A 64877-nucleotide genomic window follows, 5' to 3' on the forward strand; every position below is an offset into this window, starting at 1 on the left:
CCCCCCCCCGCCAATATCCAATCCCACAGGTAAACCTAAAGTAATATCCAGAAGTTATAAAAAGCAGGGCTACACTTCCCCTTGGTCCTGTTCTGTCATCCAAATGTTGGATGCATTGACATGGACCACCCAACTATCCTGCTTGGTGTAGGGTTTAGAATTCAGAGCTTGGACTAGCATGAGTACCAAGGGTAGAGAAAATACCCAGTAAGTTGTGTTTTCATTGTTGTTTTTTAAACTTGCCTATCTCTGTGCCAACCTTTGACCAACCCCCAATACCTTATTCTCCTTAATGTTTCCTAATCCTTGAATATGCCTTCTTCTCCCCTATTTATGGTCTTCCCATGGTTTTGTGTATTCTTTACACAAAGATTCTCTTTAATAAACATCCTTTATTTTACAGTTCACCTTCCTGATCTCAGTTCGCTCTGAGGGAAGTGGTTCCCTCAGACTGCCCCCTAGAATTTGGGGGCACTCTGCCATACAGGGAGGAAAGTTTCCCCAAGTTGGCCTCAATCTGTCTAAATCTTGCCTACTATCTCCAAGCTAAACCCAATTCCTGGGTAAAATGAGGGCCATGGGTTGGTGCTGGTTGCTAGGAATTGTGCCCTGTGTGTCTGCTTCTTTTACAGTACGTGAGGGATGTTGTTGAGTTGGGGTGCTTGAAGTTAACATTTAGTGCCTGTGTTTTATGTCATCTCACTCTTATGACTTTTCCTCAAATCCTTTTGGACACTCAGAATGGGAACAGGTTAGACACGGACTGTACCTTGTGCTTACTCCAAGCAAATAGCTTTCCGTTCCTGTTTTCCTTGGCAGCTATTTCTAACAAGAGGTGTGGTAGGGAGTGGAGGCCGAGAGGTGGAGGAAGCAGGAAGGAAGTTGCCAGAGTGTTCTATGGACAATCATTCATACTGGCTAATTTTCCATCAGGTGTTTGGGATCAAGAAATCAGAAACAAAGACATGAAAGGAAGAACACAGTGGCTGTTTGCAAGAATCCTGTGCATCTGGAACTTGTAAAGAGGTTGTTGTAAACTCTGCAGCACTGATAAATGTGCTGGGGCCACAGCAGCAGGATATGCAAGACGTCTGGGTGCCATTGGCTGCACTTAACTGTTTCTTGACAATTCAGGTCGTTTTTCTTCCAAAAGCCTCGTACACAGAGTTGCGTGTTAATGGACAGGCAGGTGGGAGCAGGAATGGGGCATGTCAAGGTTGGAGACAGCTGGGGAACATGGCAGTGATCACCTCAAAAGGACTCTGCACACCACTTAGCATTGTGCACTACTTTTTGGTGTAGTGGTTGGAGAATTGGACCTACCTTAGAGGTCAAAATGGAAGGGAATCTGTGTATACCACCCGGAGATCTTTGGAAGGATTAAAATGTAACATATACATACACATTATCCCTGGACTACCGCGGCATCTACAACTACCGCGGCATCGCTCTCCTTAGCGTTGTAGGAAAGCTGTTTGCCCGAGTTGTACTAAAGAGGCTCCAGGTACTTGCAGAGAGCGTCTATCCAGAATCGCAGTGTGGATTCCGAGCCAACAGGTCCACCACTGATATGGTATTCTCCCTTAGACAACTGCAGGAGAAATGCAGGGAACAATGACAGCCACTCTTTATAGCCTTCATAGATCTCACAAAGGCTTTCGACCTGGTCAGCAGAGACGGCCTCTTCAAGATTCTCCCCAAGATTGGATGTCCACCCAGGCTCCTCAGCATCATCAGATCTTTCCACAAGGACATGAAGGGCACTGTTGTCTTCGATGGCTCCACATCAGACCCTTTTGACATCCGAAGCGGAGTGAAGCAGGGCTGTGTTCTTGCACCAACCTTGTTTGGGATTTTCTTCGCTGTCCTGCTGAAGCAGGCCTTTGGAACTGCAACAGAAGGCATCTATCTCCGGACCAGATCAGACGGAAAGCTCTTCAACCTCTCCAGACTGAGAGCAAAATCCAAAGTCCAGCTGAAATGTCTGCGTGACTTCCTCTTTGCCAACGATGCAGCTGTCACTACCCACTCTGCCAAAGATCTCCAGCAGCTCATGGATCGTTTTAGCAAGGCCTGCCAAGATTTTGGACTGACAATCAGCCTGAAGAAAACACAGGTCATGGTTCAGGATGTGGACTCACCTCCCTGCATTACAATCTCTGAGCATGAACTGGAGGTTGTCCATGACTTTGTGTACCTTGGCTCAACGATCTCCGACACTCATTCTCTCGATACCGAGCTAAACAAGCGCATCGGTAAAGCAGCTATCACGTTTTCCAGACTCACAAAGAGAGTCTAGTCCAACAAGAAGCTGACGGAACATACCAAGATCCAGGTCTACAGAGCTTGCGTCCTGAGTACACTTCTGTACTGCAGCGAGTCATGGACTCTTCGCTCACAACAGGAGAGGAAACTGAGCGCTTTCCACATGCGCTGCCTCCAACGCATCCTCGGCATCACCTGGCAGGACAAAGTTCCAAACAACACAGTCCTGGAACGTGCTGGAATCCCTAGCATGTATTCACTGCTGAAACAGAGACGCCTGCGTTGGCTTGGTCATGTCGTGAGAATGGATGATGGCCGGATCCCAAAGGATCTCCTCTATGGAGAACTCGTGCAAGGAAAGCGCCCTACAGGTAGACCACAGCTGCGATACAAGGACATCTGCAAGAGGGATCTGAAGGCCTTAGGGATGGACCTCAACAAGTGGGAAACCCTGGCCTCTGAGCGGCCCGCTTGGAGGCAGGCTGTGCAGCATGGCCTTTCCCAGTTTGAAGAGACACTTTGCCAACAGTCTGAGGCTAAGAGGCAAAGAAGGAAGGCCCATAGCCAGGGAGACAGACCAGGGACAGACTGCACTTGCTCCCGGTGTGGAAGGGATTGTCACTCCCGGATTGGCCTTTTCAGCCACACTAGACGCTGTGCCAGAACCACCTTTCAGAGCGCGATACCAGAGTCTTTCGAGACTGAAGGTTGCCAATACAATACAAATATCCCTGGATCATAAATCACTTTGCAAAGGTTCTGGTTCCGGTTTCTGACTGTGAAGGCAATGAAACCAGCAGCAAGAGAAATCTAAATTTTGAACTAGATCCAAACTGTATTCCACAGATGTCATCCATTTCTTTGTGGTTGTGATTATTTTAACATTCTTTCTTTCTTAATGGTGGCCATGTCATCATGGCTTGCCACCAAAGATGTTTTTGGGAGGGTCCATTCAGAGTTGCTCAAATGGCAGCCCAGATTTTTTTGAAAATTTTTTGCTTACGCACTAATCTACTTCAAAGCATCATAGGATGGCTTACATATGGATCCTAATCCAAGCAGCCTCCCATCAAACCATTTACCGGGCTAGGCCTGCCTAGCTGCAGCAGTAGAGCAGTAGACCATTTTTCCAGGCCCAGAATGCACTGAGACTACAAATGAGGCAAGAAATGGGTACCCATCTGGCAGGCTTACCTACTTCTTCATGGCTACCTGAAGGGAATGAGAATGGAAAATACTTTCTCTGATTCCGCATGTATACATGTCTGTGGAGGACCCTACCCCCTCCACCTCTTCCCAAGGGAAAGAGTCTACAATCTACATCAAACTGAATAGGGTAAGATATGGTGGAGGTTCACTGGGGTTAAGATAGCATGAGCAGGTGGGCAGTTCACTGCAGGGAGGGGTTTATTAAGCCTGATACAATGACCATGACAGAAAGGTCCTTGGTCCAACAGCCACCCCACTAGTTGTGGAGTTCCAGCTAGTACTGGAATTTCAGCTCAGGCCTCGCACTGAGCTTCTTTGGATTAGGTTAGGAGGATGGGTGTTGCCAGGCAGGAAGGGTTGGGTCCATCAGGAAATGCCTTCTAAATTTGACAAAATGGTGCAATACCTTTGTCTCCTTGACTGCATGAAGGTGACATGTCTCAGCCCCTGTATTCCATGAACTGGAGGGAGCCCTGACCAATGGTTTCCAAGAGCTCTTCTTCCCCTTCTCTCTTGGCCCCAATGCCTCTCTTTCTCCTTGCTCCTTTTGGCCCTATCTGTTCATCTTGCCCCCACTCTGTCTCATTTCCTCCCTCTTCCAGGGACCTTATTTTTCAGCCCTGTTGACCCACACCTATCCTCCTGTCAACTCTGCTTCTCTGCTCCCTCTCTTGTACCTTGCCTCTGCTTGCTTCCTTCCCCTTGATCTCCTTCCCCTCAGCCTTTCTGTCTCACCCTTCCACTGCTGCTTCTTTTCTTGCCTCCCCCATCTTCCATTCCATGCTCTCTCCCTTCCCCTTTTGAAGCAGTCCATCTCTCAAGGCTTCACCCTCTCCCAATTAACTGGCCTGCCCAATCCATCCTGGCTTCTGTTGATTCTAAGGCACCCATCAATGAGGTCATTGCTGGTTGCATCAGAATTGCCTAGATGACCAGGGCCACATCATACATATTGTATGGTTCTACGAGGCAGGCCAGAGTGCCACAGTGTCATTCACAGTTGCTCTGGGTTGGAAGACAATGTGCCAAAAACCTCCAGAAGTTTTCTAGGTGCAAATTATAGCAATCCTGTATAGTCATATTAACCTTGTGGATGTGTGTTTTGTCTGAGAATGTGGCATATAAACACAGTCTCTCTGTGGCTACGGCCATAGCAAGTGGCTGGTAAACGTGAGGCTGGAAATAAACAGCCTTGATCATCATATAGTAAGGCATTAGCTGTTGGGCAACACTGTTATTTTCACAATGACAATCAAACAAACAAAAAAGTGCTGTGTTACAACTGAAGAATGCTTACAATATTGCCCTTATTTACATTTGTTTTTAATTGAGGTACAGTATCGAGGAATAGTAATCTTCCACTAATCGAGGAATAGTATCTTCCACTAAATCTCAGTGGAAACCAGAGGAGAGAAATCTGCCAGGGAATGGGAACTGGACTCCTTCCTGTCCTACTGACACTCCTGATAAATGTCCAGGAGAGGGCATCGACCTCTGCCGGGTGCCAGCAAGAAATTCCTTGCTGCCCTCTCCAGATGGGACTCGTCTCAGTGTTTATGCAATCCACGGAGTCAGTCGAATTAGGCACTTTTCATTTTGCCCTTTTTTGAGAACTGGGAGTTTAATTCCCACCAAACAATGTTCTTTTCCAACAAGCTTAAAATAAGCCCTTTAGGCTGTAGCTTTCTGTGAGCTGCTAACATTGTGCAAATATGGGCTTGTGCAGAGAGCTATGACACAATGGGAAGGCTATTTACTGTTTATGGGGGGAAGGGGAGAGATGGACCAGACTGTGATGGGAGGAGCAGCAGGAAAGCCTCAGATCTTTATGCCCCCATATGGCCATTGCTTAAACAGCAAGTGCTTTTTTCATGTAGACACTGCAGTGTGATCAAATTAGTTATATTTTAATGTATGGAAGCTTGCTCATCAAATGAAGGGTACAGAACTGCAACTTTCATTTCCAAAGTATTCCTTTTTTAAAAATTTTTTTAATTTTTCCAAAAACAAAAATAACAAACACACATAACATAACACATAATACAATACATACAATACATAAACACAGTATCAGAGGGTGCAAGGCATACCTCACTATAACTAATAAATCATTACATATTTCCTAATCCAATTCCTCTTCTACGTTAGCCTCTTAATATCATTTATCTATCATATCATATATAATACATCATATATATAATACATTCATCTACCCTATCTTATACTTCTACAACTTTATTTTCAACCAAGCATAAAAAATAATTTTCATTACTCAATCTATATCGGTTTCACTGTTGATCCAAGCTCTCTAAAAATCTGTCAATTTCCACCACATTCATTATTTTCTGTATTAATTCATCTTTCATTGGGATCTTCGTGTCTTTCCAGTATCTAGCAAATAAAATCCTCACAACTACTATTATAATCCAATATCTAACATACTAAATTCTAACAACTTTTAATATCCTAATAATTACATATATCATTTCTCTGACTATAACATCCAAAATTAATACATATATCCTCATTACTAAACACATAAACATATATGTAAACATCCAAAACAAATTCTAACTCATTAAAATTATCCTCTAAAATTCTAACATCTATTAATATCAAGCTAACTAAAATTTTTATACATATTACATATCACCTATAAAACTTATATAAATTCTCATTGACATCTAATAAACTTTAATTTCTAACACAAAATTAGCACATTACTGTCTTTCTTTTTATCTATTCCCTTGTCTCCAACCTAGATATCCACTGGTCTGCCAAATCTCTTTTCTAGACTTTCCATCTTTTTTTTTTCTAATAAATTTCACATGAATTCCTCTTAACAGATCATGGTTTAATGTACTCGCTCTTCTTGATAAATCAACATCTGATGAATCATCTCCTTCACTTGATCATTCCAATCTATGTCAGTTGGTTGAAGTATTTCTTCTTCCTTCACTTGATCAATCCAATCTGCATCAATTAGTTGAAGTATTTCTTCTCCTTTCTGGTCTGGTGACTTTTGAATCTTTATCTTCCAAGCTGTCTCCATTAACATTGTCTCTTCCAATTGTTTGTTTTGTCCTGTCTCCAGTGTTTTGAATTTATCTTCCATTTCTTTGCTCTTTTGTTGATCCTCTCCTGTTTGTTGCGTATTAGACTCATTTGTCTGTTCAATTAAGATTTCCAGGCTAATTTGGGACTTAGACTATGATATCCCATGACAAATAATGACAAAACTCCATTGTGAGCTTCAGTGTATGGACAAAAAAAGGAGTAATCTATGCTAATTATCTTCCTGCCTCTGTGCGCCAGTGTAATATGTGTCAGTAAGGGGACAGCAGGTTTAATTTTGTTAACACTGGTAACAAATCAGGTTACCCCAGCACACAATAACCTAAGTTGTTCTTTATTGTGATTATTTCATTACTTTATTTTTACAATGTTAATGTCATCCTCCACCATGAACACTCTAGAGCAGGGGTGTCAAACTCATTTCATATAGAGGGTCGAATAGCATACATGATGCCTGCTGAGGGCCGGACGTGATGCCATTAGGCAGGAAGTAATGTCATTAAACAGGTCATAACAAAAAATAAGCACTTTTTCTCACTTAGGAACTCATAGCTGCAAATGACAGAAGAGAAAATATACAAATCTTGATCATATTTCAAGATATGGGAGAGTAACACCTCAGCAGTACTCAGCAGATGAGAGCTTGAGAGTCAGATAAAAAGCTTCCGTGGGCCACATCCAGTCCCCGGGCCTTATGTTTGACACCCCTGCTCTAGAGGACCTTCTTTCATGTTACTGATTTTAGGAGACATAAATGTAGACCTCTGAACTGATGTATCAAGGCAACAGAACACTACACATGACATCTATGGGGGGAAAGTACATGCTACGCTTCCCATGTTAGACTCTCATTCATCTTAGGAAAAAAGGCCATGATCCCATGTACTCAAAAAGTATCTGTCAGAGAAGAAGCATGGAACATTCCCCACGGGTCATAAACCAGGTCAGTGACAGCCTCTTGATTTCAGGTTCTCTACTGTTCTTGTGTTTAGATGGATATTACATTCTGGTTTTTTTTGGTTTTTTTAAAGTCATTTTGGTTTGAAGAATTGGAGCTTGCTGTAGCATACTGGTCAATCTTCTCACCATATAAGAAGAAAATGCAGAGAAGTGGAAGGTCTTGGCTGAACTAGTGATGTTATTTGAGAACTTATTAATGAGGAGAAATGGCTTGCCATTGCTGCACTGGTCTCCTTTCAAAACTGCTCATAGTAACAGTTCTTTCCTCTCAAGTAATAGCCTTGTTTGCTTGTCTGGAAATATCCAGAAATTGCATGGAGTGAATTCTCAACATCATATGGAGCAGCAGAGCTATAGTCCTTGTGGGGTGGCAGGTTTAAGATCATACTGTGCAAGAGGATGACATGATGCTTCTTCTATGTGTGAATTCTGGAAGAGGGGATATTGATAAGGCCTTCCTGCTTTCGTGGAGGATCCTCATGCCCTTTTCCACACTAAAGAGCTTACAGTCTAGTCCAGGGGTGTCCAAACTTTTTTGGCAGAAGGGCCACATCATCTCTCTGACGCTGTGTTGGGGGCTGGGGAAAAAAAGAATTAATTTACTTTTCAAATCTGAATAAATTTACATAAATAAATATATTAGAGATATGAATGAAGGTCTTGCTATAAAAGGCCTTGCACAAAGCAAGGCCAGTCTTTCCTTTGCTTCCGCTGCTGCATCACAGATGTGAACAGCAAGCAGTGGAGAGAGCCCTTGTCCTACACCTCACGCAAGAGGTCAAACAGTTGGCCATCATGCTGAGGGCATTTGCATCAGGCCAGCATGGGCTCCAGCAAGAATATGGAGGGCCAGAGGCTCATTGGAGACTAGGGGCTCCCTGAGGGCCGGTTTGGGAGTCCTCGAGGGCCGCAAGTAGCCCCAGAGCTGGGGTTTGGGCACCTGTGGTCTAGTCCTTCAAAGCATTCCATTGATTTATTTGGCTATTCACATACTGATTATAAGCCTCTAATGCTCTACGTTTAATTAAATGCATTTGCAAACTTTTTTGCGTGAACTGATTAAGGGCCCAATCCTATCCAACTTTCCAGCACTGGTGCAGCCACAATGCAGCCCCAAGGTATTTGTTCCCTTACTTTGTTTGTATGTAAATGTAAATTGTATGTAAATGTAAGGGAACAAGGTATTTGTTCCCTTACATTTGTTCCCTTACTTGAGGAGGCTTCTGTGACTGCCTCCCCACCACTGGATGCAGCGCATGCCTCATTGGCATGGTTGCACCAGCACTGGAAATTTGGATAGGATTGGGCCCTAAGACTCCCACCCCTGCACGTGAAAAAATACAGAAAAGGGGAAAGGTTTTTCCACTCCAAGAAACAAACCTCTTTCATTCCCAGGTCACTGTCTTAAAATTATGACAGCTCCTCTATACTACAAACACAGTGCAGCCTAGTTAACATTTCCCTTTCCAGCTTCAAGCACATTTAGTTTTAATTTTACATACTGTTAGTTGTTATTTCCATTCACAGTGACACAGAAATACAGATTAGGTTTCTACCTGTTTATAACACTCTGCACTGACGCTGTGTGTGAGTCTTCATGTTAACCTTTATTGCTCCAGTATAATACAAACAGACTCCATTTCTCACAGAAAGTTAAACAATCTCATCTTGTGTCATGTTTATGTATATATGCTGTCAAATTTGCCAGTTCATGCAATTTGTCTTCTCATAGCTCATCTGGAGGCAGTGGCATCACTACGGTTTGCCTCACCTGGTATTGGAGGCCACTGCATCACCCCCCATGAGCGCTGCCATGCACTTGCATGAATAAAAGCCTTGTGCAAGCACTCAACACCTCTGGGAACCTCCAGTTTGCCTTTCAGAACGGCAGGCCCCTCCAAACTCAGGCTGGAGGTCCTGCGGCATCATGCGCATGCGCAAGCGTCACACAGGCACATGATGCCTCTGAGAACCATTGGGCCTTTGTTTGGAAGGGCAGGACCCTCCAAATTTGGGCAAGAGGTTCCTCCAGCGTCACATGCTTTTGTGAGGCTTGCACATGTGTGTGATGCTGCAGGAACTTCCGCCAGTGCCTGGAAGATAGGAACTCATTTCTCAGTGCTTTGTGTATAGAATTCTTGCTAGTACCTACATGTATGATATCATTGCTCTAATCTCTCATTTGATTTCTTTGGAATATGTCAATCGAAATAGCTCTGGTTCCATAATGAGATTAATTCCTGTAATCTCCTGGATCTAGCTTCATGAACGTTTATGGATTTGATCAGTGCATAATATACGTACTTAGCTGTTGCTGTGTACTGCAGTTGCCACATGCTGTAGTGAAATGCAACTCTCTGAAGTTGCACCCCAAGTTGGCTTCAACCTTGCATTCATAGATAGAATCGCCAAGAGAGCTGGAATATGTTTAGAGTAAAAGGGATTGGTGGGTTCACTGATAAAGCAGAATGAGTGGCTCTTACCCATATGAAAGTTACTACAGCAATATAGAGGGAGTGTTCCAAATTCTTTAGGAGTTAATTGTAAGCTCAGTGATTAATACATGGTTGCTTGCCTCCCACTTCCTCAAGTAGTGAGAGGTTCCAGGGGCAGTACTACCCAGATGTGGTTTCCTTTGCATAAGACTTACAGTATCTTTGAAATACTGCTTTATTTAAAACTATGCAAGCAGAACATAAGTGGAAACAAACAAGAGGCAATCCTGCAAAGCATCGCATTTGCTATTCCACAGCAGATCTCCAGAAAGAAGACTTGCACCCCAAGATGGCTTCATGCCTTCTCTCTCTTTCTCAACATCTGTCTCTTCCAAACTGCAGCCTGGTTTTTCTTCACATACACACCTGCCCAGTTCCCCATAGCTGGCAAGTTATGTCAGTTTTGTCATAATCCTGCGGTTTTCAAACTCTCAGGGAGTTTGAAAACTGCAGTAAGTCCTTGCAGGGGAGAGGAGAGGCAGCGGGGGGCAGGGGGAAGCAGCGACGTGATCCCCAGGATCACATCGCCCAGGGGGGCTGCAGGGACTGGGATGTACTGACCAGTCCCTGCAACAGCCATCCTGGGGTGCAGGGAGCCCTGCGCGAGGGTCTGCAGGGCTCCCCAGCCTGCAGAAAGTGAAAGTGGAGTGATCACGCTCCCCTTCCGGTTTTGCGAAGGTAGAGCGCAATCACCCCGCTTTCACTTTCTGCAGGCTGGGGAGCCCTGCAGACCCTCGCACAGGGCTCCCTGCACCCCAGAATGGCTGTTGCAGGGACTGGTCAGTACATCCCAGTCCCTGCAGCCCCGTTAGTGATGCAATCCTGGGGAGTGTGTCGCTGCCTCCTCTCTGCCTCCTTGCTGCCCCTGCCCCTTAAGGGGGCAGAGGCCAGGGCCTTCAGGCAGCCCAATCCTAATATTCTTGGTGCCCAGAGGAAAAGAGGCGCCAAAATGGTGATTGCTGTATCCTGCAGGCCACAAGAGGTCTCCCCAAGGAAGCCACTAGAGGTCTTCCCAAGGAAAGCCCCAGGCCCCGCAATAGGGCTTCTCAAGTCTGCGCCATCTATTTTGCTGATGGAAACTTGTGAACCTCCATGTTGGGTTTTGCAGCCTGACCCAGAGGACAAGATCTGGCAGAGGAGTCCTCCACTGGTCCCACCTTGCTCCTGGGCCAATTCCTCCCCCACCCCGCCCTCCTGGAATGATTCCCCTCAGCTTCAAAAGCTCACACCGCTGCTCAGCGCTCTCACCTCACTCTAGGTGGCCGTGTGGCACCCTCCACCCAGCACTGGGCCAGCACCAGTGCTCCCTACTCCATTGGTGCCATAAACATTCCGTAAAGGTGGACCTCAGTACCTGTGCTAGGGACCTGTTAGAATTGGGCCCTAAATTCCTTCACAATACTCAAGAAATACCTCTGGCCACCTAACAATTAGCTCCCATCAGCCAACCATTCTGGACTAGTAACAAGTGATCTCCCTAACAAAAGAATGGTTGGCCAGTAATCCTAAAGTATACATTTTACATAAATCTTTCTTTGAGCCACATCAATCCAGTTTCTGCCTTCTTTTGGAGACTGGGACTACTTTCTTGGCTCTGGAAAACAATCTGTACCCACAATTGGTTTAGAAAAATACTGCAGCCCAACCAGTTTTGGTGAATCATTTGCAGGATTAGCAGGTGTTAATGGAAGGGCTCTAAGAAAACCAGTGTAAGTCACTTCTTAGACTGGGGGCCCAATCCTATCCAACTTTTCAGTGCTGATGCAGCTGCAGTCTAAGAGGACAAATGTTCCCTTACCTTGAGGAGGCCTCCTTGACTGCCCCCTCACTGCACGATGCAGCATATACCCCATTTGCATGGCTGTATCAGCACTGGAAATTTGTATAGTATTGAGCCCTGAATCAGGGGATCTTGAGTTTGATATCCATTCATCCATGCAGCCCACTAATCATAATCTCACAGAATGTTGTCAGAACAAAGATGGAGAATTCCATGTATGTCATCCTGAGCTCTTTGGAGGGAGGAAGGGAGGGATACAAATATATATTTATATATTCATTTATTCAGGATAGCCATACAGAGAGTGGTTCTCAAAGCCTTTTTTCTCACAAGCTGTCATGTGGCAACTCATAGATTAATTTGTATTAAATAATACGTGGGGAGGTGGGGATGTGCAAGAAGAGAGGCCTGTAGACTACAAAGGATAGTAACTGATGGGCAGTTCTCTGCCAGGACTGACAAATGCCTCCTGCCTGCTCTCCCCTGTGGTCACAGGCCCTCCTCAAACTTACTGGAGGAAGTTTAAGGCAGGCGCCTAAAGCAAAAGGGAATTACCAAGGCCTGGGCACATAGCTAGAAATTCCTTTCTCCACTTGCATGGGCCATCCATGTTGCTGTCATCCCTATGAAAAGGAGGGAGTTCCTTCCCTCGGCACAACAAGGCAGTGCTTTCACACTGTTGGAGGCAGGTGTGAAGGAAGTCAACTGTACACAACTAGACATAAAGGTGGGCCAGTCTGAGAGGAAATTTTGTTTCCCATTTCTCTCAGCAAATATGCCCATTTGCTTTTTCGGTGGATGTTGGCTGTGAAGGAGGACTTCCCTCTCATATTCCTTCCTCTCTCAGTAGATGAGCATCCAAACCCTTCTGCAATCCCATCCTTCCTTCAGCATAACCTTGCTCTGTTTTCTAGCCACAGACTTGTAGCAAAGATAGACAGTACATCAGTGTTCAAAGCATAAACCAAATGAAAACATTAGACTGTTGGCCTTCTGAAAGCAATCCCTGAGACTGATATCACAGTTGTAACAATATTGCAGAATGCTTTCCTAACTGTGAGACCCTCTACCAGCACATCTGCATCATGAGATGCAAGATCTTTTTTTCCTAATTATTCTGGCTAAAGTGGGATTTCAGGAAGATCACACACATTTTGACTAACTCCTCGGAACAGCTTTTTCATTTTAATGATGAACCAACACTATGTAGTTAATTTGAACTGCCTATGGCAGGCGTGCCCAAACCCCGGCCCTGCAGCCACTAGCAGCCCTTGAGGCCTCTCAATGCAGCCCTCAGGGAATCCCCAGTCTCCAATGAGCCTCTAGCCCTCCAGAGATTTGTTGGAGCCTGCACTGGCCTGACGCAACTGCTCTCAGAGTGAGGGCGACTGTTTGACCTCTCGCGTGAGCTGTGGCGTGAGGGCTCCCTCCACTGCTTGCTTTTTCATGTCTGTGATGCAGTAGCAGCAGCAAAGAAAAGGCCAGCCTTGCTTTGTACAAGGCCTTGTATAGGCCTTGAGCTATTCATATAAGTTCATCTTTAATATATTCTTTAATATATTCACTTATGTAAAAGTATGTAAATTTATTCAAATTTTAAATGTAAATTAATTCTTTTCCCCCCAGCCCCCAACATAGTGTCAGATTGCTGATGTGGCCCTCCTGCCAAAAACTTTGGACACTCCTGGACTACGGTATATTCTGACATCAGTGAGGACAAATGAAGCTCATTCAGTATGAGTGAAGGTAATGCTTCCTGAATTGGTGGATTTTCTGCTCCTTTTGAAGAAGTTACCCCAGGATATACTGAAAGGGGATGATGTTCACAGGTGATGAAAATGTTTATCAAAATTGCTGCCTTTCAGCTGAGCCTTAGAAGTACTCACTTCACAAGTACTGGACTGATTTTTTCCCCATTTTAGTAATGCAGTTTTAAGCATCACAAGGGCTGATCAGACATTTTGGAGATGCTAGCCAAATTGCAAGGAATGGTGGCTCTGCTGTAATCGTACACCACTGTAACTTGGTACACCACTCTATAGCAAGACCCAGTTTTACAAACAATAGAGCCTGTCCGGCATGTAGGAAGACAACTTTACTCTCTGCCGCCAAACTTGGAGCCTGACTCTCTCCCTGACTTCAGAAGGGCTTGAGAATTAGAACATTTTTTTATTTCATTTTTATGGACCACAGAAGTCATATTCTGAGCATGGAGAATTAGACTATGATGAAGGGGATTTTTACATTTTTCTCCCAAGAAGAGGCTACGTCTCATGGGTCATGTGCAAACGGCATTTACAAGCGTTGACACAAGCAAAGTCTATGGGAAGTATTGTGAGCGTTTCTGCCATGCTGATTGGGACAAACCAGATTGCCTTCTACCAAGAGGCAGATTGTCCAAGAGGCAGTGGTAGATTGTCCTACTACCACTGTTGAGTCTTTTGCTATTATGCCATGTAACTGGGAAGAGATTTTGTCTGTTCAGGGTAAGAGGGACTTCATGGATTTCTACTGGGATGAAGAATGTAGGCTGCCACTTATTCCTTCCAAAGAAACTTGGTACAGTCACAGCAGCTTTGCCAGGAACAGTATGTGCCTGTAAAACAAAAAGCAATCACATCTCCTAACTCGGCCTCTGCATTCTCCCAGTCACCCACAAGCTGGGTTGCCACTATTACTTGCACCCCATGCTGGTGCCAGGTTTTGGGGGGACCTACAGCAAAGCCCTGCACTGGGATCCCCAGTACCCTGCCTGCTCTCTGATGACACACTGGGCTCTACTGATGCTTCCAATACTGGGGATTCAGAAGTAAGTCCAGCCAGGTGGGCCCTTGAATGATCATGAGCTCTCACTCAGTGCCCAATCTGGTTGACACAATCCTTATCAGCACTGTTGTTTTGTGTAACAGACAAAATTCAGCAGGTACTTCTTCTTTAGATAAAATACTTGCTAGAAAATCATAACATGGTAGTAGTACTATCTGTTATCAACAGTTCAGATTTGAACTGTTCAGAAAGAATATCACCAAACTGTCAAATGGCAGCCAGTGTGTTACATGGGACTTTAATGCTTATGTGCATGTGTGGCATTTACATGCATGTACACTAGAGATTAGATTTATGCACTCCTTACTCTCACTTCTAGAGACCCCGGAGAGGGAGCTAAACGCTTCAGAATGACATCTATAGTAACTCACTCTAACAATTTAGCAAGGCATTCCCTAAAGACTGAAATGGGTACAGGGACTAGGAAATAAGGGTTGTCTCTGGCAAATAGGGATAGTTGGAACATATACAGCATTGCTCACCTTACACAAGAGGTGAGGCTAGACCAGGCCAGGGTAATTTCATGTCCATCTCTGTAATCACTGGAGCATATGTCAAAACATGTTACATCTTTCCTCATCAATCAAAGCTTCTATGCTCAGTTGGCAGTGCTGTGTCCACCATTCCTCCCAAACTTTTATATAGGTGACTGCCAAACCTGTCCCATGATTAGAAAAGGCACTTTTGAATGTGAGCACTAGTGCCTGTGTTTTTAAGACCCATGCTTGATATCCCTGGTCAAGCATTTTCAAGTCTGTTCTGTAGCTTGCTGCAAATACCTGATTAGCAATTACTTTTAACCAGCAGCAATAACTTCACCTTTGCAACACATTACTAGCTTGAAATGTGCAACGTGCTGGGGTGGGGCCATAAGGGAGAAAACAATTGGCCTTTCCAATTGCACCACCCTGTGGCCTTTCTCTGGAATGACAAGGATGGTTGAGATAGTACCACTGTTGTTACCATCATGCCAATTAAATCAACAGATTCTCCAGAGCCCCCATAACAGGGGTGTCCAAAGTTTTTGGCAGGAGGGCCACATCATCTCTCTGACACTGTGTCGGGGGCTGGGGGAAAAAAAGAATTAATTTATATTTAAAATTTGAATAAATTTACATAAGTTTACATAAATGAATATATTAAAGATGAACTTATATGAATGAATGAAGGTCTTGCAATAGCTCAAGGCCTATAAAATGCCTTGCACAAAGCAAGGCTGGCCTTTTCTTCGCTGCCACTACTGCATCACAGATGTGAAACAGCAAGCAGTGGAGGAAGCCCTCATCCCACAGCTCACGCGAGAGGTCAAACAGTCGCCCTCATTCTGAGAGCAGTGCCGTCAGGCCAGTGTGGGCTCCAACAAATCTCTGGAGGGCCAGAGGCTCATTGGCGACTGGGGGCTCCCTGAGGGTGGCATTGAGAGGCCTTGAGGGCCGCAAGTGGCCCAAGGGCCGGGGTTTGGGCACCCCTGCCCTATAATATAATGCCTCATTGCCATATAATGCTGCTCTTGCACTGTTTGAAGAAGACAACAAAAGAGGAGCATGTAAAGCCAACATGGTGTGGTGGTGAGCATGTCAGAATAGGACTGGAGAAACTGGGTAATCTTGGCCCAGGCAATCTCCCTCAGACTTACAAAACTCATAGGGTTGTTGTAAGGGTAAAACGGGGAGAGAACCACATATAACCATTGGAAGAAGGGTGGGGAAAAATATATTCAAATAAGCACCAAATGTATGTCAGATAAGCTTTCCAACCAATATAGGTTTTGCATTCACCTTACCAACCTCTTTAAACGAAAGGAAACCAAACAAACATTTTAAGCTAAATGTGAGAATGCCCATAATCCCTCATTATTGCTTGAAAGAAACAGTTCCAGAAGAATCTACTCAGTTACACTGTGTGGAGCCAAGTTGTGTTGACAGATCCCCACAGGATACAAAAAGCACAAAGGCAGTTTTCATCCAGTCAAACCAAGACAATCCAAAGTAAATCAGCACTTGAAATTACAAAGAGGGAACTCCCTGTCTTCTTCCTGTGTTATTTGCATCTGAACTGTAAGCCAGCTAGCTATGCCCAATGCTGCACAAACATCTCACACAGACTGGGGTTCTCCTGATCCAGATGGTATAATTCAGGGCTTTTCAACCTTATTTAGGGAACAATCCGATGCATGCCAACTCGGAAGTAAGCCCCATTACATTCAATAGGACTTCCTCTCAAGTAGGTGCACACAGGATTGCAGCCACACAGCCCAATCCTATGCATGTCTACTCAGAAGTAAGTCCCATTAGTCAATAGTGCTTACTCCCAGGAAAGTGTGGATAAGATTGGGCTGTTATTCATTTCTTTATTGTGCAAGTACCACTTTCTGCAAGCACCGCTTTTGTGAGTACCACCATCACTGCCACCAGAGAGGGCCACTATACACAGGAGTTGGTGGCTTCCTGTCCTTTTTGGACTTTGAGTGCAATCTCCTTCCCAACTATGTCTCTTTGGAAGAGCCAGACGACTACCAAGCCATGTCTTGTCAACTGGTGCACCACCGTCTCCACCAATTCCACTTCCAAAGAGGTCAGGCCAGGCCAGGCAGGGCAATGCCACATAGGCACCATACTCAAGCACGACCCATTCCACTGTGAAGTACCACTGTTGAAAAACCACTGTGTAATTACACTTGTTCTTCCAGACTGGCAAGCTAACCCTTTGCATGTTTCCTTCGAAAAAGTTCAAGGGGATATCATGTTGGCATCCTTCAGTCTTGGAAGACTATGGTATCGCGCTCTGAATGGTGGTTCTGGAACAGAGTGTCCTCTCCAGTGCGCGAAACCTGGGTAAAGTAGGTATGGAGGTTAGGCTGTTTCCCATGCAGCAAATCCCCCCTCTCCACGTCGCTGAAATGGTCCAATGGAAAGGCAGAGGCCAATATGGTTGATTCCAGCAGCGTCACAGGAGTTGCCAGAATGTGACTGTGTTCAGCCATGAACTGCCTCAGGGACCCCGGCTCCGGATTTTGCCTCGAGGTTGACTCCTGAAGCCTTTTCCATAACTGGATGTAGCCACAAGGCAGTGAAGGTTTGGGACCAGAGTTTTCCTTCTCTCAAATGAGCTGCCTTCCCAGGCTAAGGAGTTCCATCTACCCATCTACAAGGGGATATAATCTTAAATGAATATGTGGAGGTGCACTACATTTCAGCCAGTAGCATAGTTCGGCTGGCTAGTGCCCAGGGGACGGGTGACATGATGATGCCCCCTGCATCATCATGTCACATCCTCCCCATGCCTACACTGTCACTCCCTCCCCCATTCATGCACGGCTGGCCCCAGAAACAGCTCCATTTGGGTGGGACAGCGGGCTGATTTTGCAGCGTATGCTGTGTGCCTCAGGTAGGAGCTGTCACCCCCCCCCACAGCAGAGATGGTGGAAAACCACCATTCTGCCATGGGGGGCAATGTACCCCCCCAAACACCAGCTTAGTAACAACATTGATTTCAGCCTTTGAAATGGCTAAGCAAATGGACCAAGAAGTAAAACAGTATCCAAGCCTGAACTGAATTGTCATGAGTAACAACAGGGACCCCATATTTTCTGTTGCTGAACTGTTTTATCAGTGCCAGCACCAGGTTGCTGGGGTCCTTGGTTCAAAGCCCTGTACTGGGCTCCATGGCACCCTTTGCCTGGTCACTGATACAACCAGTACTGAGGATTCAGCAGCATCACTGAAACTGGCCAGAGCTAAGCAACCTGAGTCCTGGATGCTGGAGAACCATATGCACAAATTCATTTGCCCATATGGTTCCTTCTCCACTAAGGGATACATAGGACTATGTCCTAGTTTGAGCAGGGTGCTTGTGATGGGCTGCTGATTTCTTGCTAGGTATTAATATGGCAGGTTTAGCAACAAAAGATATATAGTAAGGTGCCCATCAGTTGATTTATCTACTGCATTAAAATGTGGCTCCTTTTCTCTTCCCCTGCCAAGCCAGAAATATGGGAGGAAAGGAGAAGAGCAAGAATTGCAAGTCACCATTTATCATGTTACGATGTTAACACATTTTGCAGCATTCACCTTGAAAATAATCCTGCATGTATAATTTCAGGTTTTTTTTTTCAGTTCTAAAAGCAAACAAACATGGTTGGGTTGGTTTTAAGACTGGCTCAGCTGTCAGTCTACCTGAAGGGAATGCAAGCGAGATAGAGGAACTCTGTGTGTGTGCCAGAGAAAAGAGGGTGAATGTAGGCAAATATAATTTTCTTTTTAAAAAAATAAAAAATAAAATAAACACCACATTTGTCAATGTTTCTGGCTCATGGTCATTGGACTGCATATGTCTCATGGCTCTGGGCTTTATGAAGCTTTCAGTCTGCTGCCTGCAGTGCTGGGAAGTGAGGTTAGCTCCATGTCTTATTTGGGCATTTTAAAAAGGTACAACATCTTAGTCCTGTGCTGCAGTTGAGTTTAAAGCCAGTGGTCCGGGGGGAGGGGGACACAGACAGAAATGCATTTTGTCACATAAATGAACCCTGTCACAAATGGCCAGGCTTCACAACAATGTTGGCACCCCTGAACAGTGAGGGTTTCATAGTTATGGAGTATGTGTGCTCCAGCACGACCAGGAGAAGACATCCCTTCCATCTGATTGCAGCAAAGATGAGACAGCATAGCCCCCTCCATCAGCAAGGCTGGGTCTAGCTGCCAGTTGGCTCACAACTGTCTCCTCAGTTGGCAACCCACCTGGTCATTACCTAACTTGAAATCTAACATGCAAAACTTCACCAAGAAAAAAAAAAACTTCACTCTGAATTGGCTTCAACTTTCTCTCTCTCATGCACACCAAACCAGTCCTCAGTTTAATAAGGCAGATATTGCACATTATACTAACTTCTCAATAATTGTAGGTACAGTACTCACAATATACGACACTTTCATGTAGTGGAGAACCTGTGTTCAGGGATTTACACTTGATGATCATGCATAAAATGCATGAACTCTTCTATATACACATCTACTGAAAAGCCAAGACATAGTTCAATTCATGCACATGCTATAGGTATGACAATCTGTATATGGGTAACTCACTATTTCTTGCAAAGAAGTCTTCTTCACATATGAATTTGTCATGTTTGAAACACCTCTTCATGATTACATGTTAATTTGCCATATATAAGCAAATGGACCCAATCCTAACCAACTTTCCAGTACCGATGCAGCCATAATGCAGCCCCAAGATAAGGTAACAAACATTCCCTTACTTTGAGGAGGCCTCCTTGAGTGTCCCTCCCATCGCGGGATGCAGCACATACTCCATTGGCATGTCTGCATCTGTGCTGAAAAATTGGATAGGATTGGGCCCAATAACTTTGAATCAGAGTCAATCTAGAATTCTGTGGAATATGGTAACATGATAATTGACGCTGGCAGTTTGAAATGAAGCACTCCCCTTTAATGTGTGTATTACATTGCGTTACCGTGCTGAGGTTACATATTCAAGTTCTCGAGTGGCCCAATGAATCCACTTCTTAGAGAAGTGTGGAATTTCTCTGGCACATAGATCTGCATGAGATAGATGCATCATATTGTATTCGAATGGGGACATGCAAATACTAATGAGAAATAATAGCCTCAAAGGGAAATAATCAACTCATTATTAAACTAACTACTTGCAGAGGCCTCAGATTTATAAAGTTAAGTCAACAGAAGTCAAACAAAATTTCAAGTACTTTACAGTTATTACAAATTGTTTCCAAGTCAACTACTCTCTTGATCTCCATGTTTCAGTCATTTTCTTTTTTTTTGAACTATCTGTGTCTCATTTTCAATAAGGTGATGCCAGCAAGGCACTCTAGATATCAATTACCAAAATGAATATTGTAAGCTCCTGGAAAGTTGATCTCCTGCTTCTACTTCTGAAGCAAGATATTATTTGATGAGTATAGACAATGCAACTCACTGCAGGGAGCCTACAATGTCCACAGCAGGAAAGTATATCGTTTTGGAAATTGCCTGTAACACAGGCTTTTCCAACAAGTGAATAAGGTCAAACACTGCTCCCTCGTTCATTCCTTTTTGACAAAGTGCTGGCCCAAGAATCAGGACAGTAGTAAAATCAGAATTTGTCATTGAGGATATTATTGAGTCTTGGCTAGCATAGCACTCATTATAAATCAGTGCTAGTGCAATGAAATCCTCTCCAATAATTTTCTGTTGTTTTTCTTTCTTCCAGGTTGCAGGTCCTTCTGATTTTCTACCCTTAAAACAGATTTTTGGACAACTTCTTCATCACCCTCCCACCCCTCAAAGTAACTTCACTACTTCCCTTTTCTTCCTTGATCAATGAAAACCAGAACAAGGGTATTCTGTGCCTCTTTGAACAGCACCAAGATTATTTGAGGGACTCGAATAAATATGGAAGCAAAAGGAGATGTCACTGACTTTGTGTTCCTGCTTCTCCACCTCATCACTGCACGTTCATGCATTTCTAAGCTGTAGAGGAAGAGCAGCCCCTTCCATTTTGCTCCTGTCTGTAACTGGCCCCTGTATGGCTATCCCAGAGTACCTTTCAAAACTCTGGTATTTCTAATTGCTTTCCTGAGGGAGGATGGGGAAGAGACTTTGGAGGAGCTGGACAATCCAGCACTATTCAGGAACCCACCCACTCAAATCCTCCCAGAACACACAGAAAACCCTGGTCTCATCCTCAGCCTAGTAGAGAAACACTCTTCACAGCTTATTGAGATCAGCACCAAATGGCTGTTCCTCTTCCCTCAGCTGCTTGGAAATCCCTCCATCACGCAGGGAAAAGGTCTGCCCACTGTGGAAATGGTCTCTTCTGCAAGCTCCAGTCGGCTTCCCCCTGGGTCCGCCAAGCAGGTGTTTAAGGCAAGCCTAGCCTGTGGACACAATGTGTGCTGCTGGCCCCAGGGGAAACCACTGTGCCTGCTGGGGAGGCAGCAGACAGCGCCAACCGTCGTCCCTTCTGTCAACAGCCTTGCTGGCACTCTGGGGAAGTTTCTTGGTGCCAGGCAGGCCCACCTCCCTGGTGATGAAGAGATTAAGGGTTGCTGCCTTCCTTTTAAAGCGCCCAGCCCACCTCAGTCCCGTCATTCTGCAGCAGAGGGAGGCAACTGCAGAGTCCTTGCTCACCCACCCGCTGAGATGGAGTGGGCTCCAAGGCTGGTAGGTGCTTGGCCTTCTTTGTGCCTCCTTTATTTACTTTCTATTTATTAATGGCCTGTCAGAGTTGTTTGCTTTGGGAAGTGTAAACTTTGCCTGGGTGAGCTATTGCTTTCAGTACCTGGCATGGAAGAGACAAAACAGCCTCCCAGAAAAAGAGAGAGAGAGAGAAAAAACAAACCCCTAGAATGAACATGAAGGTTCTTATGTCATGGGGATTGTTCACCTCTGTGTAGAAAGCTCAACTTATGTCCCATCTGAAAGCACCCACCCAGGAGGAAGCAGCTGGCCCGGCATAAGGCAGCAGTCTTGGGGGTTGCACGTGGCAGTTATTTAACGTAGTGCTGTCGCTTCCCCATACCATAAGGCAGGAAGTGAACGGAATTGCTGAAAAGGAATGGGAAGGTCAGGTAACAAGCCCATGCAGCAAAATATAGCAGGATCACCTTACAAATCATCTTGTATTACATGGAGCCTCTTTACCAGTGTGCATTTCGTGAACCACCTTTTTGTAAAGAGTTCTAGCAACTCAAGCTAGAACTCAAGTTTGTACCTCTGGGTATGTGCAGAATCCTCCCCCCCCCCCCATCATCATTAAGGGTAATGAGAGTTTGAATGTGATATAGTGGCTTGGTTGAGGAAGAAATTAAATTAATGTTCAGCTATGGAGCTCCCAAAGTGACTAATCCCCAGCTCTCAGCCTAACCTACCTCACACGCTTGTTATGAGAATAAATGGAAATAATCCCCTGAGCTCCTATGAATATCCCTGGGATGGCTCCTATTTCTCTTCAGATATCTTCTAACAAATATCCCTTTCTAATTTTGGGGCCAGTGACCTGGGAGCTGGTTATGTGTGATCCTTGCCCTGCTCAACCCTCACTGGACTCTCTGCCTTCTCCATCCCTTACCTGGTTTCTTCTTCAATGGCAGCACACCGTCCTCTCTCCCAGCACTGCCCAAGTGATCTTCAAAGAGATATGCCCATGACTTGACCGGTTTGCCTTCTTCCCTTCCCAGGTGGTTTTCTGTGCTCTCTGCATTTCCTTCACAATAGACAATGTGACAGAAGCAAAAGAGCAAAGCAAAGGCACAAAAGGAAGGAAGAAGGGCTCAGCAAAGGTCAAAGACCAACGTTTGAGGGCTCAGGAATCCTCACCGGACCCACTGCTGAGAGTCAACCCAGGGACTACAGACTACACTCTAGTGGAGGATTATGAGCAAAGCATCCTGGAGATGGTTAACCAGCTGCGGAACAGCTCTGAGCCCCTGGACAGCAAGTGTCAGGTCAACCTGAGATTCTGGATGTCCAACAAGAGGAGTTTGTCTCCTTGGGCCTACAGGTGAGATACAGCAGGACCCCACCACTGGGGTTGTTACACAGTGGTATTGTGGTGAGCCAATGAAGCTGTTGCCATGTGGAGATGAGAGAGAAGCAAGGCATAGAATCTGTGCACCTGACATTAACACATCCTCAGGTATCTCATGGGCCGACACTGAAACAAACAGCCCTGGAATAGGTAGTTTGCTGCCACCAGAAAGGGAAAACCAAAAAGTAGGGGGGTTGCCTCCTACACCCTTCCTCCTATTTGGGGGGAGCCCAATTACCAGAGGGCAATCAACATAAAAGCCAGTTGCTAAAGAAGGAGTCAACTGACCTGGCCAATCCCCGCTCCTCTGCATACATACCAAGCACATGTTCACAACTGATAATAACGATGTCGGACTTAAGTACAAAACAAATAAAGTACAAATCCTGGCACCTAAACTGTACTTAGGGGAGCTGGTGTACACAGAAGACACCCACTTACTCTCTAGTAAGTACAGCAACAGAGGATTCCTTGGAGAATGAGAGTAGTCAGTGATAACAACTGTAATTTTAGCAAGATGCATTAAGTTGGTGCTTTGTAAAGTGTGGGTCTCAAACCACTAGTGGGTCACGAGCCCAGCACAGTGGATTGTGATCTGGGCCCTCCCTCCCGCCTCTTAGGCTGGTTTGGGTACAAATTGGAGCCATTCCAGAAGCCCCAGTACTTACTGGAACCTCTGGAGGCCTCTCCCAGTCTGGCAACCCACTCTGCAGGCCTCAGAAGTGTCCGTAAGCCCCTTCTGATTTGCTTCCAAGAACAGGAATTGGCTTATGGAGGCTTATGAGGGTCATTCTGGGGCCAGAAGCATCACAAGACTGCAGAAGTGGGTCATGGTGCTGCAATGTTTGGGAACCCCTGCATTAAAAAATTTATTTTGCCAACCTTCAGCAGTTTAACAACATGGGGGCAGGGGGGGGGGCTTTGCTTTTGCATAGCATCCCTGCTTTCTCTGCTGAGCATTATTGTATTCATTTGATCCAACTTTTGCTTCATGTCCATCAAGCTGAATGTAGATATTTCCATCAGCCTTCTTGTACTTTTCTACCCCACTCCCCTTTTCCCAGTTGTTTTATTTCTCTTTCCTATGGATCTTTCAGAAACTAGTTATATTTTGACTCTTCATATCCATGGATAATTCAGTGGGGTTGTCACATCTTTGTGCTCCACAGACTCTACTGTGGTTTTGATTTTTAATAAGAATTCCTGGGTTCAATGCTTTCTGGGAAGGGGGGGTCTCCCCCTCCCCCCATGGCCTGCCTCTCCTGTAACCTAGGATGGTGACAGCAGGGCCTAGGAGAGGGGGGGTAAAGGGGGTAATTTGTACCCTGTCCCAGAGTCAGAAAGGGAGCCCAGGAGCCCAAGGGGGGGGGGTGTCCCAGAAATGTGCTGGGATCTTTCATTTCCCATTCTCACCCAGGCTAACTGTCCACATGGGATTCTGGGGGCATTACCATGGGCACAAGCCATACACACCAGGCCCAGGAATGCATACATTCCTTAATGCTGTCACATCTGGAAGGAAACTGACCTGTACAGTAGCTCTTAGGCTTGTGGATCTGCTTGCCATGAAGGAGTGTAGAGAAGCTCAGCGACACAGCTGTGGGATTGCAGCTGCTGCAGAAGTCAGTTTTAGCGTATACAGGACACTCTCCATTCTACTGTGAGCCTAAATACAATGATACTAATCTTCTACAATGTCTTTCTATATTTCAAATACTTTAGAGAGACTTAGGAGTGTGTTTGGTTTTCCATATTACTGTATATAGCTGCCAATGCCAGGCAGGCAGACAGACCTGAGCTCTGCATTCGGAAGACCAGACCTGGGCTCCAAAGATTATTCCGGCAATTGCCACTTTCCCCCTGCTTGTTTTGCCCCCATTCTGCCCACTCCATTGCCAACCCCTTCTGTTTCACCTCCTTCCTATTTGGGAAGGGCCCCAAAAGAAACATTGTTCCCCCTGATAAAATTCCTCTCAGAGACCCTGGGTGGCAGCCCATAGAAAATAGTTTCCTACTTTCAGCTGCTGATCCAATAGAAAGAAGGTAGGTAGCAAGAAAGTGTGTGTGTGCACTTTAACCACAATGCACTACTCTCCTTGGTCGGCCTGTCCTCTCCCAGTACCTCCCTTGAAAACGTAAGACCCAAGAGGTTATAATAAGAGCACTCACAAGCCCTCCCACATTTTGGGCCTCACTCAGAGGATTCATAGCTCAATGGAGTGCACTTACATGTGTTGCTAAAGATGACACATTGAGTGGCTAATGCTACCCTATGTTCTGAAATGGCATAAGGTTCTGAATCCTGTCTGGGCCTTGCTTTCCTACCCCCACTTGCTATCTACATGAACATGCCCATTCTTCTGACCTCAGCACATTTTCCTTCAGGATAAACCACGATGCAGCCCGGCTCCCGGTTGACATCCCAGAAGCACACTGCCTGTGTGCAGGATGCATTAATCCTTTCACCATGCAGGAAGACCGCACCATGGTCAGCATTCCCATCTATAGCAAGATCCCAGTACGCCGTCTGCTGTGCGAGCCAAGTAAGCCTCACAGGAAGAAGAAAAGGTGTCACAAAGAGTACAGGATGGTTATGGAGACTATTGCTGTGGGCTGCACTTGCATCTTTTGAAGACACATGGAGAACAGGCTTCTCTTATCCTTGCTTTAGGTCCCAACGGGTTAGTACTGTTCCTGCATACCACCCTCTCTTGCATGTTCTGGTTACCAATGGTTCATCCCTCTCAGGACATGACCTTCCTGCCGGGAAGAGACAAGTCAGTGCGCATTTGCACGTGTTGTGTTTCTGAAACCCATCTTTCCTATCATCCTATCATCATCATCACTAGCTTGGCAATGCCTCATCCACGGCAAGCCACCTGTCTGTTGGAAATTTCTGCACCCCACATAAGTGCTTCAGAGTCTGTACTAAGAAAGAGTGTCTCAGTTAACCTTAAACTGAATCTGCAGAGATTTGTCCACAGCCACATTTATTTTGTGCTACCAGTTTCTGTCTTCACCAAGCATGCATACATGCTTGCTCAGGAGTTTACCAGAGAAGAACTATCTTGGCATACAAGAGTAGAAGCTGGCTGATAGGCAGAGCAAGGCAGCTGCACCCACACAGGTGTAAAGGACTCCAATTTACATCCCCTCCTTGTTGGTGCTGCAGTCTATTGGAATTTGTCATTCTTGCAAAATATCCAGCTTACAGGCTGCCTTTGTGGTGTACTCATCATCTGAAGGCTGCAGTCAGGTATGACAGTATTTAGACCCGGAGAACATCAACATTCTAAGAAGATGTTTATGCTGACCTCCTCCTCCTCCTCCAGCAGCACCACTGAAATAGAGAAATAACCTTCTTACAGCCCAATCCTGCCACCGATACAGCAACACCAAAATGGGTACCACTGTATACTGGGGGGGGGGCAGTCATAGAGGTATCCTGTTGTAAAGGAACATTTGTTCTCTAACCCAGGAATAAGCCTTCGTGGCTTACGGAGTGGTCTGCTCAGATCTGTGTTAGCAAAATTGGTGGTTCAGGTCTGTGTGGTGGAATCAGCTGATGAACCCACCTCCTTCCTGGAGCTTATCCACCCTTCCGCTGCCCTTGACATTGTCCCGTTTTGCCCTCTGCCTGCCCCCATTGCTGACTTGTTCCACCCTCCCCTGTCCTGCTTCCCCCACTGGCTTACCCTTGTTGGCAGGCTTGAGACGATCCACTAGTGCACAAGAGGCCACTTCCACCTCTTCGTTGGTGCTCCTTCGGCAGAATACTTTACCCACTGTTGGAGTGATTTTTATGACTGCCATAAGGCAGTTTGTGCTGGCAGAGCATGCATTTCACCGGCATGCAGCCCCAATAATATTGGGTTGTTAAACACCATTTGCATCAGCAGCTTAAGGCCAAAAGGTCAGAGTAGACCATTCACTCTTTGACTACAACTCCACTGCCTTTCACATGGAAGTAAAAGGCAAATCTGCTCTTGACATTCTTAAGTGACTGGGGAAAATGAGAGGTCTTTCCTTTCACAACTTCTTGGCAGGCTATTGTTCACCATACAAAGTTATCAAGAAAAGACCTTATCTTCACACCAAGTGGTTCTATGAGTAGTGCTGGAAGCCCTGATAGGGTCTTGGTAGCGACAGGAAACTTGGTTGAGGACTAAGAGAGCAAGGCGCTGTGGCACCAAAACTAGCAGCAGCAGAAGGCAGCAAGAGAAACCAAGGCAAGTCAGAATGCATCTCACCATACATATGCATCCCCTTGCCCAAGTTATGGCCATAGCCATTTGAAAGGCTCCTAGTTTTGCATAGCCACTATCCATGCACTGCTGCCAGGAGCTGAGGGCTCTGGAGCAAAACCTGGTACTGGACCCCTAATAGTGCCCACTGATGGTGCACTGGGTACTACTGCTGCCACCACTGCAAATGACATTGAGGGTTATGGGGGTGAGCTGACTAGATAGGCCGTCTGACTGCTGTAGGCCCTTGGCCAGTGCCCAATCTGGCTAACCACTGCAAATCATGCAATATTCTTCTACACTGTGAAAAGTCATGGCTAAGTGATAGAATGCACATTGTTTGGATGCATTCTATCCAATCCAAACCTATTGGAAGGCTCTCAGCAGAACTCTTGGTACCTCCAGTTAAAGGAGTTCAATAGCAGAGGTCAGAAAGAAACATCCTGGCCTGATTGGTGAACTTTAAATAGGTACCACCAAAGCGAAGTACTGCATTGATGGACCAATGTTCTGATTCAATTTAAAGCAGTTTCATAGGAAATACAATGAATATAAAATAATGATGCTGACTCACAGGAGGCAATGCCAATATACTTAGAACACAAAGTGGAGCAAACAACACTGAAGGCCTCACCCCCATTATGAAGCATCATGTTTATTTTGAAGAGATTGCCTTCGTACCAGAACATCACAGCAGCAGGGAGCATAACCTGATCGGTTTACTTTCTATCTGCTTCAGTTGCTCAGTTCTTCATAAGAAAACAACAAACAGGCACTCAACACAGCTGGAGAACTTTATTAGAGGTTAAGGAGAGTCACATGGCCAGAGCCTATTGCCCTTTCCTTTCTGGAAAACAGGAGCAATTTATTGAAAATTGTGCTCAAGAGACAGCTTTGCTATTGGACAATAATAGGAGTTCATCACCTTGTTTCACAGTCTTTAATCAAAGTTCTTTCTATCCATATACATGTACAACCTTAACCAATGGACTAAGATTGCCTTTCAGCCAGAATGTCAGGGTGGCAGCTTCACAAATTCATTGCACTTGTGACTAACTGCCCCAAGTCATCCCTTTACCATGTAATAGTAGTTTTGAGTGTGCATGGCTCAAAAAGCAGTATGAGAGGAGCATTTGAGGATTAGGACCAGCTAGAATAGGGCTCCAAGTCTATATAACAAGTGTTTCCAGTTCAGAAACAACAGATTTCTATGAACATAGAGGGGGAAGGGAACATGCTCCATATCATTGATCTGGAAAGAGCTTCCACTCTCACCCTCCACGATACACAAAAGGCAAGGAAATGTTAGCTGCAGGGATTTGTGGTTATCAGGGCATGGTTATGTTTTTTCACATATGTACAGACAGAAGGGGACAATCGGATGTTAAACCTGACGAATGGCTAATGAAGGTTCCAACTACAGCTCTCTGGTTTTGACCACATTTAGAAGCTAGCTTATGGGGATGGGCAACAAAGCAAAGGAAGAACATTGTTTGGGATGGTCATACAACAGGAGTATTGCAGCAGTAGGAGTCTCACAGAAAAGATCCACCCCCCACCTCAAAGGGCCTGTAGCATGGAGGCCTAGCCATGAGGAGGAAGTCCAGCCCAAAGTAACAGGCAGTAGCTGTGGCTGTGGTGAAGGCAACAAAGGAGTCATTCCTCTGACAGATTCTTTACTAAGAGAAAGCTTGCCAAGCGATGTGCAACAGCACTGTACAGCTACAGCCCAGCAGCTCAGGAAGCACTTTACCTGAAGAGAAAAATCAGCTCTGACTTTGCCTGTGGGATTAGCTGAGAGGCAGTTCAATACCGACCAGCTCAAATCCCTTCCAAAATTGTCTCAGGATACAGGAAGTACATTAGCTTACAAACTCTCTGAAGCGGGGACGGGGAAGAGATGCACTTGCTGCAGACAATAAATGTATAGGGATGTATAACCTTGTCCTCTGTTTACCTCCCCACTACAACTCCAGTGCATTCCTTTCAGTATCCCTACCCTTGCATCCCATAGTGGAGAAGGTCCTGGAAAGTCTCTTCTAGTCATGCTTTTACATTCACAGCTCAGTCTTCACTTTGTGCATGAGGTCCTTCTGGTCTATTTTCTCAAGGTCATGATACCAGAGGTTGTAAGCTAGAAGAGCCACATTTTTGGCTGCCACAGCAGCCATCTCCACTGAGCTGGCTACCCACTCCATGCTGTTGAGGTAGTAAAGGTTGTCGTGGAGAATAATGGGTGGGAGAGTCTTGGCCGATTTGAAGGACGGATAGGCTTGCCATTCTGTCACCTGGACAGAGTAGTACGAACGGAACAGGATCTTCAACTCCTGTTTCTCTAGGGGATGCTGAGAGAGGACTCGCCATACGGCAGCCTCTTGAGGCTGCTTTCGCCTGAAGGTACCAGTTATATTGACTGGACAAATGTTATCCATGGAATTGAAGAAAAGGGTGGGGGAGTCAGTGGTGAGGACACTGGCAAAAGGGAAGAGCTTTGGATCTGGGAAGCCAAAATAAGAGGAGTTGAGGTAGCCATGGATGATGGAGGCAACAGTGGTGTGAAAGGTTCCTGGAAATTCAGCAATAGGAGGGTCAAAGTTCTGAAAACTGATGTTGTTCTTGCTGTCATGCAATTGTGTGGCAATGACCACTATGTCATAGAAGCTAGAACCTTGGCCTTCCTCATCCTCATAGTGCACCTGGTAGAAGGTTTTTCCTTCTGGAAAGAGGCAACAGAGAGAGAAAGCAAAACAGTGACTCAGACAACCATCATATCCAAGCAAGCAAGACCTAAAGACAGATAGGCTTCTCTATATGATGCAATTAGAACATAAGAACAGCCTCACTGGATCAGGCCATAGGCCCAACTAGTCCAGCTTCCTGTATCTCACAGCGGCCCATCAAATGCCCCAATCTATGCTTGGGTGTGGCAGTCAGAAGGCAAAGGGAGGTGAGTTCATTGTATTGTTCCTGTCAGAAGAGCACAGCAGACAAGACCTGGACACCAAGGAGCTGGTGCTTTTTATTCTCATCCTGTTGCTGTATCTTTATAGCTGCAGTTCTTCCCTTATTAGTTTTCCCATAAGTTGGTCCATACAGGGTTTAGGGAGCGGAGAGAGGGAAGGAAGGTTGAGGAGGGAACAGAAAGGAGGGCAAGCAAAGGAGTGAAAGGAGAAAGGGAAGCACAGCTTGTAACAGAAACTATAAGGAAAGAGACGACTTTTGGTGTTGTAAATTCAACTTTTGGTGTAAATTCAAATACTTTGTTGAATTTAGAATATTTGTATCTTGCCCCACATTTCTGCCCAATGTTGCATATATGCAACAGGGACCAAATGCGTACACCTGTGGGCTGGGCGGTAATGGGGTAACCTTACTTGCTGCATCTTACTATAGAGCAGTCACGCTCACACAAACTCTTCTTGCTGCTTTTTTTGTTTCCCCTTTCTCTTTTCTTTCTTACCTCTATTCTCTCATTCTTCTTGCTTCTTCTCCTTCCTGTCAACCAGGGCTCTCTACAGACATAAGAACATAAGAAGAGCCCCGCTGGATCAGGCCATAGGCCCATCTAGTTCAGCTTCCTGTATCTCACAGTGGCCCACCAAATGCCCCAGGGAGCACACCTGATAACAAGAGACCTGAATCCTGGTGCCCTCCCCTGCATCTGACATAGCCCATTTCTAAAATCAGGAGGTTGCACATACATATCGTGGCTTGTAATCTTTAAAGGATTTTTCCTCCAGAAACTTGTCCAATCCCCTTTTAAAGGTATCCAGGTCAGATTCCATCACCACATCCTGTGGCAAGGAGTTCCACAGACCAACCACATGCTGAGTAAAGCAATATTTTCTTTTGTCTGTCCTAACTCTCCCAACACTGGATTTTAGTGGATGTCCCCTGGTTCTGGTGTTATGTGAGAGTGTAAAGAGCATCTCTCTATCCACTTTATCCTTCCCCTGCATAATTTTGTATGTCTCAATCATGTTCCCCCTCAGGTGCCTCTTTTCTAGGCTGAAGAGGCCCAAACGCTGTAGCCCAGGGGTGCTCAATAGGTAGATCGCGATCTACCGGTAGATCGCGAGGCAAAATTAGTAGATCGCGGAGCCCTGTCTCTCCAAACTGTTAATATGTCAGTTTTGTCTAGTGACTAGACGAAACTGACATATTTAGCTGACACTAAACTGACACTGAAACTGACACTTTAGCTGCTCTTCAGGCATGCAGCAACAAAACTGACTAGACTCTAGTCAGTTTCATCAGTTTCGTGGCGCTGCATGCCGGTGGGTGGCAGCGGGAGGGGGAGCTGGGCTGCACTGGACTGAGGTGCTTCCTGGGGCTCCGTAGCAGAAGGGGGGAGGGGCAGGAGTTCGAGATGGAGTCGCTCTGATGGCGGTTGCCACAGGAGGCCCCGAGTGACCCTCCCCTTCCCTTCCAGTCATGCCTGGCCCAACCCAGCCCAGCCATGCCCGGCCCAGCCACCCCTGTAGGAGCCCCGAGGTAAGTGTTGCGGCTGCTGCCGCTCTCGGTCGGGGCTGACAGGTGAGACTACCCCCCTGGCCCCCCCGCCACTGCAGGAGGAGGGCCAGTGGGAGCAGTGTCTCCCCTGCCTGCCGCCTGCACGCGCAGCCCCTCTCCATGGAAACAGGGAAGCCCCCCACCCCTTCCGAGGAGGACCTGCGATGCCTCCCTCTCCCTGCTGGTCTCGGGGCGCAGCCACAAGGAGTTTTGGGGGCAGGGAGTGGGGAGCTCCTCCCCCCCGTAGTGCAGCAAGGCTGGGCATGTGCCTCTTGGGGGGACCTGTGGCTGCCCCCAGTATGTGGGGTGGGGAGAGAGGAGAGGCCTCCCGTGTGCTTCCAGAAGCATCTGGTGGGCCACTGTGGGGCACAGGAAGCTGGACTTGGTGGGCCTCCTCTGACCTGGTCCAGCAGGGGCTCCATACATCAAAGGGGGTGTCTGTCATACGCTTCCTTCCCCCCTGGTAGATCTCCGGGCCTTGCTGGGTTTCAAAGTAGCTCTCGAGCCAAAAAAGTGTGAGCACCCCTGCTGTAGCCTGTCCTCATAAGCCTTTCCTCATTCTACCATGACCCAAGTCTCCCCTTAGTTAACCCTCTCCCTTCCACAGGTCTCATGCTGCTTGTTGACTTTAATACTTCTTGGTCTCAATTAGTCAGGTGAAAGGCAAGACATGCAAAACTGACTAAAGACGAATAGAATGGCCAGTCAGGAAAACTCTCAAGCAAGCAAGTAAAGATAAAATCGGAAATTCAACATTGATGATCACAGATGGAAGCAATTCAAGGGAAGGACAAAACATCAAAGCAGAATGAAAAGAAATGCTAAATAGTATGGGTATATCTATTGGCACTGCAGCTTTTTACGGAAAAGGGTTCATTTACACGATGCATCAAATAGCTTTTGAGTATACAGTAAAGAAGAGTGATAAAATGTGAACTACAATAGATCCAGTTGATAACTTGTTGGTTCACAATAGTTCAGGAGGCAGCTAGCAGGGGATTATAAATGGCATGGTTCAAGCCTGTGAACTACAACACTTAATTTCAACAAATTAGATATGTCATGAACATCACTAGTGAAACTGAAGACAAATATGTGAGAGGGGATACCAAGAGGAAGGAAAGGGTGGGAGTAAGCTTTGATGTCCACCACTGAAGAATCCTCATTAAAAAAAACAATCTCTCTTTTCTATAGGAATACCTACCACGAATGAGCCCATAGCTGCGTAAGAAATATAAAGACTATAAAAGAAAATCAAACAACAAAAAAATGGTGTGGGTACTCAGGGAGAATGTCTTGCTGCCTGGCATTCATTACATCATAGAAAACATTCAACCTGTCATACTTGCACAGCCATATTTACACACAATTACAATACCAATAACACACTATCTAGGGGAAGTATCACAGGTTTCAAGATACAAAATATTGTATATTGCACTCCAGAGTCAATATCCTTGCAACAGTTGCAATATCCCTGCAACAGTAGAACAATTTAAAGGGAGATGAGCAGAACCTGGGCTCCCAGACATGAACCAGACCTTACAGGGACAGCCAAAGCAGGTCAGCTACCCCCTGGTCTGGGGTCTGTTGTCCTGTGGCTTTGGGTGGTCTGGCAGGCGTTCCAAGGCATCTGACTCTTCCCCCTGACTCCAGAGTAGCTATGAAAACTCAGTAGAAGAAGGGAGGGTAAGCCCTCCTGCATATCTGAAGGGCAGAACCAGTGTAGAACCAGGGTTCAACCTTATAGGTACAGCCGAAGCACTTCTGGTCTGGGGCCTAATGCTTGGTGGCCTAGGGGGCTGGGAAGGTGTTATGGGGCTCCTGACTCCCCCACCCCTTCCAAGTGCTAGGAAATCCCAGGATGAAAAGAGTATGAGCAGACTATGAAAATAGATGTGCATGTGTTTCTCATTTCTTGCATGATCAACCAAGCTTCTACATAGAAAGGCCCTGAAAGCCTTGTTCAGGTCTGACTTTTCCTACATTACACTGCTCCTTATCTACAGCCACATTCTGGTTGCTTCTTCACTTGCCTTTTTCAGGCCTTTTTAGTTTGACCACCTAAGGGTCAAACTACACACTGCGGTGTCTGCATAACAAGCCCTTATGTGTTTTTTTCCCACCGCTTTGGAGGGTATTACAAAATGGAAGCCAATGGAAAGCCTGCCAGCCTGCCACTAAAAACAGCATGTGGGAAAAGGCACAATTGGGATTGGAACCATGTTACAGGCTAAGTTTTTAAGCTTCCTGTCGTTTCACCCCATTTGATGTCCCCCATGTAATGCCCATCCCAAAAAAGCTAAGAACACAACACCACGTTATGTCATCATTATTACAACATGTAGTTTGGCCCCAAGGCTAGTTGTGGTTCCAACAGCAACAGAGTTTCATGAGTAGAGTGCACAGAATCAGGAAGTAATTGTTTTTAATTTCTACTGAGCTCCTAAATCATGGTCTGGTATCCTTTCCATCATTGTTTACCAGTCCTGAATCTTGTCTGGACTGAATCCAGTCCTGATTGCTGAAGGCAATCTCTGCTTCGTGGTTTCCCATGCATATCAACCAGGAATAGGAGAGGATTCAAAAAACTCATTTCTATTGAAATCCTGAACACACTTACATGGGAGTAGGTCCAAATGAACACAGAAACATACTGTTAACGTATTAAGTAAAATATGCTATGAATTTTAAAAAGGAAGTCTCCTGTGTTCAAAATTCCATACTACCCATATGGACATAGGAAGCTAGCCTATGAAATCAGACCACTGGTCTATCTAGCTCAGTACTATCTTCCCTAGCTGACAGCAGGGATCCAATGTTGCAGACAAAGAAAGCTCCCTAGATCCTTAGGTTATGTTTCCAGCCCCAGAAAAGAAGAGAGATATGGTTGTGTGAGAAGTGGCTCACCTGAGCTGTGCAGGGAGATAGCTGTCACAGTGGCCTGGATTATGTTGGCTTTTGTTAGCTTCAGCAAACCCGAGCACACCAGCTTGTTGCCACCTTCCACAGCCCACATGTTGCCCTGTGCCCCTGCTAGTGACATGGCCCCTGAAGAAAGAAATACAGAGAATATAGGTGATAAAAGCATAAACCGGTCATACAGCACCACTTGCTCTTTTAACGTTCCCTGCCCTGCCAAGTTCAATCAGTGGCTTATTTGAAGGAGGCCACTGATCTTCCTTGGTGGGTCCAGAGAAGTGACCGAGGCTGAGACTCACCTGCAAATGCAGGCACCAGCACTGACTGCCCATAGCTGGCTCGCAGAACGGCAACAATGACATCATCAATGAAGCGCTGTGTGACGCCCACATCCAGCAAGGACTCTGCCACAGAGCGATGTGTCATGTTGACAAAGGCATCACCACCCAACGAATGCAAGAGTTCCTCAAGACGAGAGAATGCATAACCATGGGCCTGGTACTTGTAGATTCTGCAGGACATAATGAGGAGGAAAATCATATGTTGTGACTTTCCAAGAGGCCTCATGCACCACCCGAGTTCTGTTCTGAATGTCCTCAGCATGGTGGGACATCACCTAAGTCCAGGGTATAAAGTAGAAGATGACAGATCATCCTATTTTCCTCCTGTTACTCAGAATTTCCACTCATTCCCCTTTTCCATACCTCATGAACTTCTCCATGACCTCCTCCACCCACATCTGCAGCCTCAGAAAGCTCATGCCATAGTGCCACCAGAGCCGGAAGAGGTTTAGTAGGTACCAGTCTGCCTCCTCCAGGACAAACTGCTCTCCACTAAAGATGGCGCTTTTTCCTGCCACTTCACGGCGGTGCTTCAACCCTACACAAGGGGGAGAAAGAATTGAAAGGTGCTTTAGTCATCTTCTCCATGGACTGGCAACTGACATTCTCTATTTACATTAGAAGTTATCAGGCAAGAAAGGAAGCCATTTGAAATCTCAGTCAAGACAATGCCTTGGAGCTAAACCAGCCAAAAAGATTTGGACCTTCCTTAATTTTCAAGGGGTAAAATGATACAGATCCAAAGAGGAACAAAAATTGTCCATATTATTTTGGTGTGACTTTATCACTTTGGACCAAATTATTCCTAACCAAGGGAATACGTGTGATACTATAAGAAATGACAGGAAACCTGGCTCATGCTCTGAGTGTATAAGACATATTCATCTTGCAAAAGCCTGTTGTAATGAATCCCTGTTTATTCCCTGATTTCTGGAAACTCCTAATCCCCCAGAAGCATCTATGCTGATCCAGAAGATGTATTGGAATTGCGGAAGATCTGGCGAGGAGGTAGATGTGGTGTCAGCAGTGGCCCCTTTAAGGGTAAGGCCTGATTTTAAGGGTGGTTTTCCCCCAGATAGGACCACTGTCCATCACACTACTTCAAAAAATAGGACATGAAATACGAAAACAAGCCCAAATGGAACGGTTTTCCATTTATTGGCTATGCCCGAACTCACCCAGCAGTTTAACAAAGTCCTGCAAGTGCAGGTTAAGGGAGTGGACAGAGGCTCCTCCACTTTCATACTGCTGCTTGTTGACCGTTACTGTGGCCAGGCGACCCCCCACCGTATCCTTCTCATACACGTCCAGCTGCACCTGAGGCCCAAAATGCTGCTGAAGGAAGTGGGCCACTGATGAGCCGCCTATCCCAGCTCCGACCACGGCTGTCAGGAAAAAGGGGAGAGGCAAATGTAAGACACAGCAGACCATGGATTCTCTGACCATTTGTCTCACTCCTCCGATGACAAGAGGGGTGCTCAACACCTACCATGAAAACAGTTCTTCAAAAGGAGCAAATGTTTTCCAGTCATTTGGTTCAATGCTTTCCACAGTTCTTTTGCAGAAAGAAAACTTTGCTATAAACATCAAGTAGCCCGGAGAGTTCTGCTGAATGCCACAGGAAGCTCTGACACCAAGCTCTCCACAGGGTTGAATTTCCCACATGCATGTACACAGTAGTTCCAACCTGTGCTTCCCAAGCAGCACTTCTGTGCCAAATCTGACATTCTGGATTTCACAGTGAATTCCTGCATTTACAGGCAAGCCCAAACCTCAGGCCAATTTGCATATGTCCACAAACATGTTGCAGTGACCAATAAATAAACAGAGAACAAATAAATAAATACAGGACAAGAGACCGTTGTGAGGGATTTTGACATTTGACTGATTCCAAAATGTATGTTTGTTTACAAAGTGGAGCCATAAGATTCAGCAATGGAAGAGACAGCAGATGAGTCATAGTTCTATATTGGGGAATCGATAAATGGAGAATCATTCTTGTCAGAGTGGATGTGACCCACTCCCAACAAGCAGCCACTGGTGATTAATCCCTAAATCACAGTCAATTTTGTCTCACCCTCTCCCTTCCCCCATCCCACTTTTGCTTGAACAGGGTCAAACTCTCAGGATACCTCGTAGAAAACATTAGCACCATTATAGCATGAAATGATGGAATTTGACAGTCAAAGGCAGCAATCCTATACACACTTACCTGGGAGTAAGTTCCATTAAACTCAGAGGGGCTTACTTCTGAGTAGACATGCTCAGGATTGCACTGTAAGTAAATTTGACACTGTGGAATTGGGTCTCAACAAATCATGAAAATGGTTAGAGCAGGTAATGGCCTCTTTTTAGGTGTTTGTTGATTTACACTTTAGTATTTATCACCAGCAACTGCTAGGTGTGGACAGAGAATGGCAGTCACCAGGTCTCTCTCTCTCTCTCTCTCTGCTCAAGAGCAGAAGTACTACAATAGGGGAGAAGAACAAAATTTCTGGGAGTGCAGACTATGACTACTACAGAAAGGGAACAGGGCAAAGGCTCCCTTTCCTTTGTGTAGGCAACCCTACACACCTTTACATGTGAGAAAATTCCATTACACATTGTGGGATTTACTGCTGAGTAAACATGTATCAGATTGCACTGCAACACAACATGACCAGGCCGAACAAAAGACAACTTTTAACCACCTTGAGTCCCTTAGGTATGGGAGAAAGGAGGGATAAAAATATATTAAATAAATAAATGGTTGCGGTGGTGGTTTTCTTACATTCAGCAGGGGAAGAGTAAGAGCCCAGTCCTGTGCATGTCTACTCAGAACCCATTACAGTCAATGGGGCTTACTCCAGGGAAGTGTGGACCCGACTGCAGCCGATTCCTTCCAGCACAGCATCCCTCCCAGTGGCTGTTGGTGAAATCTTCCTTGTGCTTCTTTTTCTAGAGGGTGATTCCTTTGGGGACAGGGAATCAATCTGATACATTTATTTTGCTACACAACCTGCTTTGAAAATACTTTTTTTTAAAATGTTGTCTTGCAAAGCAGTACACAATTATTAGAAATTAATGGCAATGATATCCTGCCTCGTTAGGGATCATGTGCATTACAAACAATCAAGCATCCAGGGGGGACTTCAGAGAGCATGCTGGAGATGTGGGACTGACAGGCAGAAGCAATGGCTTAGAGCCCAATCCTGTGCATGTCTACTCATTAGAGTCTCTACTCATTAGAGTCATTAGGTCTCATTAGAGTCAGTGGGGCTGACTCCAAGGAAAGTGTGGATAGTATTGGGCTGTCAGGCTACAATCCGATCCTCACTTTCCTGGAAGCAAGCCCCATTGACTAGTATGGGCCTTACTTCTGAACAGACATGCAGAGGCTCTGCATCTACCCCGGGGCAGTGCCAGCCTGGAGCCTGCCAGCTGAGCACCACCATGCTCATGCTTCCTCCTGCAGCGCTTCCGAGCGCGTTCCCAGCCACACAGCGGCGTGCGTGCGAGCGAGTGCCCTGCCGTGGCGGACGGGCGGCCTCGCACCGAGGGCTCCCTGCAGCCACTGCGAGCGAAGCGGCGACACCGGAGCAACGCCTACCTATTTTGCCAGGCGGAGCATCCCCTGCTGCAGCGGCCGAGGGCTCCGTCCACCTCACGCCTAGCGCTAGCCATATAAGGAGCCGGGCTGCCCAAGGAGGCAGCTCTGCCATCACGGTGGCAGCAGCAGCAGCAGGAGGAGGGAAGACGGCGGAGGAAGAGGCTGTGCCGAGCCAAAGCCACGCAATGGCATCGATGCCACTCAAGCTGCAAGGCAGGCGGCCCCCTCCGCTCCTGTAGCTTTCCACTGCTCAGCCAGGCGCAGCGTTCTACACAGCCCGGGGAGGGCAGCAGAGGCGGCCGCTCATTGGCTGCGGCGCTTCCTTTGTCCTGCGCGCGGCGGCCACTTCAGGCAGCGCACCGTGCGAGTCCCGCACAAGCGCGAGGGCGCTCGCGAGCTGTGGGGGGCGGAGGCGGGTCTCCCTCCTCGCAGAGCCCAAGCCCAGGCATGTCTACTCAGAAGTAAGTCCCATTTCAGTGAGTGGGGCTTACTCCCAGGTAAGTGTGTGGAGAGGTCTGCAGCCTGGCCGTGGCTTTCAAACCTTTGCTCACTTGCAGTGCAGAGTCCACCCAGCAGCAGCCGATGAGCTCCAGCACATGGCGGTGGCATCTTGGCTTTCCGCCACACCGGGTGCCCACATCTCTCAGGCTGGAGATGTTTCCTGAGGGGCGCTGACCTTGTCATGCATGACACCCCACTAAAGGGCCACAGAAGCCCCCTGTGCGGTTGTGCAACCAGTTTGGATGATGGCAGGATGGGTTGGAGCAGTGATTTTCAACCTTTTTTTGTCTCTTGGCACACTGATAGTGTGCTAAAATTGTCAAGGCACACCATCAGTTTTTTTTTTTACTATTGACAAGGCACATCATGCTGCTGGCAGGGGGTCACATCTCCAATGGCCCTACTAAGAAATTACCCTCCCCCAAGCACCCGTGGCACACCTGCAGACCATTCACGGCACACCAATGTGCCCTGGCACACTGGTTTAAAATGGCTCTGTTAGAGTCTGCCATCCATGGCTAATACAAATTTGCAAGTGCTGTGGATCTAGTTTGGCTGGGGGTCAGGTTGCAGCCTACACCCACTTCCCCAGCCCAGTGAACTCAGTAGACCTTATTTCCTAATAGATGCGCAAAGGATCCCACTTACATACCTCATCTCTCTCTTTTACACATCATTTGAAGCCGTTTACACAGGCAGGCAAATCCAAAACCACTATTTGCCAATGGGGTTTTATAATATTGTTCAGCGAGAGGAAGTCACAGAACTGACAGTCCACCAGATGTGGACTTCTTCACTATGTGATTACACATTCTGTCTGAACGCCTTCAAGATTCCACAGGCAACTGTAAATCAAGCCCAGGCAGGTTCTCAAGCTCTTATCCTTTCCTGCCAGCTGACCTCTCCACACTCCCCTACTCTCTCACCACTGCAGCTCACAAGTGACTCCATCCTCTCACAACAGGTTATAGCAGCCATTTTCAACCACTGTGCTATGGGGCACTGATGTGCTGTGGGGGATTAATTTGTTAGTAAAGCCACTGGGGGATGTGAGCCCCTGCTGTCAGTGCAATGTGCCTTGTCAACTGTCAAAAAACTGAAGGTGTGCCTTGACAATTGTAGTGCATTGCCAGTGTGCCTTGAGATGAGAAAGTCAATGGGTTATAGCAACTTACCTGGTTGGAATCTAGTCTCCCCTCCAAAGGAACAACCAAGTTGTTGCTGCCTAGCTCTTCAGGCAGTGCGACAGCTCAGCCAATTAACCACTATACCTCCTGCCCTGTGTCACCTTGTCCAAACATTTCTGTGTTTTTCAAAGTTAGAAGGGCAAAAAGCAGTGCTATGCGTTTTTATCCAAAATTTCCATTATAATTATAATAACTTTAAAAATGTCCTAGGCAAGTAACATAGGCGATTTATCAGCAGATGCAACCACAGCAATTACCCATGCACCTCTATTAAATAATAAATACCAAATGGGTATTATAAAAATGGGAAGTGCAGACAGTGATTTTTTATTTCATTATCACCATTCTCTCCCTCCTCTACCTAGACACATTTATCTGGGGGTAAGTCTCACTAAACTCAGTAGAACATACTTCTTCCGTGTTTCCCCGATAATAAGACCTATCCCGAAAATAAGCCCTCCCCTTACTGTGTAAGATTCCTCTAAAATAAGCCCTCCCCCAAAAATAAGCCCTATTGAGATTGCTACTGTAGTGAAGGTGATCCCCTGCGCTACACGCTACATTACGGTACCCTCTGTATGCACCGTTCCCCCCCCCGGGTGAAACGCACGCCGCGCTCCGAGCTGCATCCAATCAGAGCTGCAGCAGTGAGCGCGTCATCCTGTTCTTCCCCAGTGATTTGCTTGCTGGCGCCATTGAGAGCAGTGCCACGGAGGAGAGCTGAGGCAGGACAACATAAAAACCCGGTATGTAAGCGGGAGTGAGGGGGCATGATGGAGGATAAAAGAAGAACTCAGGAGGCATGATGGAGGATAAAAGGGGCATGATGGAGGATAAAAGAAGAACTCAGGGGGCATGATGGAGGATAAAATAAGCACTCAGGGGGCATGATGGAGGATAAAAGAAGAACTCAGGGGGCATGATGGAGGATAAAAGAAGAACTCAGGGGGCATGATGGAGGATAAAAGAAGAACTCAGGGGGCATGATTTGTTCACATTTACCTGTTTATTAAAATTGCTGTCAATGTTCATTAAAATAAGCCCTCCCCTGAAAATAAGCCTTCTGGTGTTTTTCTGTCCAAAAAAAATAATAAGACAGTGTCTTATTATCGGGGAAACACGGTAAGTATCTAAGTAGACATTCATAGGGCACTGTTAGCCACTATGCTAACTCCATTCCCTCAATTTGGAAGCTTACATTTCCATTTTGGTCCATTTTGGTTCACCAAGGCAATGCCATTATCCCAACTATTATTATCTCAAACCGATTTCATTCCAGCACGTTTTACTTGCATAAAGTTTACACATTGCAAAACACTGGATTGGTTTTGCCACTGAATGGCATAGCTCAGTAAAAGAATGTGCAAGAGCGACCAAAAAACACCACTACAAAAATCTACTTCTAGAGTGTTAGCTGTGGTTGCCTACTGTAGCAAAAGCAACAAAGTGGCAATTTTGAAGAATAAACACATGCATTGTGACAGAGGCTTTCATGGCCTAGAAAAAAATTAATGTGATTAATCCAGTTTATTCAGTACTGAAGCTTAATATTAATCCAGTTTATTCAGTACTGAAGCTTAATATTATTGGTTGTCATTGCATCTGCAAAATAGAGACTCCATAATACATCTGTAAAGGTATAAAAGCACACTTTTAATCAAATCAAAGCATCCATACTATTGTTCCCCATCTCCCAAGATATCTACAACTTTCAAAATAGCAAGTCACAAAACATCACTAACTCCTAAGTGAATACAAAATCCTGTTCAGAAGGCATTCACATGAGCACAACATGCTGCAAAGTTTTAAGGACACAATGGAAGGTGCTTTGAAGACATTTATATTCGACATATTATGATTTCCTCTTTCACTCCCAGTCAAGCAATAACTTTTAGATTAATGACAGCAGCATTCAAATGTATGAATATATACTATATACACAAGTGGCCAGCTAACTTCACAAGTGACTGAACTTTGGAAGACTAAAGACTGCAATCCCATACATGTTAACCTGGGCATAAAGACTATTTAACACTGTGGGACTCTCTTTCTTAGCATACATAAGATTGCATTGCACAAATCGTTTGTTCATTTGCCTTGGCAAAGGCAAATGTGCTTGATAATCAAGAAATTGTGAAATCTTAGAATACATGGGAAACTAAAATGTTTCAACAGATTTCTTAGGATACTGTAAGGACAATTTCATTAAGGAGCAAAGTAGTGCCTTTATTTGGTACTGCAGATACTCCTTGGATGTGAATTCAGTTCATGTATATCTGCCTGAGAAAATACTTATAAGAAGCTCCATTTCCTTCCACCACTCTCAGTAGTAACACCAACATGTCTGTAACAAGATTAAGAGCGCAATCCTAATCCGCAGTTGGGCCAGCAGAAGTCCCCTGGCACTGCCCAGGAGTGTTGCAAATATGCCATAAGGCACCTTTGTGCCTCCTTGCGAGCAAGCTAGGCCAGTGCAAGGATGTGCACCGGCCTTCCTGTGCTGGATCCCAGCCTGGCAGGGGTAAGTTTGCACTAGCTGAGGGCAACTCGCATGGGGGGTTGGGGAGGGTGGCAGGACAGCACAATGGGGGCATTTTGGTGTGGGGGAGGACAGACCAGTGAATGGACTGGGTTCTGGGAGGGGGGTGGACAAACTTGAGCAATCTAGGCCACATCCTAACTCCTCTCCTGGCCAGACCAGCATTGGGTCCACACCAGCAATTTCGCTTTGATCAAACTCAGCCTGATTTTGCAAAGGCAGAATTACTCTGAAAATGAAAAAAACCTGAACTGAGGCCATTTCCGTTGAGATTCATCTCTCTGTAGTCTCAATTAAGATTCAGAATGAAGCAAATAATGAATTTGATCTTCTCCATGGTCTCTGAGGTAAAATTTAGGATTGTTTTTCCCACCACAACTCTTCAGATTACCATCACTTTTAACTTTTCTACAGTTAACAAGGTGACCATAGATATTTATTTGTTTCACAGATACTGAGAACCAAACAATTGTTTGCTTTCCATCTTCCTGCTGAACTGTACCAGTTTACCCTCATTAGGTAACTACAGAAGTCAGCTCCTATTCTCTGTTGGCACTCAGATCCCCAAATTTGATTATTTTCCCACTTTTTTAAAAACTGAAATTAGTTCAAGGACACTTTCAATGTTTATTTATATATGTATTTTAAAAAACAAGTAACAAACAAAGAGGCATAGATTTGCTATTTCATCAAGTAGTCTCTGAATCAAGATTTTTCACAATACTATTTGCATATCAGATGTTTGAGGGCTCAAATAAAATAAATGTATTTCTCATCTGAAGGCCAAGACTTCTATCTCTTCGAGCGCTGTCATCACCCATCAAATTGTGCTTGAAATCTGTGACACGTGATTTGAGAGAGACTTTGGGAGTTAACAAGTTTACATCTTCACAGAGAGTTTAAAAAGCTGTCTTATGGACCATTGTCCAGTCTAGCCCATTACTATCTACAGTACTCATTGGCAGTGACAGGGTCTCAGGCAGAAGTCCTTCCCAGCAGTTGCCAGATTCTTTAACCGGAGATACTGAGAACTGACATCTTTTGCATAGGAAAGATGTGCATTAACACTGCGTTTTGGCCCTTTCCCCAAGTCTGTATCTGCCAGCCTTATCTATATAGGTAATGAACGTCTGACCGCCCATGACACCAGAGGGTGGGCAAGGGTGAGGTAAGCAACCCCCAAGCAAGTAGTTCACCTCTCACACATTGCTGGCTCCCTGTGGCCACCTGAAGAAAAGGCACTTTTCACATGCTCAGGAGTGCTTACCATCAATCAAAACATGGAAAAGAACCGTCCTCTACTGCCCACTTTTGCCTGTCTGCAACAGGCCTGGGATGGGAAATAAATATTCCATCAAAATCAACAGACAGCTGATGGAAAATACTGTATATGCGAGTGTTGCTGTGAAACATACCATTATTTCTTTTCATAATTCGAACATATTGAACAATGCTAGCCCCTTCTCCCATTCATTTTGACCCTTCTGTGCCCCTCAATATTTTTTTTTCTCGTGCCACCTCTGCTTTTTACAAAACTCAACCACTCTAAAAAATTCACTATGTTGGAGATTTCACAGGTTTGGATTAGCTCACTGAACTTTAGGAAGACCTCCAATTGTAAAAGGAATTCACAAACATACAGCTTCAGTAACTCTTCCGTAGGATATCATACTACTCAGTATTCAAAGAGATGTCATCTTCAAAGTGTTTTACAACTATTAATCAAAGCATTCCTTTGAGGAAGACAAGTATCATATTCCCACTAGACATATCGGAAAGTAGAGGTTAAAGAAGCTTGTCCAAAACTTCAGGGAAAACCATGATCATTTAAACACAGCAATTTCTAGCCTCCAGTTGATACCTGGAATAAATCCCTTCCCAGTTCCTGTAGGATTTAACCTGAATTTGACAACAGAACCCTGAATCTGACCACAGAAAAGGTCACAGAACTACTTACTTCTGAGAAGCAGATGAAAATATTTATAAACACAGAAAAAGTAACATTTAATAACTGTACATCATGAAGCCTACACCAGCAACTAAATGTATCTTGAGAGGCCAGATTATAATACAAACTTATCTTAATAAATAAAGAAAACAGAAATGGTGGAGCAGCAACAGTCATGTGGACAGAGAAATCAGTTCATTTGAGTTGGGTTCTAATGGGCAGGCCCACCGCATACCTGTGATTCTACTGCCACACCTACATGTGCATGCCTGATAGTGCGGCCATGCAGTTTATAGCCATCCAAAGTCACTAATGCCACAGTGCCCGGTTGCAAGTCTTCTGCTGGCACATGACATACAATTTCATGAGCGTAGGGGTCATATTTTTCACCAATGGGGTTCATTTTTTGCAGGCCGTGCTTGGCAAATATGTTCTGTAGTTTGGTTTCAATGAGAGACAGGCCTTCACAGACCTTCTTCAGAGTCAGTGTTGAGTCTTCTTCTCCAGCGCTTTCAGTGGTCTTCTCCAGGATATCTGCTACCTCAACTAGATCTCTACAGAAACTCTGAATCCCTGCAGATGTACAAATAAGCAATGGTTAGGACAATGACAGTTCATGAGCAGGTGACAACACATTGCCCCACACTCCTTGCTCTTCTGGAAAAAAATTAAACAGGGTCCAGGAAATACGGTAGCTAGGCTTCAGGAGCAAAGAATGTATTTGTTTTCACTAAGTAGGAGTAGAACTGCTCTTTCTAATCTCCCATTATATTTCTGTAGCATTCAGAATTCTCTATGTACCAGAATGCATACACTGGCCAGAGATTTTTTCTAAGCACTGAACTAACCTTTAAGCATCATCAGAGTGCAGCCATTTTTCCTGGTTTCCTGTCCCAGAAGACAGTAAGCAACAATGCTCACTAACTCTGAATTGTTAAGCTTGTCATTTATTCTCATGACTCACATTAATTTTGAATCTTTTCAAAATTATCTTTTGAAACTTCTCAGAGAAGTCCAGAAGATGCTCAGCATGTACTGGGCTCTCATTTTAAAATCAGAATCATTCCCATTAAAGCAATGCAACTACAGAACAGTCATTAATTTAATCAATCTGCCTCCAAGCCTCTGCCCCTTCCCCCCATGTGTACAGCATGGATTATTTTATTAACGACGTTCACTTGTAAAAAGACACACTTTTGAAAATGATGTTAAGATAATTTAGTAACACATCAGGATCACAATAATTACAGTTAGTAACGAATTTATTACAGCTTGAACAAACTCAAGAGAATATTTAAAGGAAACCACAGAAAGTCAAGGACAGGGAGATGGGAAGCAGAATTTAAGCTTGCTACTATGTAGCCAGGAGTCACAACAAGCTCTGCTTCTGCAATGGCTCCAACTTACCAAATAGCTTAGCATCTTCAACAAACTTTTGTGTCCTGCGCCTGACATTTTCAGAATTCGTAAGGGCTCTCTGGTATTGTTCCTGCACACACAGCGAAAAGCAGAGTAATGAGACACAAAACATTATCTGAAGCAATAGCACAATGAATAGACTATCATTCTGCATAGCTGGACAAGGAGAACCGATTGCAGCTAGGGAGACAATTGCAGTGTTCAGTTTGGGCAAGATACACATTTTCTTTTTGGTGAGAAGTCTTAATGGGTGTGTTGTTTCGCCCGGCTTTGTTTTCTCAGGAGCACAGGTAGGGTACAATTGCTCCCAGGCCAAGGGCCCTCCCCACCGGGGCAGTGTATGGATGCTATGGTGTAGACAGGCACAGCCCAAAGACCAGTTGAGGCATATGCCATTCATCCCACTGCTGAGTCCCCCGGCCCTCCACAGAACGCTCCTCAAATAAGGAGGGAGGGGAGGAGAGGGAGGTGGAAGCCCTCATCCCTTCAAGACAGTGGCAGCCATCTTCTCCCTCACTCCTCTTCTTGCTCACTCTTAGCAAGTGGGAAGAGGATCAAAGCACTGAGCAGGACTCCACTGGCAGGAGGTTGGAAAATGAAGGCTCTCAACAGTTTGCCGTCCTTTCCAAGGTGCCTCTATATGTGACACATTCAATGACACAATTCTAGACATACTACACAGAAGCAAGACCCACTGGGTTCAATGGGACTTACTTCCAGAGAAGTGTGCACAGAATTACAGCTTGTTGCATACTCAACAGGTTGGTCATGTGTATAGCAGTGAGGTGTAAACAAGAGCAAGATGGAAAAAGAAGGTGCTGACAGCTAATCAATGTGCCCCTTGAGTGCCTTGCAAAGTCTATTTACTCTCTTCTTACATTATTTTTGGAATTGAAATATCTTTGCCTGCTTTTTTGAGTGTGGGTGAGCATCCCTACATGCCTACTTTGGGGTATAAGCCTTTGCTTGCTAGCTTAGAAGCAAGCCCCATGGAGTGGCTGAAAGTTTGCTCCCAAACAAGCAAGCCAGGCTTTTGTGCACAACTAGAAATCATGCTCCATTCCTAGGTACCCTTCTGGTGTGCAAGTCTAAATGGATGTTTGAGGCATGCACACCAACACATAGAAACCAGGAGCTCCTGTCAAAGCACCTCCCTAAGTCAACAAGAGCACTTACTGTTAAAACACGGATTTGTTCTTCCAGTTTGATAGCTTTGTCCTCTAAACCATTTTCATTCAAGAGATGTCTAGGTTCATCATGGGGATCATCTGGTCCACAGTCATCTCCGGTGCTCCTTTGCTGGGCAGCAGTGCTGAAGGCAAAAACTAAACCTCTGAAATGATACAAGGATAGAGGTGTTTATTTATTTATACACTGCTACCTATGTACAAGGTGAGAACAAGGCCCCAGACTGTTTTAATAGCAAAGATTCAACCAACTCCAGCCTAGTATATTCCACCCATTGGTGGGATGTTGGTAGCTTTTCTAGTCTACTTCAGCCAACCTCAGTGCTGTGCTACTGGGTGGAAATCTCTACTCACACCTTCTTCCAGCAGCCAACTCAGCAATAGACATTCCGTAAAGGAAGGTGAAGCTCAGGTCCAGCTCAAGCCCGGGTGCTGCTCTCTCTGCAAATCTTACCTTCTCATTCCCCTTCAGTGTCCAAGTCCCACCTCAACGTACAGCTCCCTATTTAAAAGTTTTCATGGGCATACAATGCTAAAAGCTTGCCTACCATCTACCCTCCTTACCATCTTCTGTGACAGGGCTTTATATGACACCCCCATCCCCATGCATGTGCACCCATTTCCCTGCCTAGCCCCTCTGCTCTTTTGAAACTGCCCATTTGAAACTACAGGCATAGGGGTGGCAGCAGGGCCTAGGAGAGGGGGATAAAGGGAGTAATTTGTACCCGGGCCCAGGGTCAAAAAGGGGGCCCAGGAGCCAAAGGAGGGGGCTCAGAAATTTCCTGGGATCTGACATTTTCTTATATACTCAGACTTGTTGCTTGCATGGGATGCTGGGGACACTACCACGAGTGTGCAGCTGCAGCTACTGGCAAGCCATATATGCTGGGTCAGGGAATGCGTATATGACACTCCTTAACACAGTGTCAAACCTGGGAGGCAACTGGCCTGCTACAGTAGCTCTTTGGCTTTTTGGATCTGCTTAGCATAAAGGAACATATAGGAGTTCAGGGACACAGTTGTGGGACTACAGAAGGATGTTTTGGGGCACACAGGACACTTTCTATTCTAGTTTGAGCCTAAATATGATGATGCTAATTTTCTGCATTATTTTCTGTATTTAAAAGATTTTAGAGAGACTTAGGAGTGTGTCTGGTTTTCCATATTACTGTATCTAGCTGCCAATGCCACCTGGGTGGGTACACCTGGGCTCCAAAGACTTATACAGCTGTCTCCAACCTCCCCCATCCTGTTTTTCCCCCCACCCCATTCTGCTGTCCCATCACCACCCTCCCCCACTCTGTTTGATCCCTCCCCCTTTGCAAAGGGGCCCAAGAGAAACTTCATACCCCCTGATAAAATTCTTCTCACTGGCCCTGGGTGGCAGGATGCACAGGGGGGCACACAAGAAGTGCTGTTGCCAAAGATAGCAGGGAATGGGTAGGGAGGTGAGGGGTGTCAGCTGGGGCATGTTCTGCTGTGCAACCTCCCCCCCCCCCCCCAATGCAACTTGGCATTCAAGGGCCTACGGGAGAGTCGGTCCTCACCACATTTACTCGGCCTTCTAAAGGCAGAAGCCTGAAAATACCCAGCTTGGAAGTTTGATTCAGATCTCATTAACTTTCAGAAGCTGATGGAATGTCTGAAGAGAACTAGGTTTGTGCACTCCCCTCAGCTATTTACAGTATACAGTTGTCTTTCCGCATACACAGTGATCTTGATTATCTAGCCATTTGCTGCAGGGTATTCTCAAGAATGTGGAAATCTAAGGTAGGAGTTTCATCCATCTGCTATATATAGCAAATATATAGGTTTATTCATTTTTATTTATTTTTCAGATTTTTATACACTACCTCCAATATTGTGCAGGACAAAGGCTCACTGAAAAACCTCAGTTTCCTCAGGAAACTGGAAACATGACATGACATATCAAAGCAGACAAAGTAGTTCATTGTTCAGCCTAGTTGGATTTACTAATCTAAAAGGTATTTGGGACAGTTTTGCAGATACACAACCTGCTCAGACACAGATGGTAAAGGGTATTTCTCAAACTTGTACAAGATGCCTGGGTGCTATGAATCATGAACAGTGCCCCTCCCTCTCTCTCTCACACACAGCTGCCATTCTTGCCTTTGATGAACAAAGTGCAGAGCATTGCCCATGTGTTTATGTGCCCAAGCTCTTTTGAACACCTCCCCATGGTTGAGGTACTGCCTGTAGCAGTATTATGCCTCCCTAGTGGCTGGTGGGGGAGGGGTCTCCCCAGCACTGGCCCCTCATAAGCCCTGCACCTGTCCCCTGTTTATTTCATCCTGGCAGCACTTCTCTGGTGACCAGCACTGAAGATGATTAGATGCAGGGAATGGCATCTTGAACATCACATGGATGAAGCACCGACTTCATTGCGATGACACAGAGATGATGGGCTGCTCTCAGGATGCCACTCCATGGGTAACAGGCTGCATTAGTGTTTTTATGTATGCTGAGGGTATTCCTGGGAAGGGCAGCACCAGTATTGTGTTGCCAGGACAGGCTTGGCATGTGGCCTTTGATGCACTAGCATCGGTGTGCCATTGGCACAGTGTCCAAACAGGATTGGATCATAAGGCCCCACTAAAACATACATTGAAGTAATTTAATTTAATTCGCTAGTTCACTGGTCACTTTTCTACACCTTTGAAAAAATGAAATAAGTACTTTAGGAAGCTTCCAAGTAACCCTATTATCAACAAGTCCAAATATTTCCTTCTCCACCTCAAATCACACTTACACATGAATTGCTACACATCTGGAGTAGAAGTGGGTTATGTGCAACATGTCAACCTATACCTTGAATATAACACCAGGAAAGGTTGCCACTAAATGAATTTATTTCACTCTGAAGCCCTTCATTTAGTAAAAGAATCAATTGCCTTCTGAAAAGTTACCCCAAATCTACTCAGGTTTGTGAACAGTTGTGGATGCTTTCGCTGCTGTCAATTTAGTGGCAGGAAGAAAATGCCTCCTTTCAGCATCCCTGAGACATCCAATGGTCCACAGAACTTACCTCTCTGTGCACTTGTTCATTTACTATGCCACACACAGATAAGGACAGGGATGGAGTTGTGCTCTATCAAAAGTGTGGTGAATCCAGTTCATACAGATGGATTTGGACAGGAAGACCGAAGTTATCTTTTTGTTTCAAAGTGTTGGGCTTGGGATAGGCAGGGAGAAGAATTTATCTATGCTGCCTGCATGGGAGCAGGCTTTTTGAAGAGTCCCAGATTCTCTGTTTGTTGTAACACCAGTTATTAATCAGAGGACAAATTTTAAATCAGTTGATTAAGACAGACTAAAAGTTTCAACCCTACATGCCACACTAGTGACATAATATTAGACTAAAACTTTCAGCCCTACATGCCAAGCTAATGACATAATACTAGCCACAATGGAGAACATTGTCAACATGTTAACACGCTACAGATAAACCTTCTCAAAGAGAGCAGCCTTAAAAGGAGATTGCAAGAGTTTACAGTAGCCTGTAAATCTATAATCTAGTAAATGAATGGCACTTTAAAACCTTAAATAAATTCTATGGCTGGCTGTTTACATCTGAGAAATACTGATGCACAAGCAGTTTTTGTTGGTGCTTCATATACTAACATAAGAACATAAGAACAGCCCCACTGGATCAGGCCATAGGCCCATCTAGTCCAGCTTCCTGTATCTCACAGCGGCCCACCAAATGCCCCAGGGAGCACACCAGATAACAAGAGACCTCATCCTGGTGCTCTCCCCTACATCTGGCATTCTGACTTAACCCATTCCTAAAATCAGGAGGTTGCGCATACACATCATGGCTTGTACCCCATAATGGATTTTTCCTCCAGAAACTCGTCCAATCCCCTTTTAAAGGCGTCTAGGCTAGACGCCAGCACCACATCCTGTGGCAAGGAGTTCCACAGACCGACCACGCGCTGAGTAAAGAAATATTTTCTTTTGTCTGTCCTAACCCGCCCAACAATCAATTTTAGTGGATGTCCCCTGGTTCTGGTATTATGTGAGAGTGTAAAGAGCATCTCCCTATCCACTCTGTCCATCCCCTGCATAATTTTGTATGTCTCAATCATGTCCCCCCTCAAGCGTCTCTTTTCTAGGCTGAAGAGGCCCAAACGCCGTAGCCTTTCCTCATAAGGAAGGTGCCCCAGCCCCGTAATCATCTTAGTCGCTCTCTTTTGCACCTTTTCCATTTCCACTATGTCTTTTTTGAGATGCGGCGACCAGAACTGGACACAATACTCCAGGTGTGGCCTTACCATAGATTTGTACAACGGCATTATAATACTAACCGTTTTGTTCTCAATACCCTTCCTAATGATCCCAAGCATACAATTGGCCTTCTTCACTGCTGCCGCACATTGGGTCGACACTTTCATCGACCTGTCCACCACCACCCCAAGATCTCTCTCCTGATCTGTCAGAGACAGCTCAGAACCCATCAGCCTATATCTAAAGTTTTGATTTTTTGCCCCAATGTGCATGACTTTACACTTACTGACATTGAAGCGCATCTGCCATTTTGCTGCCCATTCTGCCAGTCTGGAGAGATCCTTCTGGAGCTCCTCACAATCACTTCTGGTCTTTACCACTCGGAAAAGTTTGGTGTCATCTGCAAACTTAGCCACTTCACTGCTCAACCCTGTCTCCAGGTCATTTATGAAGAGGTTGAAAAGCACCGGTCCCAGGACAGATCCTTGGGGCACACCGCTTTTCACCTCTCTCCATTGTGAAAATTGCCCATTGACACCCACTCTCTGCCTCCTGGCCTCCAACCAGTTCTCAATCCAGGAGAGGACCTGTCCTCTAATTCCCTGACTGTGGAGTTTTTTCAGTAGCCTTTGGTGAGGGACCGTGTCAAACGCCTTCTGAAAGTCCAGATATATAATGTCCACGGGTTCTCCTGCATCCACATGCCTGTTGACCTTTTCAAAGAATTCTATAAGGTTCGTGAGGCAAGACTTACCCTTACAGAAGCCATGCTGACTCTCCCTCAGCAAGGCCTGTTCGTCTATGTGTTTTGAGATCCTATCTTTGATGAGGCATTCCACCATCTTACCCGGTATAGATGTTAGGCTGACCGGCCTATAGTTTCCCGGGTCCCCCCTCTTTCCCTTTTTAAAAATAGGCGTGACATTTGCTATCCTCCAATCTTCTGGCACCGTGGCCGTTTTGAGGGACAAGTTGCATACCTTAGTCAAGAGATCTGCAACTTCATTCTTCAATTCCTTAATAACCCTTGGGTGGATGCCATCAGGGCCCGGTGACTTATTGATCTTTAATTTATCAATGAGGTCTGAAACATCTTCTCTTTTAACCTCTATCTGACTTAACTCCTCAGTTAGGAGGGGCCGTTCGGGCAGCGGTATCTGCCCGAGGTCTTCTGCCGTGAAGACAGATGCAAAGAACTCATTTAATTTCTCTGCCATCTCTAAGTCTCCTTTTATCTCCCCTTTCCCTCCCTCACCATCCAGAGGGCCAACCGCTTCTCTGGCGGGTTTCCTGCTTCTAACATATTTGAAGAAGCTTTTATTATTCCCCTTAATGTTGCTGGCCATGCGTTCCTCATAGTCTCGCTTGGCCTCCCCTATCACCTTCTTACATTTCTTTTGCCACAGTTTATGTTCCTTTTTATTCTCTTCATTAGGGCAAGACTTCCATTTACGGAAGGAAGCTTCCTTGCCCTTCACAGCCTCTCTAACTTGGCTGGTTAGCCATGCGGGCACCCTCCTGGATTTAGTGGAACCCTTCTTTCTTTGCGGTATACACCTCTGCTGGGCCTCTATTACTGTTGTTTTAAGCAGCCTCCATGCACTCTGGAGAGATTGGACTCTTTTTACCCTCCCTTTCAACCTCCTTCTAACCAGCCTCCTCATTTGAGGGAAGTCCGCCCGTCGGAAGTCAAGGGTTTTTGTTAGAGATTTGCCTGGTATTCTTCCCCCAACGTGCAGGTCAAAACGGATCGCAGCATGATCACTGTTCCCCAATGGCTCAGTAACGTTTACATCTCTAACCAGGTCCTGCGTACCGCACAAAATTAAATCCAGAGTCACCTGTCCTCTGGTGGGCTCCGTGACTAGCTGATCTAAGCCACAGTCATTTAGCACGTCAAGAAATCCGGTTTCCTTATCGTGACCAGAACACAAATTGACCCAGTCAATATGAGGATAATTGAAGTCCCCCATGATTACAACCCTGTCCTTCCTTGTCACCTCCCTGATCTGTTTCCTCATTTCAAGGTCCCCATCAGATTTCTGGTCTGGAGGACGATAGCACACCCCCAGTATTACATCGCTGCTCAAGCCTGGTAATTTAACCCACAGAGATTCTACGGTGGAGTCGGACCCACCTTCAATCTCTACTTTGCTGGATTCTATCCCTTCCTTAACATAAAGGGCCACCCCACCTCCAACACGCCCCTGCCTGTCCCTCCTGTAGAGTTTATAGCCCGGGATTGCGGTATCCCACTGATTCTCCGCATTCCACCAGGTTTCCGTTATGCCCACTATGTCAATATTTTCCCTTGTCACCAGACATTCCAGTTCTCCCACCTTTGCTCGTAGACTTCGGGCATTCGCATAAAAGCATTTATACACGGAATGCCCCAGGATGGGCTGCTTATTCGCTCCTTTGTCCCTGCATCCTCTCAGTGTGCCAAACTGTCTACCACATCCCATCTCCCTACCTTTCCCAATTTCTTCTCCTACCCTGCCTTTGTCTTGTTGTTCTCTAACCTCCCCATCCTCATCCCATAGGGATGAGGAGTCCCGAACCGGATGCCCCTCGGCTCCTGTCGGCCTTCCCCCAGGGATCAGTTTAAAAGCTGCTCTGCCACCTTTTTAATGTTATGCGCCAGCAGTCTGGTTCCATTCTGGTTCAAATGGAGCCCGTCCCTCTTGTACAGGCCCCGCTTGTCCCAAAACGTTCCCCAGTGCCTAACGAATCTAAACCCCTCCTCCCTACACCACCGTCTCATCCACGCATTGAAACCCCTGATCTCCGCCTGCCTAGCTGGCCCTGCGCGTGGAACAGGTAGCACTTCAGAGAACGCTACATTTGAGGTCCTGGCTTTCAGCTTCCTGCCTAAAAGCCTAAATTTGGCCTCCAGGACCTCCCAGCTACACTTGCCCACGTCGTTGGTGCCGACATGCACCACAGCCGCTACCTCTCCCCCAGCACTGTCTACCAGCCTGTCTAGACGAGAAGTGATGTCCGCAACCTTCGCACCAGGCAGGCAAGTCACCATGCGGTCCTCACATCCGTCGCAAACCCCCCTCTCTATGTTTCTAATAATCGAATCCCCCACTACAAGAAGCCCCCGACCCCCCTCCCGCCGAGGAGTATCCCGAGTGCGCTCGGATACGGGCCCATCCCCTGGAGAAGGGGTCCCCCCTAGGGGATTGTTTCCCTCCTCTCCAGGATGACGTCCTCCAGTCCCGAGACTTCCCACCCGGGCAGCCGAGGAGCTGCACGCCTGAGGTTGGGACGAAGCCTGATCGTCCCCGGAAGTCTCCCCACGGTCCTCCTCTGGCTGCCTGCGCTTCTCCAGGTCGGCCACCAAGGCTTCAAGGGAGCGGACGCGTTCCCTGAGAGCCTGGAGCTCCTTGCACCGAGGACACACCCATGACTTATGTCCCAGAGGCATATAGTCATACATGTGGCACTGGATGCAAAACACTGGATAGCCCCCACCCTGCTGCTGGCTGTCTGACTGCATAGCTTTTTTTTTGTTGTTGTTGTTGTTTTATTTAGGGGTCCTTTTAGAAACCTTACACTGGATAGCAGCCCTCTTCTCAAGGGAAGAGGAAGGGCAGTGTATGGGGCCCTGGCCTCCTCGCCCTGCTGCTGAACTCGCCCAGATGCTAAACTCTTGTGCCTTACCTGGCACTTAGTTCCCAGAGGCACTGGGTTCCCAGAGGCCACACGCGTCTGCAGAGAGCCTCACGCGATGTCCTGCCTAGCTTTATACTCCTGGCTGGCTCCTCCCCCCTCCTTCCTTCCTGATTGAAAGGGGGCTGGCCTTCCCAGGTGAGTTTACAAAAGCTCAGGAAGGCAAATGGCTGCTGATGGGCGTGACCTACTCTGCAGGCTCCTGAATGGACTGCTTGGATTAGCCTAATGGGGCTCTTACTGGGTTGGGAATTGGCCCTTCCTAGGTCCTTTCCCTCCTAGTTCTGTTCTCTTAGGCTGGACTGTTTTTGTAACCTCAAGCTAGTTTTTATTTGGGTTTGTTTAATTATTTATTGCTCTCTAGATCCTGTGTCCCAATTTACTGACCTGTTTAGGTTATGTTCCAACTTAGATTAGGTTTAACCTGGGTTAAGTATAGGTTTAATTTAAACAAGTAGAAAACCTGCTTTTCACTTTATCCTCCTCCCTTCCTTCGATTAAGTGCTACCTTAGGTGCAGCTAACTTTCAACTTTGATTTAAATGCCTGACCCTTGGGCACTTACTCACGAGTAGGACGCTGCTCTTACTCACGAGTAGGACTCTGCTCCTGCTCAGAGTAGCCCTATGTACCTCCCTTAGGTGCTAACTTTCAATTTTGATTTAAGGTTGCTTTAAAGGTAAGGTTAAGGTTAGACAGTAAAGGTACTGTCTAATGAATGAGCCTTGGCCAGAGTCAGAAACTCTGCTTACATGGAGTCTCTTTTAGCCAATGCAGTTTGATAAATAAATAAGCATGTGCAAGCACACATGCACTACTTTGTTTTAAAATAAGTGGCTTTTGGTTCAAAAGCCCAAATTCTAAAAACTTTACATATTGTGTTAGGCACATAGACAAGTCCTCGCTTTGGATAAGAACTCTACACATTATGAGAACTGGGGGACTGATCTAGACAATGGAATGTGTGGAGTCTCATTTGTCCTGTCAGCTGTAGGGGTGGACACCATTCGAAGAAATAAAAAAAAGAACATTCTTAAGAGACTGGCTTGAATGACCACAAATATGGAAATTAACTGCTTAACTCTGGGAAAGTTGAGACATAATTTGCATGGTTTTATTGACTTGCCTATTGTTAAAGAGGCCAAACATAAGATCTTTATATGCAGCATAATTATCTCTTAGTTGTTCTGAATGCCACATAAAAAGTCAGTTTGCTCTGCAAGTGCCCAACCTTCCCCAGATATGCTCCAACACAAAGAATTCAAAATCAGCTTGCATAACTATCTCCAGTTAGTCAATAGCAGGCAGAAACTGTATCTACCAAGGAACTGGTTTTGTTACTAATGTGGATCATGTTATCCTGAACTGTGATAAAAGTCAATCCAGCCACCTATAGCTCAGAGCCCTAATCTACTTCAAATGTTTGCCTGTAGGTAAGCATTGTTTGAGGGTGGTTAACATAAGAACAGCCCCACTGGATCAGGCCATAGGCCCAACTAGTCCAGCTTCCTGTATCTCACAGCGGCCCACCAAATGCCCCAGGGAGCACACCAGATAACAAGAGACCTCATTCTGGTGCCCTCCCTTGCATCTGGCATTCTCATAGCCCATTTCTAAAATCAGGAGGTTGCACATACAAATCATGGCTTGTAACCCATAATGGATTTTTCCTCCAGAAACTTGTCCAATCCCCTTTTAAAGGCATCCAGGCCAGAGGCCATCACCACATCCTGTGGCAAGGAGTTCCACAGACCAACCACACGCTGAGTAAAAAAATATTTCTTGATCACACAATTTCTATCATGAGCCAAGATTCAAACCAATGTGCTCCCTGTAGATGAAGTTTGACATCAGTTTACTCATTTTTATATATTTTCTCAGTTCCCCGCAACATATTTGCCTTTTTCTGCTTTCAGCATTTCAAGTTACCTGAAAAACTGAATTATACATTTGCAGACACCATTCCATGAAGGTTGATAAGTCATTTCTAAACCAGACTCTCAGTTTCTTCTGACCAAATCCTGAGGCCAAGAAATAATAAGATTTTAAGTTTGATCTGGCAATCCAGACACATCATCATTTCTGATCTGTTTAACCAACTTGCCTTGAAACAGCAACAGAGGCAGCTGCTGAGCTGGGACTGCTGTTAACGCAAGAAAAGTAGCATTACTAAACTGTAATGTGAATTTCTTTTATTTAAATGGACCAAGTACTTGAAATAGTACAACTTGTATAAAATGCCTTTTTCAGAACACATAGCTCTGAGAAAAAACAACTATACTGTCTTTTCATCTCACAGTCCAAACCACACACAAGACAGTACAGACTGTGTTGAAACTAAATTTCTGATAAATAGTATACACACTGCCTTTACTAATGTATCTTTTATAACATACAACAGTGTTTGCACAGGACAGAGAAATCTACCATATGATAGCCACAGTCGTTATTTACCACTGGTTTGCTAAGATCACAAGAGGAAGTACTAAGTTTAGCTCGGGAGTTTCCAATGAGATAGTTTCCTTATACGCCAATCTGAACTGTAAATCAACAATTTACTTGTAGGGTTGCTTGGTTCTCTTTTTTCTATTTCAAAAGAATCATAAGGAATTTGAAAGTCTGCTTTACAAAGAAAGGGATCCTTCTAGGTCACCAAGATTCCATTGAAGATGCTGTATTTCCCAAGAAAGACTCCAAAGCCATCTATTCAGTATCCCATGGTTCACATATGTGCATTGCTTCCCAGCCATCCATGAAGTTTGGAACCAAATTCAGAAACCCACAGTACATACGTAGACTGGATAACAATGCAAAACCCAAGTCCAGCCAAGATGATAGCCTCACGAATGGCTAACAGTCAAGTCCAACTACAATGATTTTCTTCTAGCATATTATCAAGCAAGCAATTTCCAAATTCAAATATACTGTATATACACTGTACCTTCACAGTGCATATACACAGTGGATGTACAGTATAGCACAATGTATGCAATCATTAAATTAATAATGACTGTTACCATACCAGATAACTTCTATGACTGCTACATCCCACTGAATTCCCCCACATGCAGAATACAAATTGAATTCCCTATTGCAGAATACAAAAACATTTCTCTGTTATTGAATGAAAACTTAATTATGTTTGAATGAATGAATGTTATTGAATGAATGACCAGGCTGCCAACATGACCCAGTAATTTTAACAGTGGATTTGACAAATTCATGGAGGATACATCTCCGAACAATTACTGGCCATGTAATGATAGTGAAAGAGAGGACTTGTCTGCTTATAGGCAGTGTGCCACTGAAGACCAGCTGCAGTGGGGGGGGGGGGAGAGCAACAGTGAGTTACTGCCTTTCCCAGACGCACTAGCTCCCTAGGAAGCAGAATATAGGCTGATATGGATCTCTGAGGGCTTTAAAAAAAAATTACATTCTAGGAATGTAAAAGACTTCAGCATTGCTCAGAAGGCACATTCCACCACATAAGAACATACTAGCCCCACTGGATCAGGCCAAAGGCCCATCTAGTCCAGCTTTCTGAACCTCACATTGGGCCGCCAGATGCCTCAGGGAGCACACAAAACAAGAGACCTGCATCCTGGTGCCCATCCTTGCATCTGGCATTCTGAGGCAGCCCACTTCTAAACCCAGGAAGTTGCACATACCCATCATGGCTTGTAACCTGTGATGAACCATTTAGATACATACATACACTTCCTCCAAGGTGGTGCACATAGTTCCACCTGTCCTTTTGTCCTCACAACAACCCTGTGAGATAGTAGGAGAGGCTGAGAGGTAGTGAGGGGCCCAAGGTCACCTTCCCTCCAGAAATCTGTCCAATCCTTTTAAAGGCATCTAGGCTGGATGCCATCACCACATCCTGTGGCAAGGAGTTCCACAGACTAATAACACGCCAGATAAAGAAGTAATACTGTATTTTCTTTTGTCTGCCCTTTAGAGAGAAAGGGGGCTACGTGGACTCCCCTTTGTGAGGCTGGGGAGAGAAGTCCCCAGCTGGGTGCAAAGCTCCTGGGAGGTGGGGCTGTGAAGAAGGTCCCCAGGCACCTTTCTCGGGGTCTGGATGGGGCACTGCTGGGCTGCCTGCACACCTCCCAGTGGGTGCCACATGCAGAGAAAGGAGGGAGAGAAGGAGGCTCAGCCTCGTGATCTTGCAGAGGCAGAAGGCGGGGGCAGCAGCTGCAGAGGGGAGACGCTTCCACACAAGAGTCCCACACGCCCCAGCCTCGCAGGGGTCCCCTCCCCCGGCAGGGAGGGGCTGGCCAGGGGCACACCGTCCCCTGCCCGCCAAGGAGACCCCCCACCCGGGCGCAGCGCCCTGAAGGATGCTCAGGCTCCTGCCACCGCATGGACTGGGAGGGCGGCGGCAGCAGCCGGCCGGGCAAGCACCAGCTCCCCCGAAGAGAAGCCTTTACACAGACAGGGCACGTACCTGTTGGAGAGGAGCTGGCGGAGGCTAACCTGGAGCAAGGGGCTCAGGCAGCTCCTCGCAGACCCGCCCGCTGCCATCGCCAGGCACCTACTGGGGAAGAGGGCGGGACGCGTGACTACAACCCCCGTCAGCCCCCGCGGCCGCAGCGGCTCCACCCACTCGAGTTCCCCTCATCCCTCGCGCTGAATGAAGGCCCCGCCTTTTAGAACTTCACCTCCCCTCTAGGTCGGACGAGCAGGTGCTAAGCGGAGCAGGGCGCCTGTGCTTTTAAGCCTTGTGAATGCGGCCACTGCAGCTTTTTAAACCCTTCCATGTTGAGCTGCACCTGCCAACATTCCCACAAGGATCAAAGGTATAGCCCCCCCCCTCTGAATCATGTCACCCTGCCTCTAGTCAGTAGTTCCCAAACTTCCTAGCCCAGGACCCACTTTTTAGAATGATGATCTGTCAGGACCCACTGCAAGTGATGTCATTCACCTGGAAGTGATGTCATGGCTGGAAGTGACATCATCAAGTAGGATAACTAGGCTGCAGTCCTATCCATTACTCAGGAGTAAGCCCCATTGACTATCCTTGTTCCAGGCATATACATTGTAGCCTGTTAAATGTACCAGATCTCCCCAAATGCAGTCACATGCCATGTTGGCATCAAGTCTAATATACTGAAAATAAAATATTGAAATGAATGGGGGCCCACATAGTGGGTTCCAACCCACAGTTTAAGGAATACAGGTTCAGCCTTGTTATACACGGATTTTTTACACACGGATTTGACTCAGCACAAATGGCCCCTGCAAATGAGAAGGAATGTGCTGATCCCTGGAGAAGGGGAAAAATGCACCCCTTTAAAATCAGTTTAAAAAACCGAACAATCCTCTAACAACAGCCTCCTTAATGAGAGAGAGAGAGAGAGAGAGAGAGAGAGAGAGCAGCAGCTGGTTGACAATCAATCAGTCCTTCTCTCTCCAGCGGCCCCTCCCTTACCCCTGAGTGAAGGAAAGGTGATCACTTTGCATTGGTGAAGGGAGGGGCTGAGTGAAGCTCCTTTCTAAGCTCTTGGAGGAAGACTGATTGATGGATTGTCTACTTACTCTTATCTTGACTCTTATCTTACATCACAAAGATCAGCAAGGCTGTTTTTAAATCACCTGAGCAAGGGAACTTTCTTTTTAAATTGATTTGCTATAGTGCATTTTTTGCCATCCAGGTGAGTGCTTGGAACGGAACCCACGTGAATAATGAGGTGCAATCTGTAGTGCTCTAGGTAGTAAGAGGTCTCTTAAATTCTAGCATTGAAAGATGACTGACTTTTCTAGTGACTGAGGCACAGGACTAGGAAATTTGTGTGGTGTGGGAAAGCATTCCTGTACACTCCCTAAGGATTGGCAGGCAAAGCTGCTCCTGTATTGTAACTGGCTGAGTGATGGGCAGAAATTCATCAGGTGCAGCATCTCACAGTATAGTGGTGAAAGGAAAAACATACCTGTTGATTTGGTGCTTGAAATGCAGCAATCAAAAGCTCAGGGGCTCAACCAGGAAAACTTTGGGAGGGCACCAAGATTCAGGTCTCCTGTTGTTATCTGGTGTGCTCCCTGGGGCATTTGGTGGGCCACTATCAGATACAGGAAGCTAGACTAGAAGGGCCTATGGCCTGATCCAGCGGTGCTGTTCTTATGTTATTTGACAAGACACCTGGGCTTTCCCTATCACTCCCAGACAAAACCACCACTCCCCTCCTTGATGAGCCCTCTTCAAATCTAGATAAGCATCTTCCCTGGAGTTAACTGACTGCCCTTTTGGTTTGCCTCTCCTGGGGCTGGGATTGGGCCAGGCCCTTTTCTCCCTTGCAGTAAAACAAACAAAAAAGTATGGAATTGTAAGTCTCAGGCATGCAGTATAAGACATTTTCTTCTTTTAAGGTAAAGAAAGTGGGGTAAGAAGGGGTGTTGTCATTTAGTCATAAATGACTCAAGTTTTAGCAAATTTGTTACATGGGGAAGAAGTACTGACCTAAGATGATGAGCTATTTCTGGTCCTAACTGGTTGGGTCAAGTTTTAACAAACTTATCTAAGGGCCCAATCCTATCCAACTTTCCAGCACCAGTGCAGCCACAATGTAGCACCAAAGCAGGACCTAGGAGAGGGGGGGTAAAGGGAGTAATTTGTACCCGGGCCCAGGGCCAAAAAGGGGACCCAGGAGCCAAAGGAGGGAGCCCAGAAATTTCCTGGAATATTAGTTCCTGGAGGCCAGAAACTTCTCCATGATAGAGAGATTCTGGGATTCGGTCCCTGGGTCAATGCTAAGCAGACACAAAAACTCCTTTAAAAGCGTATAGAATGTTTATTTACAGGCTATTTACAGATTAGGAATAGATTAGGATGGATACAGGTTCGAAGTTACCCCATGGTGGATCAGTGATTTCTCCAAAAAAAACCACACCCAAAACTCCTTACTTGTACTATGTCACAAACAATTGACCCATGTGATATTGCATGTCATTTCCCTCTCCTTATTTGGCATACTGGTGCATGGTTCCAGCCCTAACTGGGAAGTCTGTCAGCCATGTATGGAGAAGTTTCTGGCCTGCAACTTTGATTACATAAGACCCTGGAATTTTCCTTTTGGGAAAGCTATGACGCACATGTTTTTCTCTGCAGGTCATCTTGACATAATGACTTTTTCTATCCTGGTTTTAACAGACAAACTAGTCATTGCTTTGGCTCCCGTTTTGGGTGCTTTTCTTATCTGAGAGAAGTTAGGTTAACCCTTAAAATCTCCATCAATTATTACATTTTCCTATCTACTCAGATTTGTTGTCCTGCACAGGATGCTGGGGATACTACCATGAGCTTGCGGCTGCAGCTACTGCAACTATTGGCAAGCCATATATGCTGGGTCAAGGAATGCATACATGACACTCCTTAACACAGTGTCAGATCTAGAAGGAAACTGGCCTGCTACCAGAACTCCTTGGCTTGTGGATCTGCTTGCCATGAAGGAGTGTATAGGAGCTCAGGACACAGCTGTGGGGCTACAGCTGCTGCAGAAGCACATTTTGGCAGGCACAGGGCTCTTTCCATTCTAGTGTGAGCCTAAATATGATGATGCTCATTTTCTGCATGATTTTCTATATTTGAAAGATTTTAGGGAGACTTTGGAGTGTGTTTGGATTTCCTATTACTGTATCAAGCTGCCTATGCCACATGGGTGAGCAGGCCTGGGCTCCAAAGACTTTTCCAGCTCCTTGCCACAGAAGGTGGTGGTGATGGCACCTGATGGCCTAGATGTCTTTCGAGGGGTGTTGGACAGACAGGGCTGCTGGATGGGAAGGCTGGACTGGGACATTCTGGCCCTGGTTGGTCTGTGGAACTCCTTGCCACAGGAGGTGGTGGCGGTGGCACCTGATGGCCTAGAGGTCTTTCAAGAGGTTTGGGCAGACAGGGCTACTGGATGGGAAGGCTGGACTGGGACATCCTGGCTCTGACTGGTCTGTTGAACTTCTTGCCCCAGGAGGTGGTGGTGATGGCACCTGATGGCGCAGATGTCTTTCGAGGGGGTTGCACAGGCAGGGGTGCTGGACATGGGCTGGCTGACGGACTTTCCGCCTCTGGGGACTGGCAGCGCCTGACAGGCTGTGAAGGAGCGCAGGGTGCCTGCTTTGCTGGGGAGGCGCGAGGTGAGCCTCCTATTTTTAAAAAGGGAAAGAGGGGGGACCCGGGAAACTATAGGCCGGTCAGCCTAACATCCATACCGGGTAAGATGGTGGAATGCCTCATCAAAGATAGGATCTCAAAACACATAGACGAACAGGCCTTGCTGAGGGAGAGTCAGCATGGCTTCTGTAAGGGTAAGTCTTGCCTCACGAACCTTATAGAATTCTTTGAAAAGGTCAACGGGCATGTGGATGCGGGAGAACCCGTGGACATTATATATCTGGACTTTCAGAAGGCGTTTGACACGGTCCCTCACCAAAGGCTACTGAAAAAACTCCACAGTCAGGGAATTAGAGGACAGGTCCTCTCGTGGATTGAGAACTGGTTGGAGGCCAGGAAGCAGAGAGTGGGTGTCAATGGGCAATTTTCACAATGGAGAGAGGTGAAAAGCGGTGTGCCCCAAGGACCTGTCCTGGGACCGATGCTTTTCAACCTCTTCATAAATGACCTGGAGACAGGGTTGAGCAGTGAAGTGGCCAAGTTTGCAGACGACACCAAACTTTTCCGAGTGGTAAAGACCAGAAGTGATTGTGAGGAGCTCCAGAAGGATCTCTCCAGACTGGCAGAATGGGCAGCAAAATGGCAGATGCGCTTCCTAATGTCAGTAAGTGTAAAGTCATGCACATTGGGGCAAAAAATCAAAACTTTAGATATAGGCTGATGGGTTCTGAGCTGTCTGTGACAGATCAGATCTTGGGGTGGTGGTGGACAGGTCGATGAAAGTGTCGACCCAATGTGCGGCGGCAGTGAAGAAGGCCAATTCTATGCTTGGGATCATTAGGAAGGGTATTGAGAACAAAACGGCTAGTATTATAATGCCGTTGTACAAATCTATGGTAAGGCCACACCTGGAGTATTGTGTCCAGTTCTGGTCGCCGCATCTCAAAAAAGACATAGTGGAAATGGAAAAGGTGCAAAAGAGAGCGACTAAGATGATTACGGGGCTGGGGCACCTTCCTTATGAGGAAAGGCTACGGCGTTTGGGCCTCTTCAGCCTAGAAAAGAGATGCTTGAGGGGGGACATGATTGAGACATACAAAATTATGCAGGGGATGGACAGAGTGGATAGGGAGATGCTCTTTACACTCTCACATAATACCAGAACCAGGGGACATCCACTAAAATTGAGTGTTGGGCGGGTTAGGACAGAGAAAAGAAAATATTTCTTTACTCAGCGTGTGGTTGGTCTGTGGAACTCCTTGCCACAGGATGTGGTGCTGGCGTCTAGCCTAGACGCCTTTA

At 46.0% G+C, this 64877-nt stretch overlaps 3 protein-coding genes across 4 annotated transcripts; 1 reads left to right on the forward strand and 2 right to left on the reverse strand.

Moving 5' to 3' along the window:
* The first annotated feature begins 21767 nt into the window (after positions 1 to 21767).
* IL17B (interleukin 17B) lies at positions 21768 to 25786 on the forward strand. The gene is made up of 3 exons (XM_066618395.1): positions 21768 to 21788; positions 22805 to 23127; positions 25540 to 25786. The coding sequence occupies exons 1-3, from the start codon at positions 21768 to 21770 to the stop codon at positions 25784 to 25786; spliced, it is 591 nt and encodes a 196-aa protein (XP_066474492.1).
* Positions 25787 to 29259: 3473 nt separating this feature from the next.
* Positions 29260 to 39001, reverse strand: PCYOX1L (prenylcysteine oxidase 1 like). The gene is made up of 6 exons (XM_066616051.1): positions 38763 to 39001; positions 36352 to 36558; positions 35537 to 35711; positions 35132 to 35343; positions 34821 to 34961; positions 29260 to 30114 (listed from the first exon to the last, which is right to left on the reverse strand). The coding sequence occupies exons 1-6, from the start codon at positions 38872 to 38874 to the stop codon at positions 29456 to 29458; spliced, it is 1506 nt and encodes a 501-aa protein (XP_066472148.1). The 5' UTR covers positions 38875 to 39001; the 3' UTR covers positions 29260 to 29455.
* A 3100-nt stretch (positions 39002 to 42101) lies between these two features.
* On the reverse strand, positions 42102 to 60001 carry GRPEL2 (GrpE like 2, mitochondrial). Of its 2 annotated transcripts, none has more exons than XM_066616053.1 (4): positions 59922 to 60001; positions 47533 to 47689; positions 46345 to 46426; positions 42102 to 45510 (listed from the first exon to the last, which is right to left on the reverse strand). In XM_066616053.1, exons 1-4 carry the CDS (start codon positions 59996 to 59998, stop codon positions 45149 to 45151), a joined length of 678 nt encoding a protein of 225 aa, XP_066472150.1. In that variant the 5' UTR covers positions 59999 to 60001; the 3' UTR covers positions 42102 to 45148. The 2 variants fall into 2 exon arrangements, with proteins under 2 accessions (XP_066472150.1, XP_066472151.1); XM_066616054.1 differs by lacking the exon at positions 59922 to 60001 and adding an exon at positions 57398 to 57466.
* Between the last annotated feature and the right edge of the window lie 4876 nt (positions 60002 to 64877).

Source organism: Tiliqua scincoides, chromosome 2 (assembly GCF_035046505.1).
Source record: "Tiliqua scincoides isolate rTilSci1 chromosome 2, rTilSci1.hap2, whole genome shotgun sequence".
Classification (NCBI taxonomy): domain Eukaryota; kingdom Metazoa; phylum Chordata; class Lepidosauria; order Squamata; family Scincidae; genus Tiliqua; species Tiliqua scincoides.

Excerpts from the sequence above, each read along its gene's own strand:
- IL17B (XM_066618395.1), top strand. The coding sequence starts at position 21,768 with ATGGAGTGGGCTCCAAGGCTG. Across the intron at positions 21,789-22,804 it reads TGGAGTGGGCTCCAAGGCTG|GTGGTTTTCTGTGCTCTCTG; the intron begins GTAGGTGCTTGG and ends TTCCCTTCCCAG. Across the intron at positions 23,128-25,539 it reads TTGTCTCCTTGGGCCTACAG|GATAAACCACGATGCAGCCC; the intron begins GTGAGATACAGC and ends ATTTTCCTTCAG.
- PCYOX1L (XM_066616051.1), bottom strand. The coding sequence starts at position 38,874 with ATGGCAGAGCTGCCTCCTTGGGCAGCCCGGCTCCTTATATGGCTAGCG. Across the intron at positions 35,712-36,351 it reads GGACTTTGTTAAACTGCTGG|GGTTGAAGCACCGCCGTGAA; the intron begins GTGAGTTCGGGC and ends CCCCTTGTGTAG. Across the intron at positions 35,344-35,536 it reads GTCATGGAGAAGTTCATGAG|AATCTACAAGTACCAGGCCC; the intron begins GTATGGAAAAGG and ends TATGTCCTGCAG.
- GRPEL2 (XM_066616053.1), bottom strand. The coding sequence starts at position 59,998 with ATGGCAGCGGGCGGGTCTGCGAGGAGCTGCCTGAGCCCCTTGCTCCAG. Across the intron at positions 46,427-47,532 it reads AACAAATCCGTGTTTTAACA|GAACAATACCAGAGAGCCCT; the intron begins GTAAGTGCTCTT and ends CTGTGTGTGCAG. Across the intron at positions 45,511-46,344 it reads TGAAGATGCTAAGCTATTTG|GGATTCAGAGTTTCTGTAGA; the intron begins GTAAGTTGGAGC and ends GTACATCTGCAG.